General features: G+C 42.0%; 1 protein-coding gene across 1 annotated transcript; it reads right to left on the bottom strand.

The window, feature by feature from the left end:
* Window positions 1–3,731: 3,731 nt before the first annotated feature.
* IL17RE (interleukin 17 receptor E) lies at window positions 3,732–34,404 on the bottom strand. The gene is made up of 17 exons (XM_007425381.4): window positions 34,059–34,404; window positions 28,654–28,669; window positions 23,955–24,110; window positions 21,028–21,131; window positions 19,562–19,676; window positions 18,927–19,066; window positions 17,692–17,760; window positions 17,301–17,367; window positions 14,046–14,233; window positions 13,655–13,708; window positions 10,746–10,793; window positions 9,555–9,600; window positions 8,810–8,961; window positions 8,583–8,651; window positions 7,981–8,032; window positions 6,549–6,656; window positions 3,732–5,719 (listed from the first exon to the last, which is right to left on the bottom strand). The coding sequence occupies exons 1-17, from the start codon at window positions 34,173–34,175 to the stop codon at window positions 5,025–5,027; spliced, it is 2,196 nt and encodes a 731-aa protein (XP_007425443.1). The 5' UTR covers window positions 34,176–34,404; the 3' UTR covers window positions 3,732–5,024.
* Window positions 34,405–55,035: the final 20,631 nt, after the last annotated feature.

Here is a 55,035-nt window from a genome sequence, read left to right on the forward strand (position 1 = left end):
GAAGCACCCATTTTGTGAAAAACAGTAAGTACTTTATAAAAGACTGGAAACCTTTTATGGACTTTTTGCTGAAAATGGAAAACAAGTGAAATGATGATTTATGGACTTGATGATCGAAAAAGGTCTGAACAAGGGGCTGAAGGGATTTTTGTAATGTTAAAGAGGGAGGAGGGACAAAGAGTTTGTTTATAACTGCTGAAAAGGTTGGACTTAAATAAATAAATTAAAAGGTTTCTTTTGGTTTCTGTTTCTTTAGTTATCTTTCTATTTTCTACTGTGGTGTTTCCTGCACTATTTTTCCTCTATTTTTCCTTCTTTTTTTTATATAGTTTTACTTTATATTTGTCTTTGATCTATGTAAAAAATCTTTATAAAAATTATATAAAAAAAAACGAAAGCAGCCATTGTGTGAGAGGGTCATGACATGAACTCAACATTTCTAAGGTGTCCTTTAGAACCAGAAGGCCTGGCTTAAATTCAGCAGCAAGACTTATCCTGCGATCCTGTAGGACCTGGACTATACTTGTGGTCCTGGTCTTGCATAGTTGATCCAACCCTGACATTCTGAGAAAAGTGGAATGAAGCTGGTGGCTTCAGAAGAAGTAGTTTCATTATAAAATGTTGGAAGACTGATTCAACCCAAAACTGCCATAGTCACAGCACCTTTGCCTCATGTGTAACTGCACATCTGCTCTTGAAAGCAAGGTTGTGGGATTATCATATTTTTTCTTTTCTAAAGAACACTATTTTGTATGACGTACAACCCACGTATGGGTCCAGGAGGCAAAAGACTTGCGTATGGGTCCAGGAGGCCAGACTTGACTTGCGTATGGGTCCAGGAGGCAAAAGATCCTTAGGCATGAGCTAGTATTACTTAGAACATGACATTAATGACATGTGACCTTTCACTTTATATTAAATTCTAAAATTAAAAGTAATACAAAATTGTACGCTTTCTGCTCACAGGTAGCTTGATTTTTTAAAGAGTGAAGTTACAAAAGGCTATATTTCAGAATAGTAACCATAAACCCTGACAATAACTATAAAAGTCTATTACGTGTGGATACCAGTATGATATGCTATTATTTCTGAAAATTTACATATTGCAGGTATGTTTTAAATTGTGGCACAGTTAGCGTATTGTTAGTTCCCTAAGTTTCTTTTAAATTTTAGATTGAAGATAGTTTTCTAGTCTTCGTCCATAGAAAAAAAAAAAGAAGTCAAAAACATACACTGTTTACTTAAACAGTAGATAACTCACATGGGATTTTCAGAAGTCAGAGCAGTACCACATATATTTTCACATTTAGCTATGATAAGTGCGACAGGCAACATATGTTGCCAAGAAGAGTACTCCCATTCAGTGCTCTAGCCAGCTAGCCGTGGTCTTTTCTAGGATACAACATTTGGTTTTGTCTGCCCTACAAGCTGGTCCAGAACAGGAAACGTACACTTATGAGCTACTAGAACTCTTTTGTTATCAGGTATAACAACAAAATATTAAAAGCCCGATAGCCTCTTTTTCCCTCTTATACCGAAGAGAGTCAATGCAGGACAATCCTGAGTTTCTTCCTCACCTGCTCCTGCCTTTCTGGGATAACCTCATGTTATTGCAATGGCTGCCGTGTACCTTCTTCAAGACTATCTCTGTACTCCTCCATAAGGTTCCCCACCTTACCTTCTTCCCCATGTATTCCTTTGCAGGAAATTATGCCTTCCATGCCCTCTGAGGGAGCATGATCTAAGGTTTTGGAGGGTTATTTCCCCCCAATTTTGGATATGTTTCCAAAACATGAACAACTTCTTCAAGTCACTAAAGTCTTCATCGTGTACTGGCAGCACCTGATGAGAAGTGGCTGAGACTATTGCGATTGTTATCATCACTGGAAAGGAAGCTAGAAGGTTAACCGAAAAAAATTAAGGAAAAATCCAGTAGCACCACAGTGAACAGGTTCAGGCAGGATCTTATTTTCCACCTATTTCTGATATTTTTTTTTATCCCCACTCTCGCTTCCATCTTCACCCTGATTTGGCTGTCGGTGTTTTGGAAACTGCAACTGCCTTGGACATAGGCCTCTCTAGGAATTTGTGAGATTTCAGAAAAAAGAAGTATTCATTAAGCCCCCAGCAGACCTGGTGGAAAATGTATTTCAACTATATGCATGATTTTAGAGCTAAATCTAAATTAAGTAACCCAAAAGTTACTTGATTACACAACCCCTTTGGGGAATTCCCATTACACCATCACACTTCCTCTCCCCCCCCAATGAGGCAGCAAAGCAATAACGAGAACAGGAATTTTTTGCTCCATTCTTCCATTGATACATTCCAAAATTTGTTTTTTTAAGAAAAGACAAAAAAGATGGAAGTTATTTGACTGTAAGAACTGGAACTCCTACAAGATTATTTGAATAAGATAAAACAATTACTCAATAAAGATCTTGACGTGAAGGCCACCATCACCTGAGACAATAGCTATTGATAGGGCAAGTTTTACCTTGAAGCAGTATGTTCCTATGTTCAACATTCATTGTTTTGTGTCATTTAAACTATGACATGGGAAAGGCATATAAGAAAAGCAAAAAACGTAAGCCCTGTGTGGTACACCATTGAATCTTTCCTATTTTGCAAATAATTTATATGTGAGTGTGAATTATTTGTGTGTGCGTGTAGATCTAGATGTAGATCTATGTAGATATAAATAGTAATAGACCCTGAGGTATACAATAGTATTTTAGATGGTATAGCCAACTGCCTGGAAGCCATTGGGATAGTTTTCCCCCCACCTGTTGTCCTCCAGATATGTTGGGTCTACATCAAAATTCCAAACCAGTGTGGTCAGCTCTGTATCTGTAAACACAATGTATCTGAAAGGCCACAAACTGAGTAAGGCTGCATTATGGAACGACACAGACAGCTGTGAGACTAGGCTGAAGCTGCCATAACCTAAAGATGAAGCAGGCACATAAGCAGAGAGGACAAAAGCCAGGAATCTTATCTATGAGATCCCTTCAGGGAGGTAGATAAGAAGGAAGCAAGTCTTAAGGAAAAAACAAAGAATCTGAACCAGAAAGAGGAAGTTGGGCCTGAGCACATGGAAGCCCTCACCCCAATCCCATCAACTTGTACTTTTGGGGATAAAAGGGGTCCCAAAGCCCGCCCACTCTGAGTCGTCTTGGTCATCTGAGTCATCCAGACTTGGCGGCTTCCATCCCTCTAGCTAGTGCCTGGCAGCCTAGTTGGGAAGGACTTGGGTAAGTGTGGATGAGCACGTGTGTGTGTGTATGAGAAAGAGCAAATGTACCTGTAAAGTTTTGCTGTTACTTTAAATTCACTGGGTCTCCGTGTATTACAAAGAACCTCTTGTGCCTCAGTGTTTGGTTGGAAGTGATTTGTGTGTATCCCCAATTCTTTCCCGGCTGTTGACCAGGGCTGTGTGTCTGTCTGCTCCAGCCACACCTATCTGGAAAACCCAGGTAGAAAGCAAGGGGGCTGACAAGATCCGTGTGCCTCAACAGGCTATAAGTGTGTGAGTGAGTGACCATAAGCCGAACCTGGGAGCAGCGTGTGCAACACAGCCCTCCCACTCAGGAGATTATTCTTCAAAAAGGATCTGCAAACTTACTTTCAAAGCCAAGAGGCACAGAAATACTTTTAAACAAGGCATGGTGACCTTAGTTTAGCAACTCTATGTACTTTTTGGAAAACCATTAGCACAGTGTTGTAGATACCCAGAGTAGAAAACTGGGCTTTGTACTTTAGAATTTCCTTTAAAAGCCATCTTTATTATTGTATTCCAAGGTTGTAATACCAAGGACAGATGTAGGACCTGAGTAACCGCAACAGATTAAACACACAAAACAAAATAAGGATCTCTTATTGCATTTCTTAGCAACAAGCTTGTTTTGTTTGTTTGGAAATGGAGTGGTCAAAACGAGGCAGGCTGGTAGCCAATTACATTTACATTTACCTAACTGTGTTACTTCTTAAGTCCTTCTCCCACTTGCACACAGCACAAACACGCTCTGACCATAACTTTGTTCTGTGATATCCCCTTGATGTTGCTGTTGTCTTGTCCCCGGCTCAAGAGCAAGAAGGCTGATCTCCCCTTCAGCTGTACTGGTGTTCAAATAGCGTTTCCCCACTTATTCTGACACCCTCCAAGGCAGCTCCAAGGTCCATAAAATCTGTTGGACTTTGTCACCTATTACCTTGAAGGGAAGCCAGGAGACTGCACTGACTTGAAACACAGGCAACAAAATCAGGATAGGGAGTGGTAATGGGGACGGCTAATTCCATGCCGGCATAGCTTTCTGCCAGCTCATGGGTGGGTGGAGAGAACTTCTACTCAACAGTGGGGAAAAGCCTTTAGTGTACTATCGGGGAGATCACTATCTGCAGGCTTCATGCTTGTTCTTGTATCTCCACAAGTAGACACGTTAGAGGCCCATGTTGTAAAAAGGAAAGCTGAACATTCTGAAAGGTGTCAGCGACATTCTACACCTTCTGTGGGTTGGAGTCCTGAAGTAATGGATGATGAACAAGGCAAGAATTCAGCCTCTCCGTTTAGTCCATTTAGCTTGCAAGGTCACCTTCCCTGGGCCTAGTCTGGCTGCCTTTTAACAAGCTTGCTATCCTCCAGGAGGAATTTGCTAGGAAGCAGCACCACGGATTACCCTTGACTGCCCACAACATTCATATTGCACTGTCCCTTTTTCAGCAGCAAGGTGATGACCTCTTCTCTGCAGCGCACTGTCATCTCTATGGCAACAGATGCCATGACCACCAGGTGAGGGGGGCTCTCTGGCAACCAGAGTAATCTTTCTGTTTTGCCTTCAGATCTTTAGCTGAGTTGGACCCCTTCCTTCTTTCTGCGGCATCGGATTCACAGGCCTCCATGGTTACAGATGCCATTTCTTAGGCACCATGAAGAAGCAAATCCTTGAGGCCCGATGAATAGCTTCTGCCTACAGATAACCAGTGGGATTGATCCCATTTCACAATCCACCCTTATTCTACAGCCCTCAAGTGCAGTTTGGCCTGTGCACCTTGGGATGAGCGAGAGGGACCAGGGATCCTTCCAGTGTCCTAGTGCTCTTCCTCCACGGTTGGTTCCGCTGCTTCTGTGGACTCCTCTTCTTCTCAGCTTTGAGCAGGTGGCACACAAGAGCTTTGGCGCTAGCATGGAGCCAGCTGGGTACTGAGCTGGAAGAGCCCTGCAGGACCCCAACCAGGTCTGGCAGTTCCTGAGGCAGGCGGTAACGGGGAAGAAGGCGCAGAGCGCATGGAATATCCTGTCGGTCACACAGTTTACTGAAGTAGGCAATGACCCAGTCACATCGCTGGACAGTTCCAGGCATACCCTGAAGTTCACTTTGTAAACAGGCCATGGCTGCCCCAAAGAGGTCATAGGGCTCCGGGGCTTTCCTGCCATTGTTACTTGCCTCCCCTTGCCAGAGGCCATAGGCATGAGCACTGCCTGCGCTCCACAGCAGGAGCACCTGGCCCTGCTTCTGGCCCACGTGTTCCCGTTGGGCATACACCCAGGGCAAGATGCCGAGTCGTCCCACATGGCCCAACTCCCAGAGGTCCAGTAACACAGGGCAGCCCAGCGCCGACCGCAGCAATGCAGCAAAGGCACAGACCAATTGTTTGTGTTCCTCTGAATCAGGAGAATAGATCAACAGAATGGGACGAGAATGGTGCCGGCAAGGTACATCTGAAAGAAAGGAGAGAAAGGAAGTGAGACTCTTGGGTGAGAGTTGCCCCTTCTTTTGGGATAAGGAATGCTTCTCGCAGGACCTTGGGTCCTTGCTTATTGGAATCTGTTGACCTACCAAGGTACATTTGATCTTCTAAGATTAAGTTACTTGGCACGTTGTGTGAGAAGGAAAATAAGTATAAATCTAAATAAGCAAAGAAACAAGTAGGAATCTTCTCCTGTCATAGCATTTCACATATTTATCTCAGTGACAAGGCAAATGGGACAATGTAGGATTTTTTTTTATAATCCACCTTTGGAAGCCTCAGAAATAACTCCTTAAACCTAACCACCCACGGAAATCAAGTGCATGCACCTGAATCAATTCAAATTCACTTCTTGGTCCCTTCTTCTCATACCACCTTCCCCAATGCATGTTCCATTTTAGTTTGCTTGAACGTTTTTATTAACACTGTAGATCCACGTTGGCACAAAACTAAGCCAGCGCAGTGACAGTGTTTAAACGATGGGTTATTGAACAAGTTAGTATGGACTGTTCCATACATAATACTAAGCCCTAATCATCAGATCTGCATTTTGGTCTATGACCAAAACCAACAAACAGGCCACATTTAGCGTTAAATGTGAATCAAGTCTATACATGTTGCAAAAGATTATTGTTCTTCAGGGCTTATCCAGGCTGACTATGAGCCTCTTTCTCATGGAACTGAGAGGACTGCTGCAAAATTACATTTTCTGTTTCACTGCATGAGATTGCTAAAATTACAGAGCCAGCCTACCCAATCCACCCACACCCAGTATGCACCAGTCCTTCTGATGCTTTTACCTCTATGGAGCCTGTGGATATTCCAGTGAATGAGGAGGATCACTATAGCCAGCAATCCCAGGCCCAAACCTACAGCAAAGGCCAGCAACCCCCAGCGTCTGTGAGAAACTAGCAGAAAAAAAAGTTCGATGAAAACTGGTGTAAAATCTCTACCGAAAGTAATTCTTGACTACCCATGTCTCTCTGCAGAAATGTACGCGTGTGATATCTCCTACTTATCGGTTCTCCCCAGTCTGGGCCTGCCAGATATATTATACCGCAGCTCCTGTGACCATCTAGCTGGCCATGAGGTGAATTGCAGTCAAACACTTCTGGAGGCATCAGGTTGGGGAAAGTTTAAGTAGTACAAGTGAACATTTTCTAAGAGTTGACCCTTATGTGGCTAAGACAGCACCATCCACATAGACAAGGAAGCCACTAGCAAGCTCGGGGGAATCACAACATGTCCCATACTTGTACCCAAAAGGGAAACACACGTTCCAGGAGGGAAAATCCTAAAAACGATGACCGAACATATTCAATTTGCACAAGGCACTAAGACTCTTTTCCGGAGAGGGAAGGAAAAGCAGGAACTGAGTATAACCCAGTGTTTTTCCAACTTGGCCACTTTAAGATGTGTGGACTTCAACTCCCAGAATTCTCCAGTCAGTTGAAGTCCACACATCTTAAAGTGGCCAAGCTGGAAAAACACGGGTACAGTATAACCAAAGAAAGAATGGTTGACTGGCTGAACACATACAGAACTCAGGAATCTTTTGAAAATCACACCACTGAATTTTGCAACATAATTCTTTCCCTTTCTTGTATAGTATGTTAGGGGAATAAATGTGTTGCATTATTTGCATGCCAGGCAAATTTTTAAACAAAAATGCATTTTGTGAGACCAAGTTGGACAAAAATGCATATTAATTTTAGGGCAAACTTTAAATAAGATATTAGAAACAAAATACGATGAACATGAATTTAAGGTTGGAAAAACAAGAAACAGAGAAAATGGATTTGCTCCCTGGTACCCTACATTGCAACATTTTGTCTATGCTTTCCCTTGTCAATCCTTAATTGAAAGTGTCATATCAGTTCTTTCTTCTTCTTGTCAGTGCTACTAATTCCTCAGATTACTGTCTTTAATCATAGCATTCTGCTTTCTCAGGAATGCCTTAATGCTTTTCCTAGTCATCGGTTTGAACAAATTGTCCAGTCCTTCCATAAGAGAGACCCATGTTCTCTGGCTTGTTTCTTTAGGACCTGGAACTTCTCCCATATATCTGAGCAAGACCTAGCTCTGCCCATGTGTGAGAAGACCAGAACTGCTCTCTCTACCTTCCAAGAAGCACCACAGAAGGCATGATATAATTATCATTTCCCACAGTAGGGTCAGGCATTCTCCTGTTTATTCACCCTATTCTCAGCTGAACACAGTATTGTAACTTACCATCTGGACACAGGAGTCGTTTGCCAGCAAAGTGTACATCAGAACGCCAGACCTAACAAGTGAAAAAACAGGTGTGATGGGACAGTGGAACTCAGTATAGTGATGAAATGTGTTAGTGTACCTTTTTACTCCTGTTGAACTAGAATTTTATTCTTGTCCAATTGTTGGCTAATTTACAGGTAGTCCTTGCTTAGTGACTGCCTCAGTTACTGTTCAAAGTTACGATGGTGCTAAAAAAAACAACTTAGCAACCAGTCCTCGCATTTACAACCTTCACAGCATCTCTCTGCTCTTCTTTTCACTTGCTTATTTACCCCATATCAAGATGTCCTCAAAGAGAAAGAGAAAGAACCCCAGTTCTGCTGAAGGAAGTAGCAAGAAGCAAAGGAAAATTGAATTAAAATCGTAAGCACAGTTGCAGTCATGTGATTTTCTCTTAGCAACTGCTTCGCTTAATGACCAAGTTGCCAGTCCCAATTGCAGTTACTAAACGAGGACTACCTATAATTGACTCCTGTAGTACAAGAGGACAAATTTCACTAAGGAAGTACTCTTTCCTTAGTGAATTACTAAGAAAAAGAAGAAAGTAAGCTGATCCTTACCAGTACACAGCTTCTCAAGCCTCTCCAAGGAAGAATGAGGTTCAGTTCACCCAAGACAGATCCCTCTGGCTGCAAAACATAACCTTGAATTAAATCCAGGAAACATCCTTCTGCTGCCATCCATGTCAAGTACATTATTTCTTAGGCTTTCCTCACTCAACAGTCCTGACTGAGTTCTTTCTGGAAACTCTCTCAAATTCCTCCTCTTGAGACCAGGAATCACTTACATGGGTGATGGTATAGACAGGTGGTTCAGGTTTGCACTGGCTTGAAGATACCTGCTGGCATAAAGCTGAACTAAAGGAAGCCGGTATGCGAGAATGGAAGTTTAAGTGAAGTTGCAGAAATTTCACAGTTAGAGATACATTCCAGGCAGTACCTAGAAAGGAAGAACAAAGCTGGAGTCAGATGCCCTCATTGCTTCAGTTAATGCCCTGTTATTTCCAATCCTTTAAGGAGAAAGCTTGGTGATTTGGGGTATAGCTTGTTATAGAAAATATATACACTGTGCACACTTCCATAACACTGCTGCTTTCACTCTCCAATCTCTCAAAAGCAGCTTCAAGGCAATCCAGATTGGATTCAGACCTACCATCTGCAAAACAGTGCCCAGGGAACAAAAATCAGTGCCCATCCAAGTCCTGCAATAACCAAAAAACCCCCAAAACCCTCACCCCCATTCTAGGCAAAAGGAAAATCAGCTAAGTCCTGCCACCCCCACCCCCATCTACCTCCTTGCAACATCTTATTGTGTACATTTTTCTGGTCACATGCAAAACAAACACACAGAATCCCAACAGTTCCTCTGAGTGGGGGCTGGAAAAGTATCAAGTGTAGACTCTATCAAGTCTACATTTCCCCTTGAAAAAACTGAAGCCCAGTTCAAGAGGTTATTTCATCTATACCTACAATTCCCACTGAAAATGCAAGGATGCCATATAGAGATTTGCATTGTGACTTAAGTAGACTCACCTATCTGGTGTGGGCACTCAATATGGCTTGTGTTCATGTAAGAAAACTAAAAAAGATAAATTGTTGGAGTTGTGACTCATCATATCAAACTCTGCACTTAATACTTGCACACATTTAATACTCAAGGCTAATAAAAATTAAGATCCTCCAGTTAACCCTCTACCTTACCTTCATTAAACATTTGTCTTACAAACTCGAATGACAGAGTGCCCCAAACCAAAAGACTGAGCTATACTAAATCATTTAATTACTGCCTCAAGGATAAAGCCCATTTAAAATTGACTGACTATCCAGCTTGATTTTAAAGACTTCCAAAATGAATATTTATTATAATTTACAGAAAAATCTGTAATTCAACCAATAATAACAACATTGTTTTAAAAATTAAACTTTGCCAAAATCTCACTGGACCTCGTGTATTATTGCCTAAACTCTCATGACATTCTGTACAAAATCAAAAAGACCTTATGTGATTTGCCATCATTTCTAATTTATTTTAATTCAATTTGGGAAGGGAGGTGGGCAGAGCGGGGGTAGCTTGCAGACACCACATTACCAATCCCTACCTTAGATTATTCTTTCCTAGGATTGATCCATATTGTTGTGCATGCAATCTTAGCCCATTATAACCCACCTAGAGCTACCACATCATCATCGTCTAGCACTATTTGAGATATTCCCCAGAATTTTAAGTCAACATGCTTATGATATGCTGCTAATGCCCTATTGTCCTCTGGGAAATCTTGTATGCTTTTTATTTACTTAGTTTGCTTATTTAAAAGATTTATATGGCCACCTTCTTATACAATATAACCTGGGTAGCTAACAACAGTCAGACTACTATATTTAAATGTGTGAAAAACACATTTTTAAAAGACTTTCTGATGACTGTTTACTGTTTACTCAGTCTCAAAGGTTTATGAAAAAGTAGTTTGGGTTGAGAAGTTTTCCTTTGGAATGGCCCATTTTGCTCTATCCATGTAGCTTAGCTGTATACTTTCATAAGAGCACAAATACAATCTATAGCCTATAAACTAGATAAACGTCATTGCTTTCATAGCGTGCTTGTACCTCCAAGATTCCAGAGCCTTCCCTAGACTTGGACAGATGCTGGTAACAGTCTTTAAGAGGCAACTATCTTGTATGGACGTGATGGCAGTAATTGTTTGTGTGTGTAGATGTTTCTCTTACCTTGAAGCAGAGCTGTGGATCGACATCCACTTTTTCAATGATGTACGCCTAGAGTAAGAACTGCATGTTAGGACAATGGAAGGGGGGTATTATGAGACAAGAAGGACTTAATTCCACAAAGGCTGTATTGGGTTCTGAAAGTCACATACAGTGGTACCTCGGGTCACAAACGCTTCTGTTCACAACCAATTCGGGTCACGAACAGCACCGTTCGCAAAATTTTGCCTCCGTTCGCGAACGCCGCATCGGGTGACGAACAGGATCCGCGGCCATTTTCCCTGCCGACACACATGGTCGTGGCTTCCTGTAGGGAGGGGGACTCTCCCTCCAAACAATAACCGCCTCCCCACCCGCCTTCCTGTCCTCCACGCCTCAAGCAAGGTTAGTGTTCTCTCTCTTCGTACTGTACTGTACTGTACTTTGTGTCATATTTTTGTGGTTTAAGAAAAAAAGTACATATGGTTCAGAACGGATTAACCGTATTTACATTGAACCTTATGGGAAAATTTGATTCGGGTCGCGACCGATTTGGGTCGCGACCAGAGTCGCGGAACGAATTAAGTTCGTGACCCGAGGTACCACTGTATATCCCTAGTAAAGCAAACCCAATCAAGCAAGACTTCCTATTACTATATTCACAGGGACTAGGAATGGGGACTATGCTGCCTCCAGATGTTGTTAAAACCTGGCAGCATTTTTTCCAGTTAACAACTTTTATTAAAAAGCACACACTTTTGTGAACAACAGCACACAGCTATCAGATGCAACTGAGCGATTAAACTTAAATTGGGATGAAATGGGGACGGAGAAGCAAAGGGAAGACAGGTTGGTGATGCAGATGCAGATTACCTGTGAGACAGATTACAAATACCTTATCGATTCACAATTGTAGTGCATTAAAAACTCACTGTGTTTGTTAAGGCCTTTTGACATAGACTGCACTCAAATGTTCTGCTAAAGGGTCATTTTCTCAAAATGGTCCCTTTGAGATCTGCAGTGGAATGTCCTGGGAGGTTGATATGCTCTGATATTGCTTTGTCCTTGCTTTGAGTCTACAGTGTCTACAATGAGAAGCACCAGATGTTTTTGAAATGTAAGTCCCAGCAATCCCTGCTGACACGATCCAGTGAGAGATGTTAGGTGCAGTTCAGCAAATACCAGGGGGGTCTCAAGTTCTGTTCTCTCTTTGGATATTCCCTTTCAGTTCAGTAATGTATTCAAGACTTTTCTTTTTTGTACTCTTTCAAATGGGAAGTGAGCCTTGTGATGAATTTGGACAAAATCTGGAGGATGAAATCACTTACATTCACTTGGAGCTGGACACTTGCTGGGCAAGGCCAGCTAAAATGACACAGGCAATATCTGGGGATTGGACTCCTGCCCAGCTTAGCTGGTGAAAGCCACTAAGGAAATGTCAACAGCTTGGGTACAACTGGTGATGAATTCATCTTAGACAGAGCAGTAATGCCACTGGCACTGAAGGAGGTGGTGGTATGTCCCTCCTTAAGAAGCCTTCCCTCCACCCACAGTTAGTAATTTGGACATCTATTAACCTGTCTCCAACTTTTCCTTACAGGGAAAGGATATCAAGAAGATGACAGGACAACAGCTGCAGAATGCTTTGGATGAAGTGGATTATCTGGACCCTTTTAAGTCAGGCTTCAGACCTTGGTATGGGAATTGTAACTGCATTGGTTACTCCTATGGGTGGCCTCTGGTGAGATTGGAATAAGGAGAATGCAGCTTTCCTGGTCCTGCTAGATCTCTCAGCTGCCTTCAGTACCATCAGTCTTGATATCCTTCTGGATCAGCTGCAAGGTTTGAAATTGCACTGTTCCACAGTGTTTTTTCTCCTTGAACAGTTGGTTCCAGATTATGGTTGTGGGAAGGGGAAAAGTTGAGCCCTCTGGCACTCCACTGAAGGGTATTGCAAGGCTCAGTCCTTTCCGCCATACTGTTTAATATCTTCATGAAGCCACTAGGAGAGGTTATCTTTTGGCATGGGCTCACATATCATCAATATGTTGATAATACCCAGCTATTGAGCAGGAGATGCAATGGAAGTCCTGTCTGGATGTCTAGGAGCTGTTAGAGTCTAGATGGGGAGAAACAGGCTTAGGCTGAACCCTAGCAAGATGGAATGGCTATGGATTGAGAAGGTGATGAATTCCAGAGAATATCCATCCCTCACTCTGGATGAGTTAGAGCTGGTTCACCATCTAGGGGTTCTCTTGGATTTCCAGCTTCTGCTACAAGAACAAGTGGAGGTCATGACAAGGAGGATCTTTCCATAATTACACCTTGTGCATCATTTGCAACTATTCCTGGAACGGGAGGCTTTGCTGATGGTAATGAATGCCCTTGTCACTTCATGTTTGCATATTACAAGTTGGTCTACATGGGGATACCTCTGAAGATCATTCCACCTTGTTCAAAATGTAGCAGCCCTAGTAATTATAGGTGTCCTGGACTTCACCCATGTGGCACCTCTGCTACAAGAGCTACATTAGCTACTAGTTAACTGCTAGATGCTATTTAAAATGCTGATTGTCACTTTTGAAGCCCTATATGCTGAGGCCTGGTATCTCCAAAACGGCCTGCTCTGAGTAAATCTACCTGCCCAATGAGATTGGAAAGAGAAGCCAGATTAAGAGTCCTGCCTTTGAAGGAATGTGATCATCAGGGACATGATGCACAAGACTTCTCAGCGATGGCCCCTCTTCTGGAACAGGTTTTCCGCACATATAAGGTCATCCTCTTCCCTGTTTCTCTTCCTCTTCCATGGAGCAGTTCTTTTGACCCATCTTTTGGAGATGGGCCAAAAGGATGGTTTTACCCCAAGGTCTCCAAGCACTGTGAATTGATTGTGATTAGTTTTGGAATTTCAAATTGTTCTTAATCGTACTTACTGCAATTGGAATTGTAAGCTTCTCAGTGTCTTCAGACTGGAATGGCATAGAAGCCTGAGTAAATAAATAAAATAAATAAATGAACTCCAGAGGTACAATGTCCAACCATCTCAGAATGATCTTCCCCCACCTGCTTCTCTCTAATTTCCTCAGCCAGCGTGGCAGGTTGGGGGAAGCTCTCTTGGAATTTGCTTGAGAAGGACATTCCCTTAACAATATCATTCTGCCTTCCACCTTCTTCTTCCATCTGTTCAGGGGATGGAGTGTGTAAGCCTAAGGCCTCCACTAAGGTAGTAGGTTCCTAGAATCACTCGCTATTTGGCTGCCCTTCATCAAGGCACAAAAGCTTGTTACTCTCATCCCATTGAATATGACCTCCATGTCCCTTCACCTGGTCAACTTCAGTGGCTGTGGAATTGGGGATATCTTGACAGGCTGCTTCTGGAGCAGAACTTTCCTTCCAGCAAAGTGAGACAGTGGGATGAAGCAAGCAGCGGCCACTCAAAGATATAGCCATTTCAGTCTTGTCACTGGAACTGTAGTCATAGAACTGCATTGAGGACCAGAGATCTGGAGCATCTAGCAAAATAAGCAGAGAGAATGAATGAATGAATGAATGAATGAATGAATGAATCAATCAATCAATCAATCAATCAATCAATCAAATGTTTCTAAACAGATACTAATTTCTCAGTCTTTGAATTCCTCCTTTCTGTTCTGATATTATGACATTAATATTGTATTATATTGTACAGTATTCCCCTAGTGTTTATTTTGTTGGGAGAAACACTCTCTTTCACAGAAGCCTCGGACAAGGGCTCTATTTTGTTTAGGAATACTCTTTTCTACACCCTGCCTGCGTGGACTATAGCAATCAGTCTGATCTGTGATAAAGTATAACCCAAATCACAAGGCCAAATATGAGTTTTTCTCAGACAGGCAGACAGAAACTTTATTTTGGTCATTGACCAATAAAAATACATTCTATAAAACAAACAAAGCAAAATTATCCCCTGACATCAATAACTGTTAGCAATCATTTGTGGGCAAAGCTTACACATAATGTGGCAGAATTTTGCTACTTTTAGAGAAATACATTTATCTCGGTTGTTTAACAGATAATACAAATAAAAATTATCAAAGTACCCTGAAAATTTAAATAAAAGGGGGGCAATCAACTGGTGGTGGATGTCCTTGTAGAACTGACAATACAGAAGAACATGAGCTGTGGTTTCTATGCTACCCGTGGCACAGGGGCAATATCAGGTTTCATATGGGGTTTTCCCATATGAGGGACATTAAATTGGGCTAGAGATAAGGCTACAGACCCCTGAATTTGGGGACTGTAATATGATATAAATATGAAGCTGGTTTAGGCACTAAGATTTGGTTATTAGCAATTATATTATGAGAAAATGCAGCAGTTTCTGTTTGCCCGATATCTAAGATCCTTTGCCTTAGCATCAATCCAGCTTGATCTGACTCTAAGATTAAAATGGCATCACTGGAGAACCCATAGAGACTTAGTTCCTTTTGAATAGCTATTTTCCAAGAGGATTTGAAGTTATCTGCCAATATTAGATGGAGCAGTCCAATGGGATTGTGACGTAATCTTAACCAGTAGGTAAAGATATTGATCCAGAGATTAGATCCGAGTTTACCGACTCCTGCTTCCCGTCGAAGTACAGCATTTGGAACACAGCGGGTAACCTGGAAAACGTTCCTTAGAAATTGGGTTTGCACTCTTTCTAAGGTAGCCATGCTGCTATATGGTCCCAACTGAGCCCCATATAGCAGTTGTGCTCAGACTTTAGCTACAAACGACTTAATTGCAGCAGGGATAAACTGTGCTCCTCTGGAAAAAATAGTAAGTTTGGATAGCTGATGCAGATCTCTGTGCATTACAAGATACACAGTCCAGGTGGGCATTTCTGCTTACTGAAGCTTGAAAAACTATCCCTAAATATCTTAATCTGCTCAATGGGCTGCCCATCTAAGTTCCAGTATGAGTTTGGGAAATGGATTTAGGGTTAGTTGCAAGCAAAAGGTGCAAGCACCCGTTGAAAATAAATGTTGGTATTTCTATCCTTGCATTTCCTACCTACAGATACCCCTAGCTGAGAAGATATTCTGTTCTCCTGGGCAGAAATAAATATGGAAGAGAAAATGAGCCTATCTCTCTCCTGCCTGCCCGCCTGCCCTCCTTTCTTTCTTTCTTTTTCTTTCTTTCTTTCTTTCTTTCTTTCTTTCTTTCTTTCTTTCTTTCTTTCTTTCTTTCTTGCTTGCTTGCTTGCTTGCTTGCTTGCTTGCTTGCTTTCTCAGCCTTTTGACATGTTTCATATAAGATGAATCACAGAATAAATAAGTAAAATACTACATAGTTTCCAAGAAAAATAAACACATGACAACATCCTTGAAATAGTTCTAATTATCAACTGTAAAACAACAGTGAGTTGACACACAGAATGTAATTCATCCAAGAAACATAGTTTGAAATTATGTGAAGTGGCCCTGTTTTATCTTTATAAAAGTCCCATGAATTCTGCTTGGCTCAAAGAGAACAGCTAAGCTCATGCATTTGCAACAGCTACAATTTTGTTGAATCTAAATTGCCTGGGTTCACAAACCCCAGAAAGCCTAAAGCAAAGAAACCATATTAGGGCTGATGTTTGAATTTAGCCAGTGACAGCCAACCAGTCATGGTCTAGCCAACTAACTTGGCAAACGTTTGCTAAGCAGGACTTGGAAATAACCATCTTGAACCCCATAACTCTCTCTCTTTCAATTGGTGGATCAAGCAAGCATCTGCCCCTTTAGCAGAAAGAAAAGGAACACTGTCAGACCTTGACAAAGACCATTTATAGCCTACTCAGTGCAGAGGACATACGTATTTATTGACTGAGCCAGAGATTTAGTATGACTGTAACAGAAATGGAGAACTGATTTCTGTCATTCAGTTTGCCAATGATTTGGCAGAGCCTAGTTTTATCTGCTTTGTATAGGTAGAAGGTTTTTGTCTGTGTTTTTTGGGGCGGGGGTGTCTTCAAGTCATTCTTGACTCCTGGCAGCTTCCTGGACAAATCCATGAAGTTTTCCTGGCAATAATTTCAAAACTTCATTTCTTTCTTCCTAGGGCTGAGACAAAGTGGCTGACCCAAGGTCACCCAGCTGACTTCATGCTTGAGGCAAGACTAGAACTTAACATTCTCCCGGTTTCCAGGCTGGTACCTTAAACCGCTATTCTAAACTGCCTCTCTATGTAGAAGTTAGCCAATGAATATTTCATGGCAACAAGGTAAACAATATCACTTGATAAAGTATGAACAGCAATGTATTGATATATGTTTAAAAGCAGAGGCTAATAAAAAACCTGCTCTCTATATTGATCATTACTATTATCTTCCCTGTTACATTCCAGGTTACTAGTTTCCTGCTCACAGCAATCTGTTTCTTGCCTCCAAGCTAGTAGGCAGACTGTCTGACTGGAGAGGAAAAACAGGCAGGGCTCTGCAGGCCACTAAAGTATGGGCATCAGATATTTGCCATTTGTGAACTGCCCACTATCCCCATAACCTATGAAACCCCAGCCCCTCATCTCCCATTGGGAAAGACCACTGTCATCAATCTTGCCTAAAGCAGAACTCACAGGCTTCCGGCTGATCCTGGAATGGACACACCTTCTTGCGCAAGCTGTCTTTGTGGCTATAGGATGCCTGGAGAAAAGAAAGCTAAGTTAGAAAGATCCAAGTTGGTTGCTTCCCATCCTTGGTCTGGTGGTTGACCTCAGGTGGGGCCAAGGATGGGAATTGCCAATAGCCCCCCAAATGGTATTTTGCCTTAGGTAGAGTGGCCACCATCTGCATAGACCATCACAGGCATTTATGTTTAGGCATTCTATATACAAAGGAATCTCCGTGAAATCTGCCAGGAGACTGAATTACTATTTTTGCACAGTTCTTTAACCACTCTCCCCAGGTTTCGCACATTGTCCCACTTCAAAGAACCTCACTCAGAGCCTCTTGAGATGACACACACACCTCTATGCACAGACAAGGAAGTAGGAGCTCATACTGCAGCACTGCAGGGTGGTGTATGGAAACCAATACCTGGCAGGTAAAGAGAAAACAAACCATAAAACACAAGTAAGCAAAATTCTACTCTGAGTTTTACAAAAACCACAAGAGCCACCAATGACAACCAAGTAGAACAAAATATATTGAACATGAAACAACAAAGTGCCTCCAAACAAATTCGGAATCCCGGAATTCATTTTCACCATCATATCTGAACCGAGCTGGCAGTCCTTTCCTGGTCACCCCATTTATTTCAGTAGCATCATTTAGATGGGAAAAGCAGGATTATTGTTCCTACTATTTGATCATTAGGAATAAAAAAATCTTGTGGATCTACAGGTAGTTCTCATTTAGTGACCACAAGTGGGACCAGCATCTTGGTCATTAAGTGAAGCAGTCGCTAAGTGAAACCAGTCCTTGGGAATCTCTCCTGAGATTCCCAAGGACTGGCTCCAAAAGTTTTCATTGTCTTAGGCTAAGGCAGCAAACGATGCCTCCAACGGTGTTGACATCTAGAGCATAAAATCTTTAAAATACAGTGCATAAAAACACACTACTACTATATCTGAAAGTAGCAGTATCACAATCAGCTTCAAGGCACCCACCTGACCCTGTCTAATGATAGGGCCAGCCCTACCCTACTACATTCAAAAAGTGGAACTTCGGACTACTTGCTCTGATAGGCAGCCTTAAGCCTCTCTCGGCACAGCTTCCTACGCCTTCTCTGAGCGCAGAGGTGTGCAACTTCCACTGGCTTGAGGATCACATCACCGTTGTGTACCACAGCCAGGTTCACACTCCAAAACTGGGTGAGGCCACTTTCTATTTTACTTTCTGCACAAAATTACAAGAAAAATTTAATGATTTAATAATTTAATGATTTCTTTCTAGGTATCTGTGAAAAAAACAGGGAGAAAACTGGCCGCCCACTGGCCGCCCACTAGATGGCGCAGTGGGAAAATGCTTGGGAAGCAGGGATGAAGGGGAGCGTCATGGGCCACACCAGACATCATTTGCATTCCTGATGCCAGGGGCCAAACCAGAAAGGTTTGTTCCCCACAATGATTCCAGCTTTATTTCTACCAAAATGGTTTGCTTCCTGCAACCCCTCTGGCCTCAGTTTCTCTTTGTTCCCCATTACCACCACCACCACCCATTGATATTCCCCACATCTGTGTCTTCTCCTGCAATGATCCCACCTGCTGATGGAAAGATTGGTGCAGCTCTGTGCATTCCAGGGTCAGCTGGTGGCAGAGGCGCGCAGTGATGGCACGGCCCTTGGGAACAGACACCTCGATAGCACGGGCAGCTGGCACCCATTTGTACTGGAACTCAGGTCCTGAGGGGCGGGGGAAATGGGTAGAAAATTAAGTCTTGCCATATCGCAAGTCCCTTTATAACAAAAGTCTCCCTTGTAATTACATTGCTTCATTTATTTTTCCTGTTTCCTGTACAAAACTAGCCCCCTAATGTCAAGAGGCCACAAACACACAGCCTCCTTGTCATGGGACAAAGATGTCCCACTAGTTATTTTCACAGGACATGACTTCATGGCAGTGACTGTATCTTGCTGTCAGCTCACGCCGGAGGGATCTCAAAGACACTCTGTTCTGGAAGTGATGTTTTCCCTCTTATCCCAGCTTAAAACTTTCCAATGATTTATTGCTATTTCTGTTCTTCACTTACTAAATATTGAGCAACTCTCTGTGCCAAGATTTTTGATGTCCAGTAGAAGTAGTTTTGGGTTTTCTAAATATAGAATTGAAGAAGCTTTCACAAGAGGAGATACAAGCATGGATAAATATGGTTTATATGTCCTGTAAAGACATCTTACCGTTGGTGACTATGTAGTTTTGGCTGAGGTTTAGCATCCCAGGAGGAATGGTTTTCACTGAAACGTGCACCTTCTGTCCACTGTCCACCTGGAAACTGTCAAACTGCATCTGCCACTGGGAAAATAATACAGGAGTCAGGACTGTACCTTTCATTATTCGCTGCTTGTGCCTTGTGAATCAGGACAGATCTTGTCAGCCCTCCAAAGTAGGCCAGACTAGAAAGCCAAAGTCATGCAACCTAATACTAGTTATAGTAACATAATCTTGCCAGTCTGAATGTACTTCCCCCCCTCCCTCCCTATCTCTGTGAGAACTAGGGAGAGTTTTGTCTAAGACGCTTACTCGAGTCACAGATCTGGGCCAGACTTGATTTCTTTTATCTGACCATTGTCTTGGTTGGGGCTCTTTCTCCTGTTCCTCAAAGTTATTCCTTCTGCCCATTACAGATCCTCAGCCTAATTCAAGATAGACTAAAAATTACCACCATTTGAACTATCTATCTATTCATTGATTCATTGATTAGATTTATATTCCACCTTTCCTCCAGGAACTGAAGGAGGCATATGCTCCTTCCTCCCATTTTTCTTCCCAATAACCCTGTGAGATGGGTTGGGTTGAGAGAGATGACAGACCCAAAGTCATCTAGTAAGTTTTTTATGGCTGAAGATGGACCTGAACCCAACTCTCCTACGTCCTAAGATGCAGCTACACAGTAACTTCAGCTCAAGGACTCACAAATTGTTGTTTAAAGTCACGTACTGATGATGCAGCCTTTCTCTCACCAGCCTTGTGGATCATCAGCAGCACCTGATTTCCAGGGTCAGGATAACCGTCTGTCACCCCACCCTTGTGGATCAGGCACTACTGGTGATTCAAGGGGCAAACAGAGTCTAAACCAAGAGAGGAGAGCACTCTTGTTGTACCTGTGCCTGTGCCTAGTCCATTGGGTGGGAAGGGGCTTCTCAGTTAAGTAGGAAGGGACAACATCTACTATAATCGGACTGAACCCCATCACTGGATCTACAGGTTTATAAAGATCTAGCCTAGAAGAGATTACAAGGGGCAGAAATTCTATACCTACAGCTTTTCCCTGCATGGAACAGAGCACTTAACTCACTGAATTTCTGCCTGTTATTCAACCTGTATTGGTACATGCACCATCCTTGGAAAAAAGAAATTGCCAACTCAAGGCCCACAGGAATAGAAGGGCTTAGAAGAGCTACCATGAGAGGTGGTGCTGACTACCAGCTTGAACAGCTTCAAAAAAGAGTTGAACCAACTCATGAAAGTAATGGGGATCAATGGCTATTAGCTTTGATGGCAGTGTGGCCGAAAGCCATCTGCTGGGAGACTAGTGGGCCTCCTTGTGCTGTGGTTGGCCACTGTGAGAACAGACTGCTGGACTAGATGGGCCAGGGGACCAATCTAGAAGGGCTCTGCTTATGTTCTTATGCTCTTATGTTACCATAGACTCTGTAATGGTCTGGTGCTTCTGCTTTTTCAAGACCTGAAGCTTGCCATGGCGGTTAGAACTTCGAATGAGAAAATCCAATTCTAGGCCTTCAATACCTAAAGTCAAAACAAACAAGAAGGAAAGATCTTATAGCCTAACTTTCCCAAATATGGTGCCTTCCATGTATTTTATATTTATTTTGCATTATTTATGTATTTATTGGATTTACTACCCACTGCAAACCCAAGACTCTACAGTTTACAATAATGCAGCATTTTAAAAAACATCCACAATAAAAAATAAAATTACATAGCTATAAAATCATTAAACCAAAAGAAAAACAACACCCCATCCTAAGCATCATGTAGGGGCCAACTTCAGTTCCAGCAGGAGGCTACTCCAAAAAATAGGTGCTACATCTACAAACCTCCACATGTACCTCGAGGAAATAGGGGACTACCAGCTGGTTCTCCTGGGACAACCAGATCAGGTGGGTTGATTCTTGAGGGAAAGAGGTGGTTCATCTACCTCTTCTGAATAGATCACACTCTCCCAGAGGGACAGATATAGAGTTTGCTGCTGCTTTTCACCCTGAATATTTTTTGGTTTACCAGATTGGGACCACAACTAGAATCTTCTTTATCAGTTTGGATTAATACACCAAGTGTCCCTTTCTGGAAGTTAATGATCTTAAAATTGTGGTATACACATTGATAATTTCCAGGCTTGGTTATTGTGATGGAATGGAATTATGAAGGCCAGGCTCGGGGAGATAAGCATTTTTTTAGCTCACCGAAAGAATGTGGGAACCACAAGAGGATGAGCCTGGCACCGCCCTGCGGAATTCACGGTGTTGTGGCTGCCTGGCTTGGGAGCTGGGGTTTCAGTCTGGGAAGATTCTTGCTAGAGGTTGTAGCTAATAAACATAGCTGAACTGATTTTGCACTGTCTGTTGGAGTTCTTTGGGCTAAACCTGACATCAATCTTCCCAAGAAAATGCTTATCTCCCCAAGCCTGGCCTTCATAATTCCATTCCATCACAGTTATAATAATACACTGTACATAAGTGGATTTGTGTCTAGTCTGGAAACTTCAACATTCGGCAGCCAGGTTGGTCTTGGAACAATTCAAAGAGACCATGTGTTACATATCTGATTAAAACATTTCAGTGGCTGGCAAAATGTGGGCAAAATCCATGCGCTAGTCTTCATTTTTAAAGACCTGCCTGGCTTCAGTCTACAGAGAACACAATTTTTTGTATGAACCTCCTCCCTGCTTACTGAGATCATCTCAGAGGTTCAACTACAGTTGTCACCAACCTGTCCAGAAGCAAATTTGCTTTGACCCATCTCTGTTGCTCTCCCACCTCTTTGGAATGCTCCCCTTGTAGAGGTGAGAGACTTCACGTCTTTATTAGCTTTTTCAAAGGCCCTTAAAACTCATCTTTACATATAGGTTTTGAACTGTTCATTTTACTTATTAATTTTACCTTGCTTGTTTTAATTGCTATTTTAACTGTTTTTAATATCTCGATTGTAAATTGGTTTTTTAATGGTAAATCACTGGGAGACTTTGATCATAGGTAGTATGCCAGATTAACGAAATTAACTAAATTAAAACCAGAGTACTCCATTCCACCAGGTGCCTATAAGGGTGTTGGTATGCAATACATTTATGGGTTTATGACATCTCTTTAACTTTGGGGAAATTGTGTTGAAATATTTAACATCTTAAAAGTGGATTTCTTGTCCTCATGTTCACTGACATAAGATTATAAAGCTGCTCCATCCGCTTCTATGTCACAATTCTTTTCAAAATTATTGAAATCAGAAAAAGGTAATTCTTTTCAGCATCATTTAATCTTGTTTAATTTTCTAGCTCAGCACGAAGAATGGATGAGGTACTCCAGATTCCATACATGTATATCAGGGTTTCTCAACCTCGGTGACTTGAAGATGTGTGGACTTCAGCTCCCAGAATTCCCCAGCCAGCATGAAGTCCACACATCTTCAAGTCACCAAGGTTGAGAAACCCTGATGTATATGGAAGATATCCAGGTCCCTGCCTTTCTATCCTTTCAAAGAGTCCTTAAGACATGGCTTTTTCCCCAGGGGCAAGGTCAGAATGAGATGAGAATGTGAGTTGCGTCAGGGAAGTGTGGTTGTGGTGCCAGATTTTTCTGTTTTCAGTTTATCATTTCTGGTTTTATATTGTTTTGTTGGTTGTAAGTAAGTTTTTAGAGGCTTCAGATGAATGGGAGCACCTTAATAAAACTGAAACATAAAAGAATGCGCGGCACCCTTGAAGCTGGTGTGAACTAGGCTGGTTATAAACATCTAAATGGCTAGTTGTAAATACTTTATCATAAACATCCCCATAGCAACCAAGGCATATGTCTTGAAGGAGGATGTGTTCTTCCTGGCATTTGGCACCTTGAAGTGATTTGTTTCTTCTTCTTAGTAAGGGTACTATTCTCCTTAGAAGAGGGGCAGAAAGTAACTTGAGAACCTATTACTTACTTACGTATGCCTGCATAATCATATTAAAATGTATATGTGCATCCTTTTTCCTTCCCTTTTTCTGAAATGTATAAATATCAGAGCATCTCTTTTGTCTGCAGGGGTGTCTCTTGGTATCCCTTGGTAGGGTCCCCCTCCAGTACGTACTGTCTAATAAACACTGCAGTGAAGCCTTGATTATTTTGCTTCTGGGTCCTGTGTTTGATGCCACATAAGCCATCCAGAGTTGGTTTGAAGATGGGTGGCTATACAAACGTTTTATAAATAAATAAATAAATAAATAAAAATATTGGAGCCTGTCCCTTAGAAAGGCGTTCCCATCCCAAGCTGTGCCTTTAAGACTCCAAATGTCCTATCAAGTCTCCCCCAAACATTGCACCTTCAACAACCTAGGCTCTTCTTGTCCTCTCCCCATCATACCTGTAGAGTTCACAGCCAGGTAGACATGCACACATGTCTGTTGTTCATGCTTGCAACACTGAACTGTGCTTAGGACAAGGGCTGGCAAAGGCTGGGGTGGGTCTTCCCAGAGCTTCTGTCGGCATCGGGAACAGGGTTTGGGTAGAGCTCCCTTTCCTGTTGAAGAGAGTACAAAGTGAAGGATAGGCCGAGAAAAATCAATTTTTCCAATGTCAAGGAGAGAGAGGTCAACAGGGAGAGAGGATGTACTCCCAGTAAGTCAGTGGAGTCACAGAAAAGATGCAGGTGGGCTCAGGATGGGGTTGTCTACAGGGGTCAAAAAATTCAAGGTGGTGGTCTCAGCATGCAATTGATGCATGTAAAAAAGAGCGGACCTTTGGTCATATGGTTGCAGCCCTCATATTGACTTTTTTGACCGTCTTCCTCGTAGACATCCCTGATCCAGAATAAAAATTAATTCAAAATCAAAAGATGTCTCCTTCAAATCAAGCTTAAATCCTAATGACTTTATGGAAACATCTGGTATTTTCTTAGCAGGCGGGTGGATGTGGTTGACCATTGCCAACTTCTGGGCAGCTTTTGTTTGTTTGTTTAACCTACAGGCCAAATATTCCTTGGTGGTCTCCTATCCAAGCCCTAACCAACTTTCTAATACAGAGGAAAGAGCAGCAAATCAGGTTCTGAATCAACAACGTATGGAAGAAGGATGAAAGCGCGGAGAGCTTGCCCAGCGTTTGCTTAAATACTTCTAGGCAATGACTTTCTACAACCTCCTGAAGCAGGGACTGGCTTTCCCACATTGCACCAAACCATAATGTTATGGGGTTGGGGTTTTTTGTGGTTTGTTTTTTGGTTTTGGCTTAGCATGCTGGGTGAACCCACCCAACGTAGTCTGTAAACTACGCTTTGTGGTTTAGCATGCTGAGTGAATCCAGCCCATTGTGGCCTATTTCCCAAATCCTGCTTAAGCAAACCATGGTTTAACATGATGTGTGAACCCAGCCAGTGGTCTCCCTGCCATATGTTTTATTGTTAGGAGCGTTCTGCCTAATGTTTAGACAAAGCCAGTTTCTTGTAATTCCCAGCAGAAGCAACAGAGGACTGATGAAGTCTGTTGTGTCTTCTGTGTGAGAACCCTTCAGACTTGCAAAGACAGCTCACATTTATTTATACAGTATATTAAATTTATAAGCCAACCTGATCTGTACAATTCTGGGGGACTTACAGAAGACAACAGTAAAAACAAATGCAGAATAGCAAGTCCAAAAGCAAGTCCGGAGAAAAACAACCATCAATTAAACAACTGGAACATCCCACAAAAGGTCTACCACCCATTCTGACCAGGTCCTGGGGACAGAGCCAGGAGCCAGAGTCTCCTCAAAATCTTTTTCCCTCCTGGTTAAACATACCCACACTTTCAACTCTTCTTCATACAGTATAACCTGGTTTCCACATTGTTTTCAAAACTGTGTCTCCCTCCTCTGGACATCTGAATCTTTCAATGTCTTCTCCCTGTTGTACGGGCTGGGCTGGGCTGGGCTGGGCTGGGCTGGGCTGGGCTGGGCTGGGCTGGGCTGGGCTGGGCTGGGCTGGGCTGGGCTGCAATATTTTTCCCATGCTCTCTGGGTCTCATCTGCTACAGTTCTGGGCTCTGAGATATCATATTCAAAAGGGGCATATTTTATTGGCTATAAATTCAGATTTGGGAAGGGAGAGACTCAAGTTCCAGTCTCTGCTCATCCAGAACATTCACTGGCTAACCTGAAAGCTTAGCTCTCACCCTATCCTCATAGCGGTACTATGAGGATAAAGGAGTGGGAAATAGGGCAAGGTAAATGCCACTGAGAGTCAGTTGGATGTAGCGGTTAAGGCAGCAGGCTAGAAACCAGGAGGCGTTTAGTTCTAGTCCCGCCTTGGGCACAAAGCCAGCTGGGTGACCTTGGGCACCCCCTGTCTCTCAGCCCTGGGAGGAAGAAGGAGGCAAGGGCAAACCACTTCTGAAATCTTGCCAAGGAAACTGCAGGGACTTTCCAGGAGTCAAAAACTGACTTGAAGTCACCAAAAAAAAAAAAAAAACCTCACTGAGCTTCCTAGAAGAAACCAAAGATTTAAAAATTATAATTAATAAGTGTATGTGGTAGAGAAGCTGGTATCCCAACACCTGATCTTGAGGGCACATTGGGCTTACCAGAGGAAAAGAAAGATACTCTGCACAAACACTTATCTTTATGATTACTTTTCAAAATCCTTTAAATTCAAACATGCCCATGGTGATATCTTCTGGGTATTTTAATTTTTGTATTTGTGATAGGAATCGTTCTTCATTTATTTTAAGATAGTTCACCGCCCAGAGTTACTTGTTGAGATGGGCGGCCATGCAAATTGAATAAATAAATGAAGACGCCTTGGCACTATAAACAAGTTCTAGGGCAAAGTTTACATTAACTCCTATGCAACTTTTCTCCCTGGATGTGTTTGTGCTGGGTGCGTGAGGCTACAAAGCACAACGTGCATGTTTGTATAGAAAGAGAACAGACCAGTGCCTTCCAGTAAGTCACAGCAAAAGCCCACATATGTTTACCTGCTCCCTTGTAAGTGACTTATATTGGATTGCGGTCTGAATCAGCTGACCCATTCAAACACTCCTGGTGACACACTTGCCCGGTTTATACATCAACTAGGCTTGAATATGATTTGTTTGGCTTTGTCCTTGCATGATGTGCACACTCAGCCATTATTCTCCTTTTCTTGTAATCCAGAGATACACAAATACATTTACTGACTGGATAAGGAAGTTTACTTGGATTCTCAACTGGCATTATAGTGTCTATACAAGAGCTAGTTGTTAAGTCTATTTACAGTGGCTATTTGCACATGTTCCAGAGGAAGGAGGATAACAGCAAAATAGGGCAGGGTTTCTGTAATATTAACACTCAGCAAGAAGAAGGAGGCACCTTTTATAGCAAGGGCCTGGACTTCTTTTGCGATTCTCCAAAGCAATCAAAGCAATTAATGGGGGGATATTTATATTTTTATTGTTTTTCTTGTCTTGGTTTTTAATTGTAAGCCACCCAGAGTCACCCTCTGGGGGAGATGGGTGGCATATAAATTTAATTAATTAATTGGAACACTTGATTGACTGCATTCACACAGGGCTCAAGCAGGATTTTTTAAATCATGGTTTGCTAAAAGAGTTATAATTCAGTTTGGTTCACATAGAATGCTACTCCATGATAAGTGGGTTCACACATCATGCTAAGCTGGAAAAACAACCCCAAACTACATTATTGCTTAGTGCAGATATTGGCAACCATTTCACACCGGGGGACACGTTGGGAAGTCTGAGAGCACATCCACAAAATGGCTGCCTTCTACATATCTCTGCTGCTTTGGGGCACAACCTCCCACCATACCTGTCAGCCATTGTTTAGGCTGCTTTTGAACATGGGTTTATTGTTCTTTCAAAGCAGCACTAAAAACGTTTAAAAATAGCCCCCCAAACAGCTGACCAGCACACAACAACTTCAACCCTACTTGTCTGTGGTTAGTTGGGCTCCTTTGAAACCTGTGTTCACTGTTCTCTGAAAGAGCGCTTACCCCATATTCAAAAGCAGCCTGAACATGGTTTTGGAGCTCTTTCAAAAGATCATTAAACCCATGTTTAAAAGTAGCTCCATAACAGATGACAGATACTATATACACCCTGTAGTGAAGCAGGCTGTCTTCATATGGCCTTTCCCGTGGATCAACTGTCTCAGTAACAACTTTTGACAGATGCCTTTGAGTTCAGCAATCTGTGAAAACCATCCATCACTCACAGCAGTATTGGGACTGGTGGACAGTTTCCTTCCAGGTGGCATTCATAGAATGAGATGAAGATGATGATGACAATGACGATGATAATGGAACTGATAAATTTCACCGCCTCCCTCTCTCTAGCCTACAAGAAAGAGTAGCAGCTGTCTAAAAAACAATGCAGTGAGAGAACTGATTCTGAGATTCTCAGCACATGGCTCGATAGCTACTACTCTTTCAAGAGGCCTTCTGTTTAAAAAGTGCCTACGGGACGCTCAATAGCACTTCAGAAAGCTCCAGTCAGTCATTACACAGACAGATGCTACTGCAAAAGGCTGGGGTCTGATCTCTCCTGCAGCCAAGCCAAGATGACCACTGAGGGTCACGTTCACTGCTCATTGGGGAGGGAGCATGTTCGCAGCAGGCTCAAGCTGGGCAAATCCTAGCTCCTGAGGACGTCATCAGAATTTCTCCACACCCAGGCTTGTGCTGGAGAAGAAGGAAAAGGCGACTTTCAAATTGGAATGGCTGAAGACAAATTTAGCTAGGTATCTGGGAATGAGATCAAGGTGATATAATGATGATTTAAAAAAAAAAAGTTGACAGGGCATCTTCACGCCATGGGTAAGAGGACATGTTATAACTAAAATCAAAAAGCCATTCAAAATCCATCAGTGCAAGTGTAACAGTTTTTCAAAAGCTGGTGTGGTTCTTACCCCCAAAAGTTGTGCACCGCTGCTCTCAAGCCACAGCAGCTGAATGTCCATTTCTTGTCTATTCAAACCTCAGCCCAATTCAATGCAGTGAGATCTCCCCTCCTCCCCAGATTCAGCTTCCAACTGCTCTCTCCCACTGTGCTCAAAGTCAACTCAGAGTAGTCCCATAAGGATGCAAATTTTCTTACCCTGAATTCTGCAATCCTGCAAAACAAGGAAGAAAGGTAGAGTTAGTGGGGGAAAGTTAAATCGAAGGCCTCTTTCCAAAATAGACCATTCACCCAAAGTAAACAAGGTGTCTGAGCCCTCTTCAGGGTCATAAGTGTGTGCATTATGCGGATTGCCCAAATGTTTACTGGCTTTTGCCAACCCTTGTTGACTCCAGAGGTGACGAGAGATGAAGAAACAACTTCTTCACACAGTATCTAATACAATTTGGGGATTTTCATCACCGCCAAGATACCACGGTCTTGAAGGCCATCTACACAGCCTATTGCAACTTCACCGTATCTGTTCCTGGGGTTCGACTAATAGGGAGGCAGAACACAGTGGCTGACATAGCCTGAGTGGGATTTTCCAAACGGCTGCGATGCACCGTTGGGACTAAATCATCATGGCTTTTCTCAAAGTCTTCTGAAGGATACTGAGGTTCCCAGTACTTGAGCAAACGCTAACATTTCTAAGAATAGCCCAGCAAGGGGTTGGGGAGAATACTGCCGTTGCCCCCTCCCTGTGTAATCATGTTGCTTCATTTACCAAACTCTGGATTCACTTCAATACAGCCTAGTCAAAAACAGGTCCACAAAACGATCCTGCCTGCCCCCACCTACACAATCCTATATTAGTCATTTGCCGTCTAAGGCAAAATGGAGAACAGAGATGGGAAAGTTAGCGTCTTTCAATATTTCTCTCTGTGGTTGTTGACAGATGATTCTTATCGTAGGAGATCGGCAAGTGACAAACCTGCTTTTGCTCCTGTTCCGTTCTCGGTGTGGGGAGATTTGGCTAGAAGCACTCATTGTGCCCACAGATGTGGTTTTGTATTCCTGCACGAGGGCAACCCCTGCTCTAACCAAGTGAATGCATAAAGAGGCACACCTCTGATTGTGTAACACTTTGCCAGTAACAAATCACTGGAAAATATTTGAGCCGTGTATTTTTGCTGCAATGTTACTCAATCAGACAGGAGGTTCGGGGCGCAAGAGGAAAGCTGAGGATTTAAAGCTGGGATAGACAACCAGATATTCCCTGCAACAGGGTTTTCAGAACCTGCTGGTTATAAAAATCTGAATTTTTATTCTCTTTATATAGAGCAAAGCTCTAGTGATGGAAAACTGGCTGCATTCGCGTGAACTTTCTTTTTTCCTTTAAGTTTCTTACAAAACCCCATCATGTTCCACCAAACGCAGTTTGAAAAACCCTGCTCTGTGTGATTGGGACTTCTATTTCCATCATCCCCAGGCAGCCTACCAAAAGCAAGGGAATATGGGAGATGTAGTCCAAAATAGCTGGAAGGCCCCAAATTCTAGGGCCAAGAATACAGACTTCTATTTGCTACAAAGAATAAATAGCTTACTGCAGACAGTAAAATTTTGTTTAAATCTGTCTCTGCCAGCTTGCAACAGACTGAGAAATGGAAAGCAATGCTGAAGATTAGCTGCCTTTGATTTCCTCTTCCCCCCCATACGGTATCCATGCCAACCAACCATCATAAAGAGTTTTGCAACATTATTTTCTTCTTCCCTTCCCATCGCTATTTCCTTTTATGTCAGGCCTTTTCTATTGTAAGAATGATGGCAACGATTATGACGATTGATGTGTATAACCCCTTAGGAGTTTTTTTAGCTGAAGAAGGAAGGAGAGTAAAAACACTTTATAATTATTTTTGTTAATAAAAAAAATGAAAGCTGCTAAATGACACTGCTGGTTTTTCTGGCATGGAAAATAAGGTGAAAGAAAACATGTTTTTCTGTTAAGTGTCCATGTGTCGCATTAATGTTTAGGGCCCAAATATTCGGCTGGAAAAAAAAAATATCAGGAGGAAAACATGGGAACCAGGGCTCTGTGTAGAAGGGTGAGAAAAGAACACAGTGCTAATCTGGAGAAACTTTTATCCTACATTAATATCTAATTCATTTGCTCAAGTGAATACAGTCTCGCTATAATTACACCATAATAATCTATTTGAAGCAGCAGTAACTACATGAAAATAGCAGGAAAAAAAGAGCATTATGTAACCAAGTAAAGTAGAAAATGGGCAGAGAGTCAACGGTTTGTTTCTTTTTGCTACAGAAAGTGCCAACTGACAATCGTCACCTGCCATACTTAGGCAGTCACAAAGTGATGAAGAACAGAAGAATCTTGCCAAGAAGGACAAAATACCAACTTTCTAGGTGAGATTAACAGAATAATCAGCCTTCATGGGGTAAAAGTGGGCAGCTGTCACTGTCATGTTAAAAAGAAGCAGCAGCAAGTGATTGACAGGACAAAAGAGGGAGGGCAGCTGTCAGCCCTTCCCAGCAGCAGAGCACCTGGGGTTGCCAACTGACCAGTTAATGGCATAATAAGCAGAAATCAGCAGCTGAAGCATTCATAGGCACGTGAGTTAACAACTGGGAGAGTGTGAAGTTGTCCCTCCCCAAAGGGAATTATTGTGTTTTAGGAACAAACCAGCGCTTACATTTCTATGCACAACATAGGAAAACAACAAATGGAAAGCTTTCTCCATGATCCTGAGAATAGTTGTGTCTGCTAAATAACTCCCTGACACTCAGCTATTTTTTTAAAATGGAACTTCTACAGGTAGTCCTTGACTTACGACCACAACTGGGACCAGGACTTCTGTTGCTAAGTGATGCGGTTAAGTGAGTTGCGCCCCATTTTACAACCTTTTTTGCCTTGGTCATTATGCAAATCACCATGGTCATTAAGCTTCCCCCATTGACTTTGCTTGTCAGAAGCCCGCTGGGAAGGTTGCATATAGCAATCATGTGACCCCGGGACACTGAAACCATTGTAAATACATGCCGGTTGCCAAGCACCTAAATTTTGATCACATGACCATGGGGATGTTGCAATGGTAGTAAGTGTGAGGACTGATCGTAAGTCACTTTTCCAGTATTGTTGTAACTTCAAATGGTCATTAAACAAATGGTTGTAAGTCAAGGACTACCTGTGTATGCAATGTCCCTCAGCTTATCTGCAAGCTAAACAGAAGGATACAACTTCTGTCTTTCAGGAATCTACTCCTGTTAATATATGTATTATTCACACGTTATCTGCTTGAGCTAAGGCAAGAGATTATAGTTTCTTACACAAATGGCAGCTTATCCTATCTAGCCCTATTCTCCAGTGCAACTCCATCATGAAGTTGTAACAGTCGGAAAGTTTGTCCCTCCATCATTTCATTCCGCTTCTCTATGTTCTTCTCTGCTCTTTACTGAAACTTCAGAAGTTGTAGGAAATCTTTGTCGAGTTTATCATAGACTCTGGAAGTGATAAAGTTAGGGGAACAGGCTTATCCATTCCAGTTACCTATTTTTTAGAATTATTCTTTTGGAATGTCTTTTCCTCCCTCCCTTTCTTCCTTTTTAAGTCTCTGCATACATTGATGCACATTAGTGATGGTGCATTCTCCAATCCTGTCAGTTTCTCCGGTGCTGAGACATACAGTTGGAAAAAAAGGAGGAATTGGGTGTTGGCACATGTATGTGCATGCAAGAACCGATACTCTCTCACACCTGCATAATGAGAACTTTTACTTTATCAGAAAAAAGAATCCATTTATCTTCGCTGAATGCATAAATTATCCCTAAGAATCTTGGGTTTGCCAAGTCTCAAGTCTTGAAAAGTTGCTATTTGTAGGTTACAGCCTGGTTATTGAAACTGTATCATCTCCTGTGGTGCGATGGGTGGCTATATAAATTGGTTTAATAAATAAATACATAAATAAATCACCTGAACTGACTGTCAGTTCAACTTGCATGGGACTGGATGCAGGGATCAGGGAGATATTTACTTACTTAATTTTGCCATTTTTTTAATCCAATGCACAAAGTCAAGCTTAGCTATCATTCAAAATTCAAAGTATTCTGAATTGTATAATGTTGTTCATTAGTGTTTTAAAACACATTGATTAGGGAAAGATCTGTACAAAAATGCATGTGTTGGAGAAAATCATATACAAAATGCATTATAAAAGGAATTGTTTGCAAAAACTGTGAAGTTTAGGCAAAGTTCAAAAAATGCACATTAAAATACATGCAAATCTTAATGCAAACTATAAAAACAATCCAGTTCAATGATATGAACTTTACAGATTTGCAAAAGGGAAGAACTGGGAAAAAATCAAAATGGACCAATTTTGACTATTGCTGCTGGGAGGCACATCTTTCATTAAATTTTCAGAGAAATGCAAGTATCTTTAGCAACAAATGAATAAGTTATTCTGGTAACATCTTATAGTATGCATTTCCTGTCCCCAAGGCATTTAATGGTAATGCGAACATATAGAATTCTACGAAACTCCTGTGATCTTTAAAAATTCTTTAACTGTGTCTGCTGCACAATAACACACTTCTTAATGTTCACGAATTTCTGTATGAGAAAGACAGCTATTCTGCCAATCACAAGTGGGCTTTTAAACTATTTATTCATTCATTTTTCAACTGCAGCCAGTGTTTTTCCTTTAAAATGCCAGAAACCCCATTCCACTTCTTCCCCAATTTCTTCGCTCTCTTTCCAATACTCAGCCAATTCTGTTTAGGCTGCTTGAGGAATTATCCAAATTTTTCAACAACTGATTGGCTGCCCACGTCATACTAAGTGATAAACTATATTGCACCTCTGTGCAGTACGTGAAACCATTTCTTTTAACGATGTGCAATGCTGCCCGGAATCTATGTCCTTTGAGCTTTGAGCCCTGCTCCCTCTGGTCTTCTTTATGACTGACTTAGCAATGAAGTAAATCCACCCTGCACACGTTCAACCGCATTTCCCACTTATTATCACTTTACATAGTGAGTTGAGCCCTAACCTGCAAAATACATTGGAAGGTAAGCCTGCTCTCAGTTCCTAAGAGAAAAACAACACCGAAGACAGGCCAGACTGCCTCAAACTTTACATTTCTAGCAGCTTTGTTGGAGATGGCCAACGTGCCCTAACGTCAATGTTGCTATTGCCACCTGCTAATCACATTCACGATGTTGCTAAACACAAAACCTCCAGCTCTTGGATGGGTCACATCTGACCACACATAACAATACATTTTCCCTCCAACACATCCAGAGTCAGCCACAAGTTAGTGGAGGACGTACAGTGGTCATCAGAGACCAGAAGGATATCCTTTCCTCATGAGTCCCACCTCGTAAACCACGTGGCCTGCGTCTCTCCAGTACAGATCACGCAACGAACAGGCACCGGAGAAGGTGCCCACTTCACTACTCCTAGTATTCTTCATTCCCCTGAAGAGTTCAGTCCACAAGGTTTCAGCATGCTCACCATCCTCACCCATGCATCCTACGTGGGGAAGACCTCTTCCCCCCTCCGATCCACCCGCCCGAAATTCTGGTCCCCTGGAAGAGAATCTCCTTACAAAGTTGGTGAGGACTTCTCGGCAGGTACACGGCTGGTAGGAGTGGAGCGCAGCAGGCAGGAGACTCAGCAGGAAGGCGGTGAGGAGCAACAGGACCCTTGGAGTGGGGCTCCCCATGGGGTGCCAGGCTAGACCTCAGCTGGGCTGGAACATGGCTGTTGTTAAACAGTCCAAGAGTCAGATCTCAGTGTATCTAGGCCAGGACAGCTGCCAGCGAGTCTCCACCCCTCCTTCCCTTGCACACCGCTCTGCCCTGCCCTGCCCCAACCTAAACGATCTTGCTGGGCTGCATTCTTTGGCGGCTGCTGTTGCTGTTCTGCTAATGCTGCTGCTGCTAAGGACAGCCCGAGTCAATGGGAGGCGGGGGGGGGGGGGCGCAGGGTGTTTTTTTCTCTCGGCCCCATCGTATAAAGAGAGCAGAGAGCACGAAAGTGGCTGCCTTTCAATAAAATGTGTGAGTTGGAAAAAAGGGCTACCAGACTCCTCCTGATTTTTTTCTCTGCTCCAGCCTATCTTGACTTCTTCCTGGGGAAGTGCAGTCCAGCTGAGCTTAGATTAATCATTTCCAGTCTTAATTACTGGGGCAAAATGCGAATCAGTATCCAAGGAGCAACCCACAGAGCTCCCTTCTTCCAAAGACAGAAGTTGCCCACAAGAAATCGGAAGGAGTCACGAACAGATCCAAACCTACAGCATTCTGAGCAATTTGCAGAGCTAAGCAAATAAGTTTGAGTCCAAGGCAGCAGAAAAAATACACTTTTCCCACCCTAAACCAGTCTTTCTGTACAAAAATGATTCTTGATGAAAGGAAGGAAAATTGCCTTAGGGATTTGTGTAGACAAAGACTGGAACTCCTTCTTAACCTCAAAATGCCTGAACTCATGATAATTTAAAATCAAAGTGTGTACCTTTTATATCAGTCTCTAATTCAGATGTAAATATAGGTAAAACACATTTTTACCCCCCCACACACCCCGGCTGCAGTTTTGCAACTTGGAGAATTCCCAACATTGCACTTCCAGAATACAGCATCAAATCCCTACTTTTTGGAGGAACATTTTTTAAGTGAATTTTTCCCCTCCCTTCCAGAAACAGTTTTAAAACCTCCCTCCTCCAGGGCTAATGTTAGCAAGACACTGCCACATCTACTGCATCGCTTTGAGGCCAAAATAAAAAAAAAGTTAAGGGCAACCCCGTGGCTGCTCTAGCTGTGGATCTTGGGCTTTGCACCAGAAAACACAACAGATTCTACAAGCGAGAAACCTGCAGCGCAAGGTCATGGCCAAAAAAAGCACTTTCTTGATCATGACAAAGTCAGTCGCTGTTCTTTCTGTTTTTCAAAACAACAGATATTTCCTGTGTTTTGAAAATTCTCTGCAGACAATGCACCTCCTGACTGCCTGCACCCGGGGTGGACCCCCATCGCCGCCGATCTCCAATACCTCCTGCCTGTCCAAGATCAGGCAAGTGGGTGTGCTCCAGGTCCCTTCGATTAAGCAAGGACATCTATCTGGACCTAGGAAGCATGTCTTCTCTGCCGGGGCTCCTGCCCTCTGAAATGGCATCCCCTCGAGACGCGTATGGCTCCCACCCTAATGATGTTCCAGAAATCTTTGAAAACCAAGCTTGGGGACAGGCTGGTTGTTGAGCCCCTGTCAGTTTTCTTTGGTGTGTTGCGTGTCAGTTTCTTCCAAACATACATGATTTTTTTCCTTTTCCTTTCATTGTTCTCTACTTTTTTAAAGCTTAAGTTGCCCAGAGTGGCCTCTAAATTTAATCAACTAAATAAACAAATCTATGTAAATAAACATTTTTTCACTTGACTCTTCAGAGTTTAGGGCAAATAAGAAACTGAGAACTAGTAATCAGGGTAGCACTGTCAAAACAGGGAATGGGATTAATTTAGGTTGGCATTCACTGCTGCTACCTATCTCCATTTATTCTACCCTGCTTTATCTGACCGAAGCATATTCCATTTATATTCTTCCAGTTGGCACTCGCCAGCATAGTATATGAACCCATTGTAATTATGGGAGGCCTGTGTTTTGTCCCTAACGAGTGGGCAGCCGTACAGATTGAATAAATAAAAATAGATAAGAACATCTCTTAGCTTCCAGAGTTGAAGGGCCAGAAGGAGTATCATCATCCAGATCAAATTCCTCCTATCTCGTCATCACCTTTCCCAATCACCTCTCTGTTTATCCTCCTTCAGATATGAACAGTGTTTAGGCTTACGGCAGTCTTCCTCAACTTCAGGTTCTCCAGAGGAGCAGGATTTCAACGGCCCAAATTTCCAGTGAGCATACCCATGAGCCTCAAAGACGTTGAAATTCAACATATCTGGAGGACACGAATATATTAGATTATTGTTATTATTTGTTGGTTAAGCATACCTGTGATTCTACTGATTAGGCAAAAGACTCTAATGTCTTCTGGTTGATCAGTAGGAAAGTCCCAAGAATGTGGATCTACTTTGTTCTTCAGCAGATTCTTGAAACTCATCACCTTGGTAAAGTTAAACATGCTCTCAATCAATTACCAGTAGTTTTCTTGCCAGCAGTAACATTGAAGTTTGCCTTTTTCTGACATGCTCTTAGAGCTTCCCAGTCTAGCCTACAGCCTTGGTATTTGGTGGTCTTTCATCTAAGTTCTAATGAAGCCCACCACTGCATACAAGCCCAAGTCAAACCAGGTCAACCTACTGCTGGCTTCTGCTGAAATACAACAGCCAATATAAAATACAACTTGCCTAGCTCTCTGTATTGTGTGCGCTGCAGACAACTGAAGCATAGCAAAGGGAGCCAGAACATCTGACTGAACACAGATTTTTGTGGACAGAATGCATTGATAAGTATAAATTCAGGTAAAGATAAAATCCAGATCAAATCTGAGTCAAATCTGAATGTCTTTTTGTTAATCCAATGGACCTAGTAATAAAGGTAGTTAGACTTAGCCAAGTGGGGTCTATTATCTATTCTCTCTCTCTCTCTCTCTCTCTCTCTCTCTCTCTGTGTGTGTGTGTTTTACCAGAATCTTGAGATCCACCCACCAAGATCCACCCATCCACAAGGAGATTCATCTATTTTAGAATTAAAGAATTTTGACTCTATCATTTGTTCCAAAACTGAATGGAGCTCCCTATTCTTCCCCAGAGAAACCTTCTCCTGGTTCCCCAAATGTTCTAAATTCCAGCAATATACATTTAAGAAGATTGGTCAGTAATAAAACCATTGTGAATCAGAAATCTGGCTAATCTACTAAAAATCCCCCTGATCTGCCAGTAGATTCTAATGTAATTCCTACTGGCCTCTTCCCTAAAATACACAATATTCACCAGGTAGGCTTAGAGTTACTCAGTTTCCAGTTCCAGTTCCCCTTCTCACATCTCTTTCAACCAGGCCCTCTCCCCACCTACAGAAAAGCTGTACGAAGAACTGAAATGCAAAAACTAGGCCATGCTGTGGGCGACCTGTTTTAGCTGAGGTTTCCTGTAAGGCTGGCTTGACAGATAATGGGAACACTGAGCACTCAATCAGAAGCCACTATGGTGAGAGGCACATGCAGCGGTTCTAGGTGACAGACAGGCAGGGGAAGTCTTGCCCAAACCCTACCAGCAGCCAACCATCTTGACTCAGCTCAGCCAGCCCTGAACTGCCATTGGTGTGAAGAAACAACATCTTTGAAGGACAAAATATCAGGGCAAGGTGTCTGTGGGGGGAGGGGGGAATCTTGATGTTTGAAGAGCCATACATTTCAAAAATCAGAAATCCCCCCTTTTTTATCCAGCCTGGCTAAGGTGAGCTAGTAATGGGGTATTGACCCAAGTCAACTTAAGATTCCAGAGCTGCATGTAATCCCTTCCCCTCTCTATGATCCAGCTTTGGGTGAATCCCCGGAGCTAAGGTTGGGCTCTTCCCCATAGCCACAGTGATGTGGTTTCCACATCCTTTTTCCCTTGCCTTTCTTGTCTGTCCTTTCCCCAGCCCAGCAAAGTTGCTGCCTCACATGAGGACAGATTGGTGGTTTCCTTTTTTTCTTTTAACCAGGCTAAAGTCTCACTGTACTTGTTTATTTTCAAGGAGGAGGAGGAGAAGGAGAAGGAGAAGGAGAAGGAGAAGGAGAAGGAGAAGGAGAAGGAGAAGGAGAAGGAGAAGGAGAAGGAGAAGGAGAAGGAGAAGGAGAAGGAGAAGGAGAAGGAGAAGGAGAAATATACATTTTTACACATTTTAGAAAAAGGACAGTCAAGAAAGGCAAGGAAAAAAAGACTAAAAAAGAAAAATAGAACAAAAAGGGAATAAGCAGGTATTTACCAGCATTATAGCATTCAATAAGCTTGACATTGTTAGATGAGAATTTTCAATATTACATTAGTTAGTTTTACATAACTGAGTGTCTTGAATATGTGAATATCGTTTTAAAAATTTCAGGCCTCCAATTAGTATATAAATATCCATGATAATAATTAGTACAGTATAAATCATGAAGTAAGATAAGGAATTACAGTCATTTCTGTCTGCACAGTGAAAGATCTATTGTTATTTAACGGATCATTGAAAATTGAAATACTAAGACTTTATGTCAAGAGAAACCCAAGGAACAGGACTGTTTTGAGTTGTTTCTGAAGCATCAGCAAAGTGGGGGTTGAATGTAGTTCTGGGGAAAAGATATTGGACTGAATGGGAACTATCACAAGGAAGGCAGGGGACTTTTTCTACCCAGGTTGGAGGCTTCTGCTAGTGCTGCTGGGAGCTTCCCCTTCTCTGCTGTCTGACTGCCTTCCTCCCACCCCCAGCCCCATCCCAAGCACAGATCCCTCATTACCTCCCACCATGGGGATCCCTGCCTTCACCTCTGTTGTTGCTGGACAGCACCACCGCAGCCACCCCAGGGAGTGTTCCTGATGTTGCGGTAAGCAGAGGTAAGGGCAGGATCGCCACGGTGGGAGATGGAAGAAGTAACAGGTAGGAACATCAACCTTGTGGAATACCTTCCATGCAATCAGTTTTGCTACTGGAGCCAAAGCAAAGAAGAAAACTTTGCCTGCCAGACGAGGCTCTGTTCTCTCTGGCAGTCAAAGGAGGCACTGAGCCCCACGGCTGGATGGGAGGGGCTGGTCCTGCAGTGGGTCAACTGAAGCCCTGCAGGTCACTGATCTCCCTCAGACTCCTATATGCAAGCTGGAATGTTTGCACTGAGAAGTGCTTGGACGTTTTTCCACCCAAAAACCTCCTTTCCTACCAGATCATATGGAAGGCTCCAACGTGAGGTCATGTCCCAGGGACCAGCAAGCAGGCCATCTGGGAGCTGGGGCAAGCGTTGTGTGGATAATCCTTTTATCCCATGCTCCTTAGATCAAAGAACCTCTTTCATTCAGGATTTAATTCTAATGGTTCTTTTTGAATGAATAAGGAAGACCATTTCTTCCTTTGGGGGGGGGGCAGTCATGGAAATGAGCCAAAGAGGTTTTTGACAGCACTAGATAGTGGGCAGGGAAAAAAAGGCTGATTTTGCCCTGCAGCCCTCTAGAAAGGCCACTTCTGCCCCGTGCACTGGAGATGGGAGGAAAGTAGGTTGGTTTAAAAAATTGGAACAAAGCCAGAGTAAGGCAAGCTATTTTCAGGGCAGCCTTTGGCAGGCCCTGACTACTTGGCAGGGGATGCCCACAAGAAGTTTTTTGGGAAATATTTTTTACAGAGCTAAAAACAAAGCTAAACATTTACAGAGCTAAAAATAAAGCCTAATAAAAGAAGCTTAGGGCAATCACTACAACAACAGTGGCCAAAGTTGGCAAACCAGCTGACGTGGACAACCTCAGAGGTCCACCCCCATCTCCTCCTGATTCTGTATGTGCTGGGTGATCACCGGGCCAGCCCAACAGTGCCCACCTTGCCCAGAGTGCCAGGAAAGATGACGGGTCAATCACAGGAGAAAAGTTTGTCCCCTTTTCCTTCCAGCCAACTGCTGGAGTCCAATATTATTTTTTCTCCGTCCCCCACCAAAATTGATTGCTAGTTGATGCCAAACTGCATTGTTCCGTAAATTTTGCATTTTTATTGCGAGAGATTAGCAAACAGCAAACAAGGTTGCAAATGGCAACCAATGTGACTGTGGGGCATTGCAATGTCACATTTGGGATCCAGGCACCAAGCACCCAGATCACAATCACATGACCATGGGGGCGCTGCGATGGCTGGAACTCCGAGGACCAGTCGTAAGTACCACTCATTCAGCACCGTCACAAGTTTGAACGGTCACTGAATGAGTGGTCGTAAACCAAGGACTACCTGTAATATCAAGATTCTGTTGTTGGTGAAATTGTGTAACATACTTTTGCTGCTACTGGCAGTTCCATTCAGCAGAAGTCCATTAAGAGTTACCAGAAATAACAACATATATATTTTAACCTTAATCAAATAAATCAGTTTCATATTCCTTTCCTTTCCTTTTAACACAGTAACTTATCATTTTCTCTAAAAAGACAACAAAAAAATCATTCTTCCCATATCTTATCTCTTATCTAAAAACAAATCTTTAAAGCCTCATCGTTCAAACTTAATCAAGAAAAATCCATTAAGAACTACCAGAAACAGCAACATATTAAAAATCTTGATCTTTAATCCCTTCAAAAAGCATCCCACAAATTAATTTCTTATTGTTTTCTCTTTGTCTCCTCTCAGAAACTCCTTTGGTAGTTTAACACAAACTAGAAATATCAACATCTATCGACTTTATCAAATAAGCCAACTTTGTAATCCTTTCCTTTACTTTTAACACCAAAGCTTATCACTTTCTCCGAAAATACAACCGAAAGAATCTTTTCTTCTCGTATCTTATCTTTAACAAATCTTAAAAGCCTTGTCATTCAGTCCTGGTTGAGAAAAACCCATTAAAAGCTACTAGAAAAAACATCATATATGGTTTTTAAACTTGATCAAATGAGTCAACTTTATATTCTTTCTTTTTGCTTTAAAAAAAGTTACTGATAAGTTACTGAAATTGTTTGTACTTATCCTGATGAAGGGAAAGGTACTTTCTTTATATATCTTTTTTTCTTTTTCTTATATTTTTTTCTTTCCCCCTTTTTTTTCTTTGCACTTTTCATTTTTTTATTTTTTTATATTTTTCTTAGTTTGTATTAGTTTTCTATCTCTATATTTTTAAACTTTAATAAAAATTATTATAAAAAAAGAAGTCAAGCTCACCTTAGGGGAGTCTGAAAGGCTACAGAGATGTGGAGAAAAATTGTCCTTATGCAGGATAGGGAGAATATTGACACTTTTGAACTTTGGTGTTGGAGAAGACTCCTGAGAGTACCGTGGACAGCCAAGAAAACAAACAAATGGAATATTCAACAAATCAACCCAGAGTTCTCACTTGAGGCACAAATGACCAGGCTCAAATTATCCTACTTTGCACATGTTATGCAAAGACCTAATTCTCTGGAAAAGCCTCTACAGGTAATGCTGGGAAAGGTAGAAGGAAAGAGATGACCAGCAGCAAGGTGGTTGAACTCAGTTATAGTGCCCATGAGTGCACCAGTGGAATACCTGAAAGACCAGGTCATGGAGATAATCTATGTGGTCGCTAACAGTTGACAATGACTTGATGGCACATATCAATCAATCAATCAATCAATCAATGTTTATTGGAAACTGAGAATCAAATCACAATAGTTTGTTCAATAATTGTTTACTGGATAAACCATAGCTTTACAAACGTTTAAGACATAATTACGATTTATAAAGCACAAGAGCTATGTTTATACAACCCCAAAGTAAGAAGGATACAAAATCAACTTGGCACAGGTTATGCCAGCAGCGTTGGTTGAAGTGGTGCAAGAAAAGATGGGCAGAGGCTGCTTTCGTGGTTGGCCTAATGATGGGTTGAGGACTATGCTGCGCCTTCACGTCCTCAACAAGCAGTTCGTAGGGCAACTTCATGTTGAAGCAAGCAGGACATGCAGATCAGCCTCCAGGTATCTGAAATTTAGTAGAAGGGAGAGGGAAAAATGGACAGTCAGAATCATGATAATGGTGATCAGTGAGCAGGTATTGTTTATTTGAACGCTTACATCTGCCCTATATCAATAGATTCTCTGGAGAGAATGTAATCAATAAAACAAATAATAGAAGAAAACCTAGATAAGAACAGCTTAGAGGCCAAAGTACACAGCCACTGCCGCTGAGTCTCCAAAACATAGAAGAACAAGCTTCATTTTGCACCAGGCTGAAATCAGTGTCTGGGCTTGCTCAAACTGGGCATGAGGCAATTCTGTAGCCGAAGCAGCCCGGCCATGCAACCTCCTGCTCCCACCGATAGGATGGATAGAAGAACCTCTGAGGACAATCCCTCTTATTATCCTTCATCCTGCTTACCACATATTTCCCCCTGCAACCTGTCTACCTCAGGAACGAAGCTGCTACTTATTATATCACAGCGAAGGGTTCCTTTGCAGCACAGTTATTGGAAGCCTATCTTGGAGCAGGTAGAATGGTCTTTATGCAGGTAGTCCTCAGGTTACATCCATTTGTTCAGTGACCGTTCAGTTATGATGGCACTGAAGAAACGGACTTCTGACCAGTCCTCGAAGTCCCGGCTGTCAGAATGGCCCCACAGTCATGTGATCAAAATTCAGGCCATCCCACATTTACAACCGCCACCCCCCCCGCTGCCTGCCCGCCTGCGACACCCCCCACACCTGTAGCACTCAGCTGCGCTCCCTAGTGCCCGCCAGCAGCACTCACTCATGCTCCCCAACGCCTGCCCACAGTACCCGCCAGCACTCTTTAGTGCTCAGCTGCAGCACCCCCTACCTGCAGCACCTGCCTGCACTCCCTAGCACCCACCCACAGCACCCCGCCCCCCCGCCCATAGCTCTCACCCACAGTTCTCACCGAGCGGCCTGCTTGCCTGGGACTCCCGCTTCTTCCCACTTAACGACTCACACGGTCCTGGGGATATGATGGCAACCGGGACTGCTGGGATTGGTGTCACTAAGCACTGCGGTCATATGCCATTGCACTTTAAGACCACGTCGCTTAGCGACGGAAATTCTGGTCTTAGGATATTAATGGCTTGACATCAGGGCAGAGAGCAGCCATTTGCATAATCACATGTGCGGTTTGTACTGACAGAATGCTAAAAAGCCAAGAGGCGTTACATTAAGGAGCTGTTCCTATGGGACTGTGAGTGTTATATATTGCCTGTAATTAAATATAGCAATCTTTCCCTTTTATCTGAGCAGTGTTTTATTCCTAAAATGTCAGAGCCCTGGGTTCAAGCTTTAATCACAGATGTGGGCAGGCTCTGTGATTGCCTTGTAACCCACCCAGAGTTCGGTTTTAAGATAGGCAGCTATATAAATGTTTTAAATAAATACATAAAATAAAAATCTAACTTTGCCAGTAAGTATCTCAGATTGCTGAGTGGGCCACAAGGAGGGAGAATGATACATATGTGGCCCATAGTATCATATATACATAGTATGTATCTGTAATAAAAGCTTTATATGCTTAATTAATTTACCTTTAAAATAGGATGGTCATCTTAGATTTGTTGAGTATATATTAAGTGAAGATTTTTTTCTGTCTAATCTTCCAGAGGAGTCTTAAAGTCACGTCCATCTTCTTTTAGGGTGGTGTTTCTCAACCTTGGCACCTTTAAGATATATGGACTTCAACTCCCAGAATTCCCCAGCCATTATACCCAGCACTGGGGTGAAATGAGCTCTTAGTGGCTCATGCTGTATGTTGAGATAATCAGGAGCCTGAACTTGAGAGCAATTTTGATATATTCTGTTAGAATGCAAACTTACGAGGTTCGTCTCGGAGCCGGGAATGAACACGCAGGTGGTTGCTTGAAGGAGAGAGAAGACTTTATTTCCCAGAGCCAGATACACAAGAGGATCAGCTGTCAGGCCCAGGAATCCCTTTTACAGGGAAAATCCTTAAAAGGTGTGAAGGGGTAATTAGCTGGGATTCCAGGGGAAGGGGCATTCAGTGGAGGGTGTAATTGACTAAATCTTTAGAAGGGAGGCACTCTGCTGAGCTGGGATTTCCTGTGTTTGCCCGATCTGGTATTGTCTAATTGGAACGTAGATCTCTTCTGGAAGAAATCTTTTTATGATTCAATTTTTGGGTTTAAGGAATGTTGGCCCTTCCTGCCTTGGAATTCCTATTCAATTTTGGGCTAGGGTGGAGGACTCTTGATTCTTTCTGTTACGTCTGAATCTTTTTAGGTGAGCCCATTCTTACTGTAATTTAGTCATATGCCTTGACTGCTGTTAAGATGAACAATGGTTTTTGTTGTTGTTCAGGGTGAGACAAATGGGAAGCTTTGACTTCCTGCTGACAAGAGGGGGGGAGAATTTGATTTCCTTCTCACAATTCCTGTGTGCCAAGCCCCTGCCAGCCACTCATAACTCAGAAAACTAGAATCTTACAGTCTCGTTAGTCAAATTTATTGTCAAAGATATTGCAAGGGAAGGAATTAGGCTGCAGAATCTTGGAAAGTGGACATTGTACCGTCGTATTCCATTTATCAGGAGGCACTTTATGACATGGCCTCTGATCCTTCATTCTAATTGCTCCTTGATGCAGGGCAGATGTTGCTACCCATCTGCTTGATAAGGAAGGACAATACAGATGTTCTGGCCCTGTAGTATGTTGCAAGCTGATTTTCCCATTCCCAGCCTTATACAATTCTATTACATCATACCCGTAAGGGAATCTGTATCTGTGGGTGGGGAAATGCTGTTTCAGAAGTGGTGCTGAATCACCGCCTTGTGTTTCAAGAAGTAATCTGTGCTCCCACTGGAGGATATTCTTCCCTCGCCTTATCTCCCAGCTCCTGAGTTCCCATCATAGCAGCAGCTGGCCTGGTCAAGAAAGAAGCCAGAACAAATGCAAAATTGCCAAGACCTGTACATCAGGAGTAGGAGTTCAGATTCAAATGGGAAGGCTTTGACGGTTTTTAATGGTGATGGCGGTGGTGGTGGTGGCTCTAATACACTTCCCTCACATAGCTTCCTCTCTAGATGCACCCAATATTTTACTGCAAAATAAGGGATAATGTTCACAAATAAATGCACAGAAACACATGGATGGAGGATGGTTGGGGGGAATCCTAGTAACTTTTTTTCTGGAGATGTGTTTTAGGCACTGATCAGCTAAAGATGATCAAGACAAGGCACTCAGTTATTGATGAAGGAGAATTTAAGGACCTGAACCCAAATACATCTTCCCCAGGAAAAGAAGGCATTGGTCCAGCGTTATGGTATCAAACTGAGCGACTATTCCCTCTACAAAAATACTATCCCAGGAAAACTAAAATGGTCAGCTCAGCCATAAGAACAAAGACATTTTCTAAAGACATTTAGAAGGTCAAGGAATGATGATAACCTGGGAAAGGATACGGAGGTAGGAAGGCAAAAGAAAGTAATCTCCTAAAAAGAAACAGTGTTCATGGAATACTGCCTCTTTGTTCTTTCAAAGCCCCACTGTCTTTGTAGTCCTGACCCATTCCCTCATTGTTACATCTGAATGGCCTTATTGACCTCACTAAGTATATGATCCATGCAAATACTCCTTGTTGTGTAAATCCAATCACATACCTTGCTGCTGCATCCAGTCACATGTATGTTCTAATCTGGGTAAATCTATAAAGAGGTATTGTTACCCCATCCTTCTTTAGCCCTCTCTTTGCCTCCAGTGCTGTCAGTAAACCAATTTGTGCTTCAGTGTAATGGGTCCTAGTCTCCGGTTTCAACCAGTCCCTGCTACATTGGCTGATAGGTGTCTGCAAGCAGTCAGTTCTCACATTGATAAACTTGGCTGGGCTTATAGCATCCTGATGTTTGAATCAATATGCAAATAGTTAAAACAGGCTGAATCAGTCTCGGGTGCATTTTAATCTGAATTGAGAACGGTTGGGAGATGGGAAGGCTGGTCAGCTGGAAGAGCTTGTAACTTTGCATGTTTGTAAGCAGATCATGGAAGATGGTAGTACTATTAGGTGAACTGCATTTGAGGTTGAATTGGAAGTCAGAAGTCTGATAATCTACTGCAAATTGCACAAAGATCTCTAGAACTAGAACTACCTTCTGATTCAGGCTACATTTGACAAGATTAGCTGAATCATGATTTACTCAATCCAATATTCTAGGTTCTCTTGACAAACTGAACCACAAACTAACCTCAGGGGCTCAGTTCATACATCACACCAGACTAAAAAGTAGTTGACTAATTTATGATTCAGTGTCGGGCGAGCACAGTCTTGGAGTTTGAAAGGTCTTTTAAACTAAACTGTTCAGATCAGCCTCCCTCAACTGGTGGCCTCTAATATGTTGGGACTATGAGTTGTAGTCCCAAAATATGTGGAGGACACGTTTCTATTATGTTGGGGAAGGTTGAGAGAGAAGGCAGTGGGTTCATACATTAAGCCATGACAAACTTTGGTTTGGCTTAGACTCTACGTACTGCCAACATGCCATGTCCAGCAAGCTTCCTGCACGCAAAAGCAGCCAGTCTTTAAGGCAAAGGGTCATCTCTTCTCGTAACAAGAAAGGCACTTTGCAGTTGAACCAAGTCAAGAAAGACTCTGCGAGACCTCAAAGAAGACTGTGATCTATACCAACATCCTTTCTTTGCCATCAACAGCCATGCGAGAGATCCAGTCACCTGAACCAAAAGAGCGTGTTGCTGTCCCTCCTGCCTAGAAAGGCTTTCTGGAGCAATGCCTCATTCTGAGGAAGGGTCAGACTATAGTTTAAGGTGAAGGGGGAAGTTAGCTAAGCTGTGGAAAGCTGGCAGTTAAATTTTGTTTCATATATTATCTAGATGGGGCTGGTGTTGCCTCTGCATTTCTTTGAAAGCCCAGGTTTAGGTTCAACCTGTGTATGAAGAACAACACCTCAGGCTAGACTGGATGATGAGGTGGGGAAACCCCTTTGTCCCACCACTTCTAGGCACTCCTAGGCCTGCAATAAACAGCTATCTTGAGTCATCCATGAGCTAAAATGGAATTCTTAGCCTGACGATGAGCAGTTGAAAGGAGCTTGCCGGGTTTCCCATTCATACTAAGCAATATTACTGAGAAAAGGAATAGATCAGATATTTCAGCTATGAAACCTTGCATGCTATCCCAAGAACCAATTCCATTCGAATGGATTGTGTACTGCATTGTTCTTCAAGCTTGTGCTTTGCAGGTAGGTTGGCCTTCCAGTTTGAGCTTGCTGGCTGGGAATATAGAAAGTTACAGTCTAAACACATTTTGGAAACCTCAGGTTGAGAAGGCTGCTATGCAGCATTTAAAAAACAAACAACAACAAATTTGGGCCAAACATATTTCTACTGACACTGAGCTTTGTATGTTGACAGATTTATAGTTGTCAAGCCCCATGCCATGCCAAAGGAGCAAGAACAATACAAACTTCAATAATACAGGTAGTCCTCAACTTACAACCACAATTGGGACTGGAACTTCTGTCTCTAAGTGATGCGGTCGTTAAATGAGTCATGCCCAATTTTATGACCTTTTTTGCTATGGTGGTTAAGCAAATCATGCAGTCATTACATGAATCTGGCTTTACCCATTGGCATTGCTTGTTGGAAGCCCCCTGGGAAGGACGGAAATGGTGATCATGTGACCCCAGGATGCTGCAACTGTTGTAAATACATGCCAGTTGCCAAGTGCCCAAATTTTGATCATGTGACCAAGGGGATGCTGCAATGGTCATAAGTGCAAGGACCAGTCATAAGTCACTTTTTTCAGCACCATTGTAACTTTGAACAGTTGTTAAACGAATGGTCGTAAGTTGAGGACTACCTGTATATCTTCAGTGCTAGTCTGACATAGGTACAGAATCTTGGAAACTGTAAGAATTCTCCAGCCTCATTTAGAGTGAGTTGATAGAGTCTCTTTGAAAGAGTTGAAAACTCCTTCATGGATTTATTTCCACCTGGGCTAAGTTTGTTACAGTATTTATGAGAAAAGCTGTCAACTCACTCGCCTGCCACTATCTTGCGATTGTCCATGTCTATCTTCTCTTCCTTTTCTTTCCCAACCTCTCCACAATTGCTCAAAATAATGAATCTGGATTTAACAGAAAACTCTAAATCACTAAGAAAGGGATGGGAATCTAAATGCATGGGGTGCAAAGTATGTTAATTAAGTTTGCATTGGGAGTGATTTGAATATGCCTTCTATGAATTTTAGCTTGTACTAATGATGCCTAAATTAGAATCTGTAATAGCATGTATAAATACGTGGGTAATTTTTTGGTTCTCTTTTCCAAGGTGCCTTACTTCTTTTTTGGAAATGCTTAAGTATCCAATTCCTTTTCCTACCTGGGGGCAGTAAGTCATTTCCAATATACAGTTCAAGACTCCATTCTATTCTTTACTTTGGAACAAGTCCTACCAGGCATATTGAAACTAATTTCTGAATAAATATGCATTCAATAGCACTCTAGAAAAACTAGTGCTCTGAATAATCAACCCTGAACTAGAACAAAAGCAAAAGTAGCAATTTCTTTTATTCTGTAAAAGGTGTGTGCTTGTAGTATCAAACTGCCATGCCATACAATATTTTGCTTCTCCTCCTCCTCTTCCTTCAGCTTAATCTCAAATGCAAGTTTTTCCTTGGCTCTAGCTATGAAGAGAATGTAAAGTTAAGCCACAGAAATGCAGTATTTGTAGGATTTTATCCTAAGCAATGTAGATAGCTGAAGTTGGTGAAAGTCAGCATTTTTAACAGTTATGTTTTGGTCTTAGGAAAGCTGGGTAAGGTGAGGGGTTTCCTTACCTTTAATTGCATATTAAAGGGAAATAGAAACTAACATTAGTTAGCCCTTCTAAAGGGAAGTTAATTATTGTCAAATGGACAAACATGGCCAGTTTATTTAAGTCCCGTTTCCCAAGTCTTTCTTTAAGCTATGCAGCTTATTAAGATGAGCTAATGGGAGGGGACTGAGATGAAGAGAGGAAAAAGAATAAATTAAGAAATAATTGGCTGGTTTATAGCAATTCAAGCAAGGCCTGATGTAAAGCATTTCAGGTATCTGATGTTAAAGCAGCAATTCTGGAATGCATAAAAGTCTCCAGGGATGTGTGTGTGTAATAACTCTGTTACTGATCTGTTCTTCTATACGTTACATTCTTTTTTCTGTAATTTCATATAGCTCATTTATGGTAACAACAAACTTCTTATGTCATGAAAACTATGTGTCAGAGTCTGCACACTCATTTCCCAAGTTCAGTAAATCCTCTGGACTCTAATTAGTTCCATTAAAGATTTCTTTATTGAGAGAAATGCACAGCATCTATAGGTTGTTGAGTCTAAGCATTTCTATGCAAAACCCTTCAATATTAATTTCTAGCTTCTGCAGATCCTGACACTATGAAAGGTCGACCGTGTAGCTTAGACTGTGTGACCCGCTACTCTTTTTAGTCAATGTTTGTTTTATTTCATTTATTTTATGCTACTCGGTTTTATTGTTTACACTTCATAGCCTTATTTTAGCCTTTATAGTTCTAATGTAAACAGTAGGTGCTATTATAGTTCTAACATGAATAGTAAACACAATTTTATAGTTAGATCTTGGGATTACAAAGTTTTGTGTTAATAAACCCTATAATTCTGTTATTAATATTTTGTTCTATACCTTAAATTCTTATTCCTAAAATGGTTGCAATGTTATATATACAGTGGTACCTCGGTTCACAAACTTAATTCATATCGTGACTCTGGTCACAACCCAAATTGGTTGCGACCCGAATCAAATTTCCCCATAAGGTTCAATGTAATTATGGTTAATCCGTTCTGAACCATATGTTGTTGTTTTTTTAAACCGCAAAAATATGACACAAAGTACAGCACGAAGAGAGAGAACGCTAACCTTGCTCGACGTGACTTCTGGTGTGGAGGACAGGAAGGCGGGTGGGGAGGCGGTTATTGCTTGGAGGGAGAGTCCCCCTCCCTACAGGAAGCCACGACCACGTGTCACAGCAGGGAAAATGGCCGCGGATCCTGTTCGTCACCCGATCCGGTGTTCGCGAACGGAAGCAAAATTTTGCAAACGGTGCTGTTGGTGACCCGAATTGGTCGTGAACAGAAGCGTTCGTGACCCGAGGTACCACTGTATTTATATTGTTCTACAGCCAAAATAAAGATGAATTATTATAACGTCATGATGATTTCAACATTAAAATCATATTCTTACCATGCTTGAGACCACCTCTGATCAGTTATCATTTTTAGAATAATATTTGGCATTATTGCTAGTGTTTTCTCGTTGTCATGATGCTTGACATACGCTATATCAGCAGCACTTACAATATTCTCATCAGAAGAATGTAGGACCGTATAAAAGTTCCTGACAAGGATAAAGACAAGGATCAGATCTCTGGTCCATCTATATTGCTGGTGCTAACAGGCAGCTGTTCACCAAAGTTTCAGGAAGATGTTTTTCCATTCCATTTTGCATATACCAGGAATTGAACCTGGGGCCTGTTTACCCCAGCCCCTCCTTAAAGCCCATAAGTATGGTGACCATATTTTCTTGGGAAAATTAAAGGACAAACCTGAAAAAGGGGCAAATCAGAAAGAGGTTCATAAGGATAAAAATGTTATAACTTTGCTCTAAAAGGGAAATTCAAGAGCAAAACCAAGAAACACTTTACAAAAGCACATATTCTAATAAAAAGATCTAAAATCAAACAATTTGTGTTAATTTATTTTAAAAAAGACAATTCCATTTCCAAATTTTTCACATGATTGTGAAAGACTGTGCATTAAGTGGTACCATTTGTACAATATAAGTTAAATGACCAAAATAAAGGACAAAAATGAGTTTTTGAAAAATAAATAAATCTAAACGACAGCTTTCTGAAATAAAGGACTGTCCTTTATAATGAAGGAGGCATGGTCACTGTACCCATAAGACAAGACAATAGCAAAGGCAGATTTGAATCATGGACTTGCTGCTTCCCAATTCAGCCTTCATATATTAATTTAGATTCTCATGTATGAAATGTGTGCGTGCCCATGCACCAAGTGATAGCCCAAAGACCACTTTTTTGCTTAAAAACGAGGGAAGAGGGAATAGCCTTGAAGGATAGGGGGAAGAGCCACTACCAGGTCAACAGTCAGATAAAAGGGACGTGAGCCCTGGCCAAGGAAGTAACTTGAGGAAACGTCTCAGACAAGCCCCTCCTTAGTTTACACAAAGATAAAGGGAGGGGAGAAAAACACCTTCAGACTTGCAAGGTTCTGTTACTTGTAGCTGTTACAATAAAAGTAGTCCTGACCTACATGGCATTGATTTCTTCTGGCCTACCTTTTAGGGCTGACACTTCCTGAGGTAATACTGTAGCTGAGAGCAAAGAAGGAATGACACTGGAGGCCCTTAGCAGTGCCTTTCAGCAGTTTGCCTCTCCACGGAGTTCAAACATACATTATAGAGCCAAACACCTTTGAAGCCAAAGGGGAAAAGGCCAGGGCAGTGATTCTTAAAGGGTGGTCTTAGGACCCCCATGGGCCCCCCAAGACCCTCTCAGGGGTCCACAAAATCAAAATGATCTTCCAGCCTATGTTGCAAAATAGTACAATATTAAAATCCCACCACACAATTGTGAGAATGGTAGCAGCAGCAAAGGCGTCAATTTTAATTTTAAATATGGTAAATATTGATAAATATAACCCATACAAAGAAAAGCTGTTTTTAGGATCCTCCATGGTTTTTAAAAGTGAGAAGGGGCCCTGAGAGAACAAAAGTTTAAGAAACACCAGGTCAGGGTATATTCAGAAAGGAGGAAAGATTAACTTTTTCAGTCTTCGCTCTCCTCCCGCTCCCTCCTCCCACTGCCATCCATTGCTGTTCACGTCCTGGCAGAATGAAAGCCATTTGCTGCATATAATCTGTGTCTGGTCTTTTGCCAGAGTACTAACTTGTACTTGCTAGCCATAAGAAGCTTTAAAAAAATAAAAATAAAAATCAATCAAGGGCTCCCTCTTGTGCGAACCATCTATTTTACAAGTTAGTAATGTGCTAACCCAAGTAGCATCTCCCTCCCTTTTATGGGCGCTACCATAATGTTCATATTCAGTATTTGTGGGTCTGCTTGTATCATTCATTCATTCATTCATTCATTCATTCATTCATTCATTCATTCATTCACACAATTTATTAGCTGCCCATCTCACTATTTCCAAGCAACTCTGGGAATGAAAATAATAACTAAATCTGCCCCGTTCAGGGGCATGAAAGTTGTTTTATATCAGCTCAGATTGCTTGCTCATCTGGTCCTCCAATGTAAGGCTCTCGAAACGCTGCTAAACTAGAACTCTTGCTGTTCCCAGCCAACGTGAAAAACGGTGAATGAACCTGATGCTGGTTCTCCCTGATTTGAGTCCAACACTCTAACCCCTACACTGTACTGCTTTTCAGAGGCACAATGGGATGTGATTTTGGAGAATTGAGTGAACACGTTTGGCCCTTGATTCTGTGCAAATGGGTTCCTTTCTCGTAGGTTTTTAATGTAAAACAAAAACCCGGCTATTGGGCTCTGACCAAAAATCAGAGGAACGAGGTGAAAAATTCTGATAAAATTATTGTAATCCAGAAAAAGTCCATTTCTGAGTGACCAGGAAGGAAAGTTAATAATTTATAGCCCATCAAATTTCAAACCTCTCTCATTCTCCTGTAGTGCTACAGACTTGGATTTTCATTTTCTCTAGTCCTTCTAGCATCCCTTGATGGTAGATATGTGTTTTTATTCTCTGCATTTCTGTTCTCCCTTTCTGATAATTCCCCTAAGTCAGTGTTTCTCAACCATGGCAACTTTAAGATGGATTTAAGGATTCTGGGAGTTGAAGTACACACATCTTAAAGTTGCCAAGGTTGAGAAACACTGCCCTAACTTAATTTTCCAGCAGCTAACTGAGATCTGATGTTGCAGGGGCAATGCACTCCATTTTCTCATAATCCCTGAAAATGGGTTATTCTTAGCTAAACTGATTAAAGTCCAACTAAGGGTCACGTGTTTCCCATCATTATGTGTATTCTGAACCACAGAGATTCCAACCTACAGTCCTCTAACTCCCAATTTGTAGCCCGCAGACCACCCTGGAAATGGACAAATATATTGGCTCTTTTTTGCATTTTAAGGGTTCAGAGGCAAAATGGTGCCCACTCCTTTCACCTTTTAAAAATCCTAGCATCCTAAACTTGTCAGACTAGTTTTTTTCTATGTTGACAGAATTGAGGGAAAAAAATAAGGGCTTTGTTTCTGCAAGGCTTAAGGCACCCATTTCAGACATTATATTCCAATCTCCCATGACATTATTACTAACACCCTCTCTAGTCCTGGAGCAGGATAGGAAGAGTGTTGACGCCTTTGAACTTTGGTGTTGGAGAAGACTCCTGAGAATACCCTGGACAGGCAAGAAAACAAACCGATGGATCATCAAACCAACCAACCCAGAGTTCTCACTTGAGAAACAAATGACCAGGCTCAAATGTTTCTACTTTGGACACATGATGCGAAGACCCAGCTCTCTGGAAAAGGCTCTAATGTTGGGAAAGGTGGAAGGAAAGAGAAGAAGAGGACGACCAGCAGCAAGGGGGATGGACTCAGTTACAGTGGCGATGGGTGCACCATTGGGAGACTTGAAAGAACAGGTTAAAGACAGATCATGATGGAGAAAATCTATCTATGTGGTCCCTAGGAGCCAGCACTTACTTGATGGTACATAATCCATCCAAAAGGTAAAGAGGCAATCATTCCTATTCCTAGTTTAAATGAATAAGTAAATTGTTGGGGAATTTATTTATTTATATTTTTTTGTTTTTATATTTATGTGTCAAATTTATATGGCTGCCCATCTCATGAAAAGTGACTCCCACCCTTTTACAACAAAGTTATAAAAACAATAAACATATAAAAAAGTCATTACTAAAAAAATTAATCATCAGCACTTTTAAATTATGGAACTAATGTATGCAGAGGTGATTGTACAGAAGGCATAATGAAATCTGCACCCTCCCTCTCCTGATTTTTAAAATGCCAATATTTGCCCACCCAGATCGTGTAAGGGCAATGGGTGAGAGGCCTCCTTTGTCATGTAAGAGCGCTTAAGATCTGTACATTCATCTCATTCCTGTTTGCAATTGCTTCGTGCAGATAGATAAGTTTATTGGCAATGGAAATACTTTGGCTTCCTATTCGTTTTTGGAAACAAAAAACACTTCCAGTTTAAGGGAGACTTCTGTGCTTTTTGTCCGTGTGTGCTCACTGTGAAGGATACCACATGGTGATTAAACATATGTGTAAACATACTTTAGAAAACCAAGGTTGGAATAAGTTCCTGCTTATACTGTAACTGGCTTATTTAATCCTCTTTTTTTTTTTTGGTGCTTGCAGTAATATTGCAGATAACTAGAATTGTTGAGAGTGAAGTTTTTAATTGTATTTCACAGCACCGGGCGGGGGGAGGAGTGGGAGGGGGGCAGAAGATGTGTCCCCCAAAGTACAAACAGCAATTTTGCTACAGTGTATTGGTGAGAAGTTTCTTCCAGTTCAAATACATTTGTGTTTTCAACTGTGGATGCAGGAAAGAATTCATGGTATGGAACAGAGCATAAAATAGAGTTTTTCTTCACATGCAAGTAACTGAGAAAACAGGCAAGTAGAGCAGGAGCAACAATGATCAGTTTCAAGAACGGAAAGTAATCGTGAACAGATATACTGTAACCACAGTACCCAAAAGTATGCATCAAAGCTGTCTCTTCTGGAAAGGGTGGGTGGCGCGAAGTAACTTAGGCATCAGAAACAACATCAAAGAATAAGAGCCAGCTGGAGCATACTCATTACATCCTGGCCCCAGCCAAAATCAGAAAAAAACATTGCTTAATTTGCCTGCAATTTTTCTCAGGTCATCTCAAATTATTTCAGTAGAAAAAAAATGTGGCTTTTCTCGT

The sequence above is a fragment of the Python bivittatus genome, unplaced genomic scaffold (genome assembly GCF_059951505.1).
Source record: "Python bivittatus isolate LINGU-HERP-01145 unplaced genomic scaffold, Pbiv_v1 ctg000080_np1212, whole genome shotgun sequence".
NCBI classification, from domain to species: Eukaryota; Metazoa; Chordata; class Lepidosauria; order Squamata; family Pythonidae; genus Python; species Python bivittatus.

Bases quoted from the DNA above. Each gene is read 5' to 3' on its own strand.
- IL17RE (XM_007425381.4), bottom strand. From the start codon at position 34,175: ATGGGGAGCCCCACTCCAAGGGTCCTGTTGCTCCTCACCGCCTTCCTG. The intron at 17,761-18,926 runs GTGGGATCATTG...TTTACCTGCCAG, and splicing joins ACCAATCTTTCCATCAGCAG to GTATTGGTTTCCATACACCA. The intron at 8,652-8,809 runs GTAAGTGATTCC...TATGTTTTGCAG, and splicing joins CTGTCTATACCATCACCCAT to CCAGAGGGATCTGTCTTGGG.